The 72,089-nt window shown below is 35.8% G+C and overlaps 3 protein-coding genes and 1 long non-coding RNA gene across 4 annotated transcripts; all 4 read right to left on the minus strand.

Annotated features, from left to right (window-relative positions):
* Positions 1-10,535: 10,535 nt before the first annotated feature.
* LOC114265106 (ATP phosphoribosyltransferase regulatory subunit) lies at positions 10,536-15,102 on the minus strand. The gene is made up of 4 exons (XM_028205848.2): positions 14,099-15,102; positions 13,792-14,019; positions 12,596-12,661; positions 10,536-11,196 (listed from the first exon to the last, which is right to left on the minus strand). The coding sequence occupies exons 1-4, from the start codon at positions 14,270-14,272 to the stop codon at positions 11,041-11,043; spliced, it is 624 nt and encodes a 207-aa protein (XP_028061649.2). The 5' UTR covers positions 14,273-15,102; the 3' UTR covers positions 10,536-11,040.
* Positions 15,103-18,448: 3,346 nt separating this feature from the next.
* Positions 18,449-20,171, minus strand: LOC114265105 (F-box protein SKIP22; the record flags this gene model as incomplete). Its single annotated transcript, XM_028205847.2, is given in 2 exon segments — positions 18,449-19,679; positions 19,681-20,171. Coding segments are annotated over 2 exon segments (1,533 nt in total), but the record flags the coding sequence as incomplete, so codon positions are not given.
* Positions 20,172-26,247: 6,076 nt separating this feature from the next.
* LOC114265104 (uncharacterized) lies at positions 26,248-32,078 on the minus strand. The gene is made up of 4 exons (XR_003630190.2): positions 31,675-32,078; positions 31,480-31,595; positions 31,193-31,258; positions 26,248-26,317 (listed from the first exon to the last, which is right to left on the minus strand). It is a non-coding gene; the product is annotated as an uncharacterized LOC114265104 (long non-coding RNA).
* Positions 32,079-36,087: 4,009 nt separating this feature from the next.
* LOC114265103 (F-box protein SKIP22) lies at positions 36,088-37,844 on the minus strand. The gene has a single exon (XM_028205846.2). The coding sequence runs from the start codon at positions 37,720-37,722 to the stop codon at positions 36,349-36,351; it is 1,374 nt and encodes a 457-aa protein (XP_028061647.1). The 5' UTR covers positions 37,723-37,844; the 3' UTR covers positions 36,088-36,348.
* Positions 37,845-72,089: the final 34,245 nt, after the last annotated feature.

A 72,089-nucleotide genomic window follows, 5' to 3' on the forward strand; every position in this document is an offset into this window, starting at 1 on the left:
TGGATGATATGTTGGATTGCCTTGCCGGATCAAAGGTGTTTTCTAAGATTGATCTTAGAAGCGGGTATCATCAAATCCACATCAAGCCCGATGATGAGTGGAAAACGGCCTTTAAAACACCTCATGGCCAATTTGAGTGGTTTGTGATGCCATTTGGGCTTACCAATGCTCCGAGTACTTTTATTAGAGTGATGACACAAATGTTGCAACCACTTTTGTGAGTGTGTGTCATGGTCTACTTTGATGATATCTTGATCTATAGTCGAAGTTTGGAAGAGCATTTGTGCCACCTTCGGCAAATCTTTGAGCTTTTGAGGCGAGATAAGTTCTATGGCAACACTAAAAAGTGCACCTTTGTCGTGGACCAAGTCATCTTCTTGGGATATGTTGTGTCTTCTAGTGGGGTGCTTATGGATGTGGAGAAGGTCAATTGTGGAATGGCCCCGTTCTAGTATCCAAGAAGTATGGAGTTTTCATGGTTTGGCTACTTTCTATAGGCGATTTATCCGCAACTTTAGTAGCATCGCTGTCCCTTTGACCAACATTCTCAAGCTTCAAGCTTTTGATTGGAACAAGGAAGCCACCGATAGCTTCCATCTTTTGAAGAAGTTGCTTACCGAGGCTTCAATTTTGGCATTATTGGATTTTGACAAGACCTTTGAACTTGATTGAGATGCATCGGGATTGGGTATTGGAGGCATTATTAGCCAAGAAGGGCAGCCCATTACTTTCTTTAGTGAAAATTTAAATGAGGCTAAGCTCAAGTATTCCACTTATGACTTGGAATTTTATGCCATTATCCAAGCCATCAAGCGTTGGAGCTACTATCTTGCATACAAAGAGTTTGTGCTCAACATCGATCATGAAGCTCTCAAGTACATCAACAGTCAATCCTATCTTAACAAGCACCATGCCAAATGGGTGGCCTACTTGCAATAATTCACATTCTCTTTGCGCCACAAATTGGGGGTCCTTAATAAAGTGGCCGATGGGTTGAGTAGGCGAACGGCTCTCTTGATTGAAATGAAAAATGAAGTTGTGGGTTTTGATGAATGTCGCACATTCTATGCAAGTGGTCCTTACTTTTCCAAGATCTTTGATCCTTTGCAAAGGGGGGATAAGACGGCTTATCCAAGTTACATGATAAGGGATGGATTCCTCTTCCATGGCCTTAAGTTGTGTGTTCCTAGTTGTTCCTTGAGGGTACATTTGTTGGTTGAGCATCATAAGATGGAGCATTTTGGTAAGGACAAGACCCTTGGGTTGCTTCAAGATGCTTATTATTGGTCGAGCATGACTAAGGATATGCAAAATCATGTGAAGCGTTGTCAAATTTGTCAAATGAGCAAGGGGACTGCCACTAATGCGGAGCTATATCTACCTTTACCGGTGCCGAATGGTCCTTGGTTGTGCATTAGTATGGATTTTGTGTTGGGCCTCCCTCCTACTCAAAGGCGGAGTGATTCTGTTATGGTAGTGGTGGACCATTTCTCCAAGATGGCACATTTCATACCTTGCAAGAAGACCATGGATGCTACAAACATTGCTACTCTTTTCTTCAAGGTAGTCTACAAGTTGCATAGGATGCGTACTTCTATTGTGTTTGATAGAGATGCTAAGTTCCTTGCTCATTTTTGGAGAACTTTGTAGAGGAAAATTGGCACAGACTTGAGTTTTAGTACTACATTCCATCCGCAAACCGATGGTCAAACAGAGGTCGTGAACCGTAGCCTTGGCAACTTGTTGCAATGCCTTGTGGGGGATCACCCCAAGAGTTGGGATGGCATCCTTCCTTTGGCTGAATTTGCTTACAATTCATCTATCAACCGCACCATAAATACTTCTCCCTTTGAAGTAGTTTATGGGACAAGGCCTTCAAGTGTGGTGGATTTGGTGCCTTTGCCACTCTTAAGGAGAGGAAGCGTTAAGGCAGAGGAAATGGCTATATTTATGAAAAGCATTCATTCTCAAGTGAGGGCCCAAATTGAAAGGTCTAATGCGAAGTATAAGGCGGCCGGTGATGTACATAGGCGAAGAGTGGTGTTTGAAGTAGGGGATCTTGTGTGGGTGGTATTGAGCAAAGAGAGATATTCATTCTCAAGTGAGGGCCCAAATTGAAAGGTCTAATGTGAAGTATAAGGCAGCCGGTGATGTGCATAGGCGAAGAGTGGTGTTTGAAGTAGGGGATCTTGTATGGGTGGTATTGAGCAAAGAGAGATATCCCCATGGCACCTACACTAAGTTAAGTGACAAGAAGGTGGGACCTTGTGAGGTGTTGAGCAAGATTAACGACAATGCTTATAAAATCAAGCTACCGCCTCATTTAGGCATCTCCAATACCTTTAACGTCCAACACCTTGTACCCTACTTTCTGGATGCCTCTTCCGTTAATGATACTTCTACCTTTATAGACTAGTTTCTTGAAAAGTTGCCATCTTGTACTTTGGTTCTTGTGTCTTTCATTTCTAGTATTAGTTGTATTTTGTTGTCTTCACTTGAGGAGGACAAGTCTTTTCTTAAGAGGGGGAGTATGATGTAGTGCCATGTGCATAGCATGTGTTAGATAGTGTATCCTATAAATAGATGAGTATCACATCATTTGTAACTAACTTGGATATATTGAAGTTGAATGGAATAGAGAATTCCATTCTCTAATATCTCTCTCTAAGTTCCTCTCTCTCTAATTCTTGATTAACCCATCACATTGGTTGCTTCTGTTTCAACGAATCCTTTTCTTTCCCGTAGATATTCAATGAGACAAAGATTAGAGAGAGAGAGAGAGAGAGAGAGAGAGAAGAAGAAAAAGAAGAATAAAAAGGGGGAAGAGAGAAATATAGATAAAATTACTAAATTTACTTTTTCAACTGAAGATATTGCTCTTCCTCCAACAGCTTCATGGCTTCATTTGTGAACACGGAAAATGCAGACATTGGTTGCTTCGGTTTCAACGGATCCTTTTCTTTCATGTTCTTCCTCTATTGATCTTTGAGCCATAGGATATCAGATGGAGGTGGTTTTTTCATTTGAGGGAAACCTTTCTTCTTCTTGTCTTTCTTTTCTGGCTCAGTTCTGTTTTCAAAAAAATATAGGAAAATTTAGGAGGAAAACTAAACCAAGAATCATCAACTCTGAACCATCAATCTGGCTTCTTTTCAGTTTCCCTTTCTAAACTCTATAAACTTTTCAACATTTCCTCAGCAACCAAACAGCGTTTAAAAAATTAGGGAAACAGAAATCAAGAATCATCGACTCTGTTTAGTTTCTGAGAAAATGTAGGAAAATTACCCTTTCTAAAGCTCCTTCAGTTTCCCTACATTTTCTTAGCAACCAAACATCGTATTAAAGAGAGGGGAGGGGGGGAAAGAACCATGGTGGGTTTGAACTCATTCATTTTCTACAACTTCTTGAGCTCCGTTTGAAGCTTTTCTTACTATTTCCCCCTTGTTTCAAGCTCCTCCTCCTTCATCTTCAAAGTCTACCTTCAATAGCTCCTCAGTTTGCTCCTTCTTGATCCTCAACTGTTGAAGCTTTTCTTGCATTCCTTGCAACTCCTTCTCAAAAGATTGATTTTGTTGTTGTTGTTTCGCTTTCGTCCCTACTTTCTTAGTTTTCTTGGCGGATTGAGGCTGTGAGAGGCTCTCATGGTTTTCTTTCCCAACAAAGTCCTCCAATGGCGACGCAATAAGAGTCGAAGAGGGTTGAGAGATCACTGAGGCAAAAATGTTGGCCTTATTTGATGATGGGTTTGTTTGCTTCAATGCCTTTCTGGACCTCGCTTTCTTTGTAAGTAATGGTTCTGCTATAATGGTTTCCATGAGAGAGATGATTGTTAATGATTATAACGTAAAAAATATTCTTTTTTTTCAACTTTCGTAAAAATTTGTATATAAAAAAAAAAAAAAAAAAAAACTTTGGTAAAAATTTGGTAAATTTTTTTTTTTCAACTCTGGTAAAAATTTGTATAATTTTTTTTTTCATAATTACCAAGATTCATAAATCTTATAAAAAATAAAAATAAAAAATAAAAAATTCGCATACCACAAACGAAAGTTGAAAACCATAATCAAAGAATTGTCGATACCTTGTTTGGGGCCAAAAATGGATCGAAGAAGTTTGTGAAACGAACGAGAAAATTTTGAGGATTTTTTGGAGATGGGTTGTGGTGGTTGTTGCGGCGGCGGAAGTGGTGGTGATCGAATAAGCGAGAAATGGAAAGAGTTCTAGAAGAAATGGCAGAGTGAAATTCGCGTTCGATGGATTTGAGCTCAAAAGTGTCGTTGAGTGAGCTTCCACAATCCCATACGGGAGAGTTGTTGGGTTTGTGATTGTTTTGGATTTTTGATTGAAGAACTTTGTGATCCATTGTTTGTTTGTTTCTTGGAAAAAAAAAAAAGGAGAGATGTAGAGATGGTTATATATCTTTATAGAGAGAGAGAGAGAGAGAGGAGAAGTTTCTTAGCTACAGAGAGAGCAGAAGTTTCATGGTTTATGGAAAAATTAACACCATACCATAACCAATCCACCCAAACATTAGGAAAAAATGACTAAATAGAGCAACATTTTCCCAAATAGAATTTTTGGGTAATTTTTCCTAAATTGATATATGAAGATATTATAGCAATAATTAAAAATGAAGATATATGAAAAATATGATCTTTTTGTTTTAAAGCTATTTTTTTTTTTTTTTAATTAGATGCCAAACTCACCCTTATGATAGTCAGGACTCTAAATTTTGTTTAAGAAAAAAAAAACTTAAATAATTTTATTTCTTAAAGTACAAAAAGTCAAAAATTTCACCTTTAGTAGACATTTTGAAATTTTATTTTTATTTTTTTTTCATTTTTCTAGTCAAGTGGAATGCAAAAGTATAATTTTTGTATGAATTTAAATGATTTTTTTAATACTAAAAATCAAAAAAATTCTAAAAAAATAAATCCAAAATACTCCCTTGGGTCTTGTTTGGTGCAATTTATTATAGGTTAAAACTGATAATAAAAAAGTAGAATTCAACTTTTAGATAATCAACTTATTTAAACTATTTTCACCAAATAAAATATTAGTAAAAATTACACTAAACAATCTAACACAAACTTTTCAATTAAAATAAACCATCATTTAGGATGTAACAAACACTCTTTAGTCGGCGGAAATAAATAGGGTCGACCCAGCCAAAATCACGGCATTATAAGAATATTAAATTCTCTTAAAGTAGCTTTCATAAGTTTTATTTTTATTTTTATTTTTTTGGAGTAGCTTTCATGTGGTTAACATAATAATAATAATAATAATAATAATAAATATTTAATCAGAGAAATGGTTGGTCCATAAGACTTACCTTTAAGTTCACGCAAGTTCGTCAAAAACAACAACACAACACAAGATTATCATTTGCCAAAGGAAAATGTTACAATGTGCACCCTTAAAAAGGTGTATATAATATGTCTTTTATAACTTTTTTAAAAAATTATTTAAAAATTCCATTTGAAAAAATGTTGTTCTATTTAGTCCTGAAAGTTTTCTTTCAAGCCAATTAGTTCTTTTATTTATGGTATATTATTGAGTTTATTTGTTTATCCTTGAGTGTTATTTTAGTTGTGATTTTTTCCTAATGTTTGGGTAGGTTGGTTATGGTATGGTGTTAATTTTTCAAATTTTTGTGGAGGATTGCATGGAGTGATTTGTCAGGTTGGTGATGTTTAGCCATTTGATGTTTTTTTTTGGGGGGGGCTGATGTGGAATTGTGGTGTTTTTTTTTTTTTTTTTGATTTTGTGACTGATGTTTGGGTGGGTTTATTAAGGTATGATGTTATGTATCTAATTTTTATTATTCGGGTTGCGTAGAGTGATTTTTGGGGTTGATGTTGTTGCCATTTCAGGATACTTCCCAACGTGGATGTGAATGTAATCACACATAGCCAAACATGAACGTAGTTTACACTCCAGATTAACAATGAATTGGACAATCAAAAAAACACCAACACATTAACACTCCCACCCACACAAGACCCACTAAATACATGAACATGCGTGGCGTAAATGTTATTGCAAAACCCACTAAATACATGGACACTAATTCCATTTTGTGGTGTCATATGTTTAGTGGGTCATGAGTGTTCCATATATGGTACAATGTTACTGCCAACGTTTACTAATAGCTACATTGTGCAAATGTTATTACAAAATATTTTCATAAGTCAAACATTATACGGTTGTAATCACATTGCATGGATATCGTAGATTGCAACAACACGACACCCACCAACTGTTCAGCATAGATACGTTACCTTCAAACGTTCAACTCAACTAACTACACTAATATTCTACAATCCTAAGGCAAATAATTTTGTCACCCATCTAACGATTGTTGCCTACACGTCACATGACCTATACGACATTGCAATTACACATACGCAATTCCGGCAACATCAAAATTTGCCACTATCGCCTCCTCCCCATGCACCCTGCTTTCATTCCATGGTCACATTCAAAACACACATACAAAATGAGAATGCAATTCACAATATTAACAACATAATTACATCAGTAGTCGTACTGACAAAATTGAAATGTTGTGTTCTACCCATTAACGTCACACATACAAAAGAATACAAACATCACATTGAATGTGCACACTCACACACCAATCAACATACACCTAACATACCCAATTTGGCTAACTACACCTATGAACACTATCACAAAGACAAAAAAAAAAAAACTCCCATAGTCATACAAAGAATCTTCAACTCCTGTTACATTACGTGTTTCTCCGATTAGCAACATATGCGTATGTGTTGCCCATGGATGACATCACAAAATGGAATGCAATGCACAGCAACACAACCTTCAAACCAATACATACATCAGCAACCCAATGAAAAAAAAAAAAAAAAAAAAAACACCAACACATTAACACTACCACGTACATTTTCACCAATCTATACCCAAAAAACCAATACATACATCAGAAAACCATATACTACACATTGGTCCCCATGTGTTCCCGCAACGATCTCCAATGTTGATATTGTGTAGATGTCGTTTTCACCGCTAATACATGGACGAAATGGTTATCACACCCAACGTCACGAACACCGCAAAGTATTACTATAATGGGGGCTTTGGGAGGTATGCTAATGTTAATTTGGGGGATTAACATCAACCTTAGCAAATCGAACACGAATCCCAGAAATCATGTCATGAATCGCTACAACATCAGAACCAAAATCCAAAACCTTCCATCTTTACCGTCATAGTTTCGATCACGCAGAAGGGACAACAACAAAGCACTACTTTTCGTTGTTGGACATTTAGTAATTTTAATATCAACACAAACCCATATTTACCCTCATTATTTCAAACCTACACGCATAAATCTTGGGCTATAAAGTCTTTAACATTGAAATAGGACCTATCAGTCTTTAAAAAAAAATATATATATATATATATATAGGACTAAATGGTTTAACATTTTCAAATTTGAGATTTAATGGTGCTTTACCGTAACTTTTTTCACAAAATTTCATAATTTAAACCCAAAATGTTACAACTTTTTCACTATAAAAGTTATAATTTTTTTTTCAGTGAAAACTGTCATAACAAAAATTACAAAATGTCACAACATTATCATTCTTAACTCTAGGGTGCACATCATAAATTCACTATGCATAACTTTATTACAAAATGTCATAACACACATCACAAACAATCATAACATTTATCATAAAAAATCATAACTTTTTTATAATATACACCATTTAAAAGGGTGCACAATGTAAATTTCTCCTTTGGGAAAAGATCGTTTAGGCCTTGTTTGTTAATAGATTAAAAAAATTTAAAGTTTAAAAAATTATCACAAGTCATCATATTATTTTTAATTTTTTTTTAAATTAAAAATTAAAAAATTAACTAAAATAATTAATTCCCAAACGAACTCTTAAAGTGCAATTAGTCCAAATGACAAATCAAAGGTCTTCATCTATGAGTTCATTTTATTTATATATTTATCTTTGATATAAAGACGTTGGGAAAAATCAGGTGGGATTTTGAATTTCTTTAAACTTTAGTGACATTTTCTGATTTACTTTTTAAGTTCTTCTATAAAAGATCCTCAAAATTAGTAATAACAACAATAACAATAATAATAATAATATAAAAATAAAAAATTTAAAATTTATCAAAGGAAAAATATATATGGGAAAAATGCAACTTTTTTAGCACTTATCAAACATGGTTAGTTTTGTTAAAAAAAACAAAAAAATTGTTGTCTAAATTAGCCAAATCAAACACTTAATTTTTAAACTTTTTTTTTTCGCTTCAAAAAATGACATTTTAAAAAATAAAATAAAATAAATAAGAACAATTTGTTAGAGTGGTATCTAATTAGTTGACCGCGATTGATTAATAATCTCTATATTTACGTTTTTACGTTTAAGTTGTTAGGAGTTTGTTTCAATACTTATTATAGCAAATTGTAAAGCAAACGTGGGAGAGAGGGATCGATGCGGTGTGGTAGAAGAAGAAAGAGAACAAATAGGGATGGAGATTGACAATTTTTTCTTTTTTTCTTTTTTATTTTACACTCACTTAACACATTTTAATTACTAAAAATGTATGAAATTCTTAAAAAAGTCCTTCAACTTGACTTACAAGTAGGGGTGAGCAGCAGATATTTTGATCTGGCCAAACTAACCGAACCAAACCGATCCGCTGCACTTTGGACGGATGCATGATGACAAGCAAACGGTTACGGATTGATTTTTTTCAATCCGCTTAATTTTGGATGGATGACGAATTTGAGGTTTCTTTGGCAGCAATCGAACCGCCAAACTGCAAACACCCCTAATAATTTGTAAGACTTTGTGTTTTCTATTTGTTTAGATAATGTTGGCACCATAAATCTGCATTTATTATTATTATTTATTATTTATATAATTACAGGACATGTGAGATCCTCTTACTTATTTGGAGGTTATGAAAAGTTATGAAATGTGAAAAGATGATGGAAAATAAAGTAGAGAACGTGGAGTATGAAGTGGATGTTAAAGGAAGTTATGGAAGATCATGTTGTATAAAATGGAGGAGGTGGAAGAGTGGATAGTTTTAGGTAGTTTTTTCCTACAAATGTTTACCTATAAATAGTCATTCATTGCTACATTGTAAAGATCCAGAATTCAAAATCAAAGACAATTGATTTCAATATTTCTTGCCATTTTCCTTATCTTAGGAATAGTTTAACATAGATTTGTATTTCGAAACATTTATGTTCAGCATTTCCTTTTCAAAGCATTTTATGCACTTCCTTTTCAAAGTATAGGAGTAGAAGTAAGTAATGATTACTTTGATTGTTCACTCAATCGTCTTTCTCCGTCTCCCTCATTTTTTTTTTTAATTTTTCTTTTCTCTACACTTGTCAATTTTGAAATCTTCTTTATTGAAGTAAAAGAACCGTCAACGCAATTACTTAATAATTGACTTGAATTTAATTTGTAAAGATTTTCAATCGTTGCTGACATACTCGCATTTATGATGTTTTCATTCCTATAAAAAATAAGTCAACAAGTAGAGTCTGTTGTTGCGTGGCCCACAGTTTTTTTAACAGAATTGGAATGTATTGGAGAGAAGCCATCACCTTACATGAAATCTGAGGGTGGAACAAACACTATAATTTAGTAATTTGACAGCTTGACAATAAGATTTTATTATACTCTATACTGATATGGTGCAGTTAAGGCCCTTTCCCTCTATATATGCCAATCCAAAGAAAAGCTCCTGGCCATAACAAAAACATCCCCAGTTTCCGTCATCGTCCTTGCTAGGGGTGTTGCTAGGGGTGCAACTTGAGCAGGCTCAACTCGAACAATCCGAACCCCAACTGAATTTTTTTAAGACTTAAACAAAATATTTTCAAATTCGGTACGGGCTTGAGCAAAAATTTAAAAACTCAAATTAAATTTGAATGAGTTTGGACAAAAACGTCAAACAAACGGAACAACCCGAAACCCGAATTATACATATATAGATATATAAAATTATTAAATATATATAAATTATTAACCATTACATGATATTAAAGTAATTTAAATTATTAAATTATATTGAATATATATTATATATACAAATAACATAAAATCTTACTTTTTTTTAATTTTCACTCATAAATTGTAAAGACTGCTAAAGCTTCATCTCTCTAACATTATATTTGTTTTGATGGTATTAATGATTTTCTATTAAAAAAAAATGTAAATATAGTCAAATTTTTATAATTTAATAATGTAGCTGCAAAAAAAAAAAAAGAGTAATTTATTTACAATTCGGGCAACTCGGGTTTAACTCGAGTCGGGCAAGCAATCTCGGGTTACAGTTCGGGCCTGGGCAGGCCTGGACAAATCTCAACACAACTTGAATTGGGCTTTGACAAACCTCTCAATCAGACCGAATCACCCCGAGTTACACCCCTAGTCCTTGCACAGGCGATTTAACAGCTACAAAAATAATAATAAAGTTCATACAGTGCAGCAGTACTAGGAAGCCAATTCTCAAAACAAGCTCAATTCACTTCTCATCTGAAGAAAGGTAAAACACAACCTATAAAGTCTGGTCTACATGGTGACCAAGTAAATTATGACTCACATTTAATAAGCACTGTTTTGTTCGACACTCAATAGAAAAGTAGAAGTGGTATACAGGTATACTCGATATATCAAGAGAAAATAAGGGTTGCTTACTGATGAGACCCTGCTCTTTGTCTGTTGAGTGCAAGTCGAGCAATGTGTACCATGTTAGATAACGATTTTTGGTGCACTGAAGGAAAAAGTGTAAAAGAGAAGAGAATAGTAGCTTTGCCCCAGTGAATAATTAGCATTCGTCATGGTTTTGATTATGTATGCCACAGATATCAGAGTACTCATATGGCTTGTGTTGAATCTTCAAACAGGAGAAATCATTCTCATAAGATGAGAACCAAACCTGATGCATACTCCCCTGTTACCCTTTTCAAACATAAGATTGTTCTTGTTTGGAATCATCAGAGTGAACAAATCAAGATGCGGGCTGTGCACCATTCCATGCCCGGCGCTCATCATCAAATTCACTCACCCTATATTTGCGGCTGTCTTGTAAATAGGACACACCAGACCATATGCCACGGATAAGCAAGATGCTCACAAACACTACACTCCCGAGGGTGCAAACCACCTATGCTTGATAAAAACATATAAAGAAAAATGAGTGTGATTACTCACATAATGAAACAATGCATGCAGAAACTATCTCATAGAACTTTCATCTTCATTTTTGTTCTAAACAAAGACATATTTTCATTAGCTTCCACAAATCAAAAAGCATCATCCATCTCATGAAAATCTGGACCATTTGCGTGTTTCTAGAGCTTGCACAAGAAGATAAAAAGAATAGCTGCATCTACAATCACATTTTGACTACTAGCTCGGCCAGTCCTGGTAACCTCAGGCTAAAACATTAATCATTACTGATTAGTTTATTCAAGGTTTAAATATTAACCATTAAGCATCTTTATCAAGTGCAATGCAGTACTATTAGCATTTTCTGATTAGTTCATTCAAGGATTAGAAAATGGGAGTCTATTGAGCTCTGTGCCACTTCAAAACAAGAGTCTAGCTTGAATGCACATATTTTCTGAATCAGGTCATAGGCCAAATATATATGAGAAGAATGTCGATTTGTGTCATTTCTTAACTTTAAATGGCAGAACAACCACCCTGAGAAGATTAGTGCAATTAAATAAATTTTGCCAGTAAAGACTAAAACACCAAGGTTTTCTACTAACATTACCTACCATGTATGCATACATGTGTACTATAGTTAATAAAGACTGAGTATTTCCTACATTACACTAGAACTAATATAACAATTAAATTACATGGATGACGGAACTATATGCATGATCAGACATAGTCATTTAGTATAAACAAGCACCCTTTGATGTAGCACCAAGAAGAACATAATTGAAAGTGGGAATTCACAATCCCAAAATCAAATATCTCAATAATCAATATTCAAATCATATCATACCTAGATGCTAAGTATGTGCTCCAGATCCAGTCAACAATAGAAATCAAGCTTAGTTGCAGAAACTAAACTCATATGGCTTTCCTTTTTTCTTTTTTGTATTGATTTTGAAAATAATACATCCCATCCTTTTTAAGATGGACAAGATGGGTATTGAAAATTAATAAAGCCAAATGTAGAAGTGGATTATTGGTATGCTAGGGGCAAGTTTTCAGCTCCAAACCAATTTAATCACCCAAAACACGGAAGGGGCAACAGATCATGAAAAGATTCAAAACTATTCAAGTTTAGTACAGTATGCCATATGCACTTGAGACGTATAATTTCTATCAAATACATGTCCGACAGAAACTAAGTACGTGTACACAAGGGTTCAACCAATCCTGTAACTGAGGCAAAAATCAAACTAGAATGCAACAAATTTGCCATCCACTGAGACATGACATCAAAAATGGTATAAAGTGATAATCATAACTGGTCATGCACTAAATATAGACAACTATATAGTTATGAAAATATTTATATTTACGCAAATATTTATATTTACCTCAAGGAATGCCTTCAAAACCCACAAAAATGTCAGCATTATCAATCCATTGACAGAAAACCCCAACTACATTAAACAAAAAATAGACCATTAGTCAATGACTACCAGAGGCTTATATCTAGTAGAAAGCATCTAGTATGGCATAAAGCATCCGGGAACAGAATTCCATGTTACTAAACCACAGTAGAAATTTTAAGGTGTCAATCTTTCAAAACAAAGAAAAGAAAATTTTGAATAATCATTTCTAATGTATCTGAAAATGTTGCTCATAATGGAATGTTCAATACCAAAGTTGAATTTATTATGATGCCTGAATTATCAAAAAAAGAAATGAAATGAAGAGGAGAAATCATTCTAAACTTTCCAGCATGATGCAATTTTTGCTTGCCATGAACCCTTCACGATCAGAAGACTGAAATAAATATGTCTATAGTCCATGCGTATTGTGTGCCATATAGAGTACCAAAATAGTAATTTTTAAATTAAAAAAATCATAAGCAGACAGAAAAGAAAACCAAACTAATTCTGATTATTCTTCAATTTTTTTAATTATTTATCGGAGATAAAGAACTCCCAATGAACTTCCAAAATCAAGTGAAGCCCAAGCAAGCAAGCTGGTTCTCCAGTACGGTAGAAGCCTATGCTTGAGGTTCACTTCAAAATCAATAATTGTTTTTTGGTAAATGACTTCAAAATCAATGTTGATTCAAGGTATTCACAGAGTGAACATGGTGGCAGTGCTGAAGTGGTTAACAGAACCACAAATCCATTGTTATAGCAACTATTGTAGGCCCCAAGGACAAGTTGCTATACTACATCATTTCAAGAGCCTTCCCGAATTGTATAACATATTGGTATTTTGAATTGTGTCAAAAGATCACTCAAGTGCTGGTGCTAACAATTCCTGGGCCATTGGCCTGGGGAAAACCCTTGAATTAACTGTGGTGTGGTACACTTGTAGAAAACTCCTTGGCGAGAGCCTGTGCACCTAGGATTAGTCGGGCTTTGTGCCAATCCAAAAAAAAGAGTAATATTATTAGTAATAATTCTTACCCCTAATTACCCAATTCATATATCAACTAACCACGGAACGAGAACACAATATTTCTGATTATCATCGAAAGAAATTAAAACAATTTTCAATCATCCATAACCTAGACTGAAAAAAGTTCATAGCCATGAGTTGAGACATATACCAATTTGGTGGATATGGTGATAGGCAGAACAGATCGAACGGCCTTCCTCGCTTTCCTCGAGATTTTCTTAAACACATTCTGAACAAACCTGACCAGAAGATCCAAACTCCGATCCTCGTCTTCCTCATCATCATCATCTTCATCTTCATGATCATCGTGATAGTCTTCCATGGCGAGTCCTTGTTTGCTATTCCAGTTGCGTGGATCATCTACCAAGCCACTACCTTCCTGAATACAACACCAATTTTAACACAACATATAATTAAACTATATATGTAGAGAGAGAGATAGAGAGAATAAATAGAACCTGAGGGAAATTGGAGATTCGTCTGGAAGCTTGGATTCGGGGATAGGTTCGATGAAGGTGGAATTGAAGGAGGAGGATGTTACGATGCGGCCTGGTAGAGAGAGAGATTGATTCTGGCAAGGAAGAGGAAGAGTAAAAGAGAGAGCGAGGAAAGAGAGTGACCGACGACGCCATTATTGTTGTTGTTGTTAAATTAGAGAGCTACAGAGAGAGAGAGAGAGAGAGAGAGAGAGAAATTGCCGGTGGCGACTCACGGTTTTACAGGCGATTTTAGGCAGAGGGAGGGAGACGTGAATCGCGAGTAGTTAATTAGAACATCTCCCACCTGTATTCAAGTTTTTCATCATGAAAATTTTAGTGGTCATTCGACCTAAAACAAATTTTTAGTAAAAAATTTTCAAGCCGGTCATCTATTCGATTGTTTTTTCAATTATTCACTTGGTTGATCAAGAGATCGTTCACCCGGTCATCTGTCGACGATCACTGAATATATGTTCGGTTTGTGTTTGGAAGATGTGTTTTAGTGATAAAAAATACGAAAAGTTGTTTGGTTTGATTTTTTTTAAAAGTTGTTTTGAAAAATTATTTTGAGAGAGTTTTTTGAAAAAAGTGATTGATTTGATGTGTGTGAGAGAGATTTGTTTGGAAAACTTGTTTGATTTATAAGTTTTAAAAAAAAAATTTGAAAAAATTTATTTGATTTGATTACTTTTAAAAATTTATTTATAAAGAAAATTTTTTAAAAATTATTCAGAAATACAAACCAAACGAACCTGAAAATTTTGATGAATAATTTAAATATTCTTTTAATTTGTTGAAAATTTTAATTTTAACTTTATTTGATATGAATTTAATATAATAATAAAAAAAACATATCCCGTCAAATTTAAATTTAATAATAAAAAAATCTAAAAAAGCGTCGAAGATGCTGTTACTAGTCGGCACTTGGTAACTTTTTTCTTCCGCTTTAATAAGGCTCGACTTGGGCTTCTTTTACGAAATTGGTTTTTAGTTATTTTTTTAATGGGCAAATTACATATACACCCCTCGAGGTTTAACTAAATTACAGATACCCTTGAGGTTTCGGAAATTACATCCCGCCCCCTGAGGTTTGTATTTTCATAACAATTTGCCCCCTGAGGTTTATATTTCATAACAAATTACTCCCTAATTTCTTATGCAAATATAGCATTCAGGGGGGAATTCGTAATTTTTCAAACCTCAGGGGGCATATGTAATTTAGCCAAACCTCGAGGGGTGTATATGTAATTTGCCCTTTTTTAATTTGTAGTAGAAGTTAAAAGTTGATTTTTTTTAAAAAAAATTCATTTGAAAAATTTCTTAAAAGTTAATGGTGAAATGACAATTCGATTCTTGATTGGGTCAAAATGTGTTATATGGATGAAATTGTAAATATTTTAAACTAAATATGGATAGTTTAGTCATTTTATTATGATTTGACATCATAAACAAATATTAATAAAAAAATTTAAAATTAACTTTTTACTAACTTTTCAAATTATTTGTCTTCAAAAGTCAAAAACTTGGTTAAAAGACAAAAAAATTACTTTTTACCATCTTCTCAAAATATGCCTTAAAAACCAATAGTTGGACACAAAATTAATTATAAAAGACGATTATGTTTATACATTTGAGGTAGGATTCGTCGTTAAAAACATTGATTCATTTAGGTTGTATTTAGATTATGAATTTAAATTAAAAAAATTTATGATTCAAATATAATTTTAAATCATTTTACATATATATACCTTCTCTGGTTATGTGATTAATTTTGTGTCTTAAATTTTTTTACAATGGGCAATCAGTTTTTTTTCCTTTACTTTTTAATATAAAAAAATAATTATTTTAATTTTTTGGATTTATCATGGAAGAAATGTTCATATAATTAAACATTTTTTTAAAGATTTTGGGAGAATCTTCTGATCACGTTTAATATAAAAAAATAATTATTTTAATTTTTTGGGTTTATCATTGAGGAAATGTTCATATAATTAAACATTTTTTTAAAGATTTTGGGAGAATCTTCTGATCAAGTTTTAGAGCAAGAATGAAAGTGAATAAAGGAAGAAAGTAAAGTAAAAAAACAAAAAATTCATTTGTTTGGTTGGATTTTTAAAAAAAAAAAAAAAAAAAAAAAAACTATTTTTTGTTAGTTACCCATAAAAAAATGAACATGTATAAATAATAGTATTTTTCTTTCATTTTATTTCCCTTGAAAAGTCTAGATCTAAAAATAGTGTTCAAGAAAATTGAATGTAGCAAGTTGGAAATCAATGTTTCACTCTTAATCAGCTTTCACATCTTGTATGATACATTTGAGAGCAAGGATCCTCTAAAGTGATTTTTTTCTAAAATTTTCTAGAGTGTTATATTGTGTGGTTGAGATTTACTGGCAAGTCAATCTCAACCACACAATATAACACTCTAGGAAACTTTAGGGAAATTTCACTCTAGAGGATCCTTGGTGTACATCTGAAGCCACAAAAATATTTTTCCATCCAAGAAAATAAAATAAAATTTTCAAAAATGTTTTCTAGGAGAAGAAGTATAAGAAGACGATCAAATAAACAAACGATTGATCACCAATGACATGCAGTCCCTATGGTATAAGGTTGAGCTTAAGACATTTTTGTATTTACGAATTTGAAATACATAGATTTGGCATTATTCATCAAAGAAGAATGTAAGAAGAATAACTCAAATTTAGATCTAATAGTTTAGCTAACTATTTGAAGTCTAAATTAAAGAGCTTTATTATGATATATTTAAAATACTTAAGCAAAAATAATTATTTGAAATCATGATGAGGATATATTCCTACTAGGTACAAAATGCTATTAAATTGCATCTTTTTAGTTTTTCTATCCACCTATAATAAGTAGCTCTCTAATATTATATAAAATCCAACCTCAAATCCCTTTGACTTCAAATCCACATCTATCCAAACGAAGGTATTTCTACTCATTGGAAGGAAAAGAAAAGGTAAGCAATTGATCAATAATCAAAACATATATTAGAAATGATCCTGTTTCAAACTTCATAAATTTTTAACCACACTACCATACCAGAATCAGGGCATTCACATATACCGACCCCAATCTCTTAGCATAGGATATTTCTAGCAAGCTTTTTTAAAACAAGGAGCTCAACCTGACCTCTTTTACCTGTATACTGAAAAGCATTCAAAATAATAATAATATTAAACGGGTGAAACAAAAAGATTGTTATAAACATCTTAAGAGTTGCAACAAGTTTCAAATTTGCACAGATGCATCGTGATCACTCCATGATATGTCATCCTAGGTAGCTATCACATTAAGAGAAATTTTTAAAGAGAATAAGTATTTTGTCCACACAGAATTTATAGCATATATAAATATAACAACACTGAATCTCCTCAAAAGATGTCAGGGGGATGCATTTGAACCTAGTTCAATTCATGTTATCCTTCTTCAGGAAATGGTTTAACCAGTAGTTGATACCTCAGGTAATGAAAGAGGCCACACCAATGACTTTTCCCTGGGGCCAGCTTCGCAAAGTCAGTTTCAAAGTGGTTTGATAATTGTATGAAACTAAAAAGGTCTGAAACATAGATCATAATTCTGAAACTTGACATACAACACAATTACATAGCCTTACAAATGTATCACAGTATTTAAAACCATATTTGTTTTTTATGTAATATTAAGGCAGTTGTCTCGAAACAAATCACCATATTTCCAACACAAATGGAGGACTCTCAGAAATGCCAGTGACTACCAAATTGTGAGGTCAGCTCTGTCTTGCAGAACCATGTATCTCCAGTGAAACTTATTGGTCGTAAACTTGAAAGCAGCCCCCCACAGAATTCCAAAGTCAATCAACATTCAAATACTATATATTAGTAACTGTTCATAGGCAATCCCCACTGTCAACTACCTATTAATGTAATGAAATTGTTCAAACCATTAATGAATCCATAAAACCATCTATCTATATCTATACTATTATTAAGTGAAGACTAAACTTGGTGTCCAAGCCCACATGTCATGCCATGTGACAGTTTTTTCTAGCCTAAAATAAAAAAGTTTTAGACAGAGGAGGAGAAGGTTTGAACCCAAAATCTTGAGTTTCATTAAAAACACTTACTACTTTGATAACATTCATATTATGATACTGATTTCTTTATTATTTGTTTTTATTCTTACTTATTTAAATTGCACACACATCGCGTGTGTCACCCACTAGTGTACTACAATTACAAAAGAATTATGTATCAGATCATCACACCATATCCATTTTCAATCAAATTATTGCGTAGACGATATAGCAACACAACAAATCCAAAACTTAAACCTGTCAAAGAGGCACGAAAAACAGTATTCATATAAACATTTCCAAGTCACTGATAAATACTTTTATTTACAAACTTCTAGGAGATCTACCAAAGCACTCACAGATAAATGCATAAGCTTATTAAACCCATAAAAACTACCTCCAACAAGACAAGGATAGCCAACGAGAAACTAAAGTTGCTGACTAGGTGCGATGTCCAAACAGACTACAGTGAGGCATGACATTCCGACGAGCATTTGTTCGAAGAGACTGCCCAAATGGGAAATCTGGCCCTATGTCATGATCTCCACCTATGATTCTTGGAACCCTGAGAGGATGAGGGTCTCTGATGATTCTTGGTATCCCAACTCGAAATGGCCAAGGCTCTCCTCTCACACGGGGCCTCTCCCACATAGCTTTCTTCCTCCTCTTTCTAGTCTCCCAAGACTTCGCAAACTTCTCTTTCCAGTGGCTCCCTCCCTGAGATCCCTCCACGTTGCCAAACTGCTCCACAAACTTACGCCTCCATAAATCATCATTAGATGACAAATAACGCAACTCAGAACAAACAGATCCCACTTTAGCAACATCAACACCACAAAGAGACTCCAAAATCTTAAGTTTCAGGTCGGTTGGGAGGCGCATAAAGCATGGTGGAGGAGCCAAACCAGCCCTCTCACATAAATCTATTAAGAGGGGCAATGCAAGCTTATCCTTTACAGTCTTCCAAAATTCAAAAACTTCCCTCGCAGCTTGTAAATTAGAGAAGCCGTCTTTTCCATTCATCTCATCAATCGAATCACAATTCGCCCATATAAGGTTCAAGAAGAAAACAAAATGGTCCTCATCCAAGCGCACCCCATACGGCCCGGAACCATTCTTAGCTAAAGATCCATACACATTAACAAACTTTCCCAAACTCTGAAACTTCAATTTCACTGTTTCAACCCCATTAATTGTAATAGGACCTTGCTTAATGATCTCAGGAAGAGTGTACTGCAGAGACATAGTGAATTGCAATGAAGGCCATTCATCTGGAAGATGAAACCCTTCAACCTTCCTCCTCGAAACGGAGTCAAACCCAACAAAGCCAGACTCTATCAGAACAGCATGGACAGCAATAACTAACAGCTTGTGATCACCACCATCCCCTTCACCCACCTCCTTCCGGAACACTTTCCTCAGAAAACCAGGCACAGAAAACGACTTCCCCACATGTACCATAGACTCATCACCACCATCATCCATCTGGGAATCTAAACCTAGCGTTTTTTCTTCTGTGGGTATCTAATTCTCGAGTTTCAGTCTTCACAGATTCAGAATCTAGGGTTTCTTCCTTCTGGGTATCCAAATTTCGTTCTTTCTGAGAACTGGGTTCTAGGGTTAGGGCTTTTTGACAATTCTGAGATTGTGAACTATTAGATTGGACAATTAGGGTTTCGGAGGAAAAACAATTAGGATCGAGAGTGAAGAAGATGAGATCACCTGAGGTAATACCTAGAGCTTGGAGAGAGTCCTGAGGCGAAGAACCGAGAAGCTCATCCTTGCGATTGAGAGAGAGGTGTACAGAAGCTGTCGCAGAAGAAGATGAAGAAGGGAGTCTCTGAGCGACAACTTCTTTGAGGTGTTGAATCGAGCATGTGGTGGGTACTTCGATTTTTTGGGTTTCTTTGGTTTCAGAAGATCTGAGTCTCAATTTCCTGGTGTGAATCGTAGATGAAAAGTAGACGTAGATTTGTTAATTCCCAGCAGACAAGGGGGAAGAGCGGTGAAGAATTATAGCTTATAACTTAAAATATTATGGTTTGCGGTTGTGAATATAAGTGTAAGATTATAAATTTAAGTAGTAAAGTAGTATTTGGTTAATAAGTTGTAAAAAATTATATAATTTTTCTTTTTATGTATGATATAAAAATGATTATTTTGTCATTTTTTTAGTTTTAATTTTAAAAAAATTATTTTATTAATAAAAGTTAATATAATTAGTATTAATTAGTATCAATTAATATAAAAATTGATACATTTGATAAAAATGTAATAGAAGTATTATTGTTATAATTTTTTTTTATTATAAATTAATTAGTATCAATTAATACTAAAATTATCAATTAATATCAATTAATGGCTTAATTAGTCTCAATTAATACTAAAATTATTAATTAGTATAAATTAATATTAATAATTAATTTTTATTAGTATCAATTAATATTAATAACTAACAATTGTTATTAATTACTATCAATTAATAATTAATTCATTACAAAAGTATACAATATTAATTTATTAATAATTAATACTAATTAATATTGATTTTTTAATTAATATTGATTTTTTTCTTTTTCTTCAGAAATATACAATTTTTTTATTTTTTAATTAATATAAAAATATTAAATATGAATTTATTAATATACCAATTAATATTTATTTTTTAATTAATATTGATTTTTTTCTTTTTCTTCATAAATATATAATTTTTTATTTTTTAATTAATATAAAAATATTAAATATGAATTTATTAATAATTAATACCAATTGTTGTGATTAGTGACATTTTTAAACTGTCATTAAAACTTGTAATTAGTGACTTTTTTGTAATAAAATTTTTAAAATGTCGCTAAAAATTAACAATTAGTGATATTTTTTAGTAGTGTCTAATAAAAACATCATTAATTATCGTATGATCTATTGGATAGTAAATCCATCTATTAAGATCTACACGTAAGTCCCCTCTTAATTTTGACCATTTTAACTTTACTAAAATAGAAATTAATGTAATTGTACCAAATTTATAAGGCTAACTGTGTTTTTTTTTCCAAATCTCAAGAAAAGTGAATGTAATTTATCCATAATTGTATTATATATGAGAATTTTTTAAGCACACAAAAAAATTACATTATAAGATAAGACTTGGATCTCACATAATGTATGCGTGTGCCCTTTAAAAATGAGATTCTTTTATGGATTAATTACCTAAAAGTCTTATCTACATATTTGGTAGTAGCTTAGGTCCTATTAAAAAGTTTTTGAATTAATAAGTCCTATTTAGAGGTAAAAAGACGTTTTGCCCTTTAATTCCCAAACAGAGAATGTTCTCAATTTCAAAACTGAGAATGTTCTCAATTTATAATTATCAAAACTAAGAAATTTTTCAAATTTTTTTCTAGTATGAACTAAGAATATTATTAAAACTAAGAAATTTATAATTATCAATTTTGAAAAATTTCTCAATTTTTTTCATGATTACAATTGAGAACATTATAAACTGAGAAAGTTCTCAATTTCAAAAAACCCTAGATCTCTCTCTCTTTCTTTCTCTCTAATGGCAGTGGTGTGGCATCTGTGATGGAAAGATTGTTGAGATTATTAGTGAGATAGTAGTAGCCCCAGAATCAAGGTACCAATTTGCATTGATAGTGTCAGATGAAGAAGAGGCAACATAAGCCTTAGGAGAACTACTTCTTGTAGCAGATTAAGAGGATTGGAAACTGTGATCCATTCTGTACCAACAGTCAAGAGCTGTGTAATTAGTTTTGCCACAAATCTGACAAAGGAAAAATAGACGTAGAAGAATTAGAAGTAGAGGTGGAATTAGAATTTGGTGTGAAGAACCTGTTTCTACCACTACTTCGGCTTCGGTTTCCCTTAAAAAACTGACCTCTGTTGTAACCTCTGTAAGAGCCACCACGATAACTACCTCTATCAGACCTAGAGGTTGAAGATGGATTTTGCCTATTAGCGACATATGCAAAAGGCTCCGATGGAGAAGAAGTCTAAGGCGGATAAGAAGTTGCCCAGGAAGGGCGGAGCAGTTGCCGGAGACAAGAAGAAGAAGAGGACGAAGAAGAGCATCGAGACCTACAAGATCTATATCTTCAAGGTGTTGAAGCAGGTTCATCCCGACATCAGGATCTCGAGCAAAGCCATGGGGATCAGAGACAGTTTGCCTGAAGTTTGTTGGAAGGGTAAATTAGTTTATTAAAAATTAATGGAACCTGAAAGAACAAATAATTTTATCTAGACTTAATGGATCATAAGTTCACAAAATGAGACTTGTATGTAAATGGCCCTTCTTTTATCACTGTTTAATTAATTTTTGATTTAGCAAATTTTTAAATAAAATTATGTTAATTTTTTTTAATTCTTAAATTCTAGATGATTTTGAAATTTTTTATTAAAAAAATTATATTTTTTTTAATTAAGAAAAGACAAAATAAACTAAATTTTATAAAGATTTTTTTGATAAACTTGTTTTCAGTGTAGTGAATTTTTTAATTTTTAAAAAAAAATTAAAATGATCTAATCCAAATAGACTTAAATACAAAAATTTCACTCAAAGTTGGGTTAAATTTAGGACTATAGATAGCACACTACTAGCGTGATGCCAAATTGGAAAATGTTAGGGGCCTCTTTGGAGATAACCCCCACACCTTCAAAATAATCCTAGCCTTTCATATATGTGTAAGACTCATTCATGTATATGTGAGGTCCACATCATGAATGGTCGAAATTTGTAGAGGTCTTGTTGTGGGGATGGGATCGCAATCATTACTCTGCCAAATTTTAGTAATACTACGATGAATAGCACACTGTCAGAGTTGCTTTTATTATTAACTAATGGGTGGTACAGGCGATTCGCGTACAATTCAGATAACTAATAATAAAAATAAATAATAAAAAATTTAATATCATAATATGTATGTTATTTAAGTGATAAATATGTTCTTAATGAAACCAAAGATCTTGGGTTCAAAACTTACTTACGTTGTGTGTAATAATTTTTTTATTTTATTTTAACATTTATAAAATTGTCACGTGACATGAATAGAAGAATATTTTATTAGACTAATTTAAACTTTCACTTAATGATAATATAAATAATAAAATTATCGATAATTAGATTCACACTCCTTTTTAATTATTTCCATTCAAACATAATTTAGATGTCATATCTAAATTATATGATAGAGCCCATAGTGGAGTCTATTGTTGTGTGCCCCACAGCTTTTTTAACAGAATTGGAATGAATTGGAGAGAAGCCATCACATTACGCCTCTGTTTGGCAAGTTGGTTTTCAGGCTTTTTTGGCTATTTTAGCCACAAAAAACAAAATAGGCTATTTTAGCCATAACAAACAAAACATCACATCCAACCTATAATCATTACATTCTTCTCTCACAAAAAAGTCAAAAAAGTCAAAAAGCCAAAAAGCCCTTCCCAAACCAAGCTTTTTAGCCCATGCTAAAATAGCCAAAAAAGCCAAAAAGTCAAAAAGCCAACCTACTTCCCAAACCAAGCCTACATGAAATCTGAGGGTGGAACAAACACTATAATTTAGTTATTTGACAGCTTGACAATCAGATTTTACTATACTGCATACTGATATGGTGCAGTTAAGGCTCTTTCCCTCTAAATATGCCAATCCAAAGGACAGCTCGTAGCCATAACAAAAAAACATCCCCAGTTTCCATCACCGTCCTTGTTAGGAGTGCAATTTGAGCGAGCTCAACTCGAACAATTCGAATCTAGCCCAATTTTTTTTAAAACTTGGACAAGATATTTTTAAGTTCGGTACGGACTTAAACAGAAATTCAGAAATACGAATTAAATTTGGACGGACTTGAGCAAAAATATCAAACAACCTGAATAACTCAAAACCCGAAACCCGAATTATACATATATAGATATATAAAAATATTAAATGTATATAAATTATTAGCCATTACATAATATTAAAGGTAAAACACCAATAAATGCCTTTTATTTTGTAGACTAATAAGTCTTATTTGAATGTTAATTACGTATATACCCATTTATTTAACATATAATTTTTTTTTAATGGAGGACAAATGTAAGTTTTTACTGATGTTGTAATGACAAAAATACCCAAAAAGCTTACTATAGGCCTTTTTTAGATTTCCCTTCTTTCCGAACATCAGAAACATTAACTACATCACCAACATCATCAAACATCAACAACATCATCAACATTGTGAACATCATCTACATCAACAACCATCATCAAACATCAACTACATCAACAAACATTAACTACATCAACAACATCAACAAACATCATCAACATTATCAACATTGTGAAACATTAACTACATCAACAACATCATCAAACATCAACAAACATCATCAACATCATTAACATTGGGAACGTCATCTACATCATCAAACATCTTCAAACATCAGCAACATCATCAACCAAGACAGTCGAGAAAACATTCGTCCAATGGTTCTAAATTGAGTCGACAACAAAAGGATGTATGTAGGTGTTGCATCAGATTCATCCTCGCAAAATGCATCTGACCTCCCAAAAAAATCACATCGAAAGAAATCAAAGAAATCAGTGGGCGGCTCATCAAGATCATCTAGGTCAAAAGCCAATGCTTCTAGTGGGAACACATCTCTAGCGTTGGATACTGAACCAGATTCTGAATCCCAATCCGGATCCATCAGCAATGAGTTTCTTAGTCAAAGTTCAAGTTCAAAACCTCTTGAGAAAGAGAGAGATAAGGATTGTAGTGGGATTTCTTGAAAAGTTGGTGCCTTGTGCTGTAGTAGCTTCGGCAACATTCGGATGTTGATGATGTTGATGAAATCAATATAGGTAAAAATGTAAACCCTATATATAATATATCAAAAATATATACCATAGCAAAAATAAAAAAGACTAAATGGTTTAAAAAAAAAACAGACTAACTAGAGCAACATTTATTAAAATGGGATTTATGAGTAATTTTTCCTAAGTAATTTAGATTATTAAATCATATTGAATATATATTATATATACAAATAACATAAAATCTTATCTTTTTTTTTTTTTTTTTTTTTCATTCATAAATTGTAAAGACTACAATAACTTCATCTCTCTCATATTATATAAATTATTTGTTTTGATGGTATTAATGATTTTTTATTAAAAAAATGTAAATAGAGTCAAATTTTAATAATTTAATAATGTAGCTGCGTAAAAATATATATATATATATATACATATATAATATTTACAATTCGGACAACTCGAGTTTAACTCGGGTCGGACTTGGACAAGCAATCTCTGGTTACAATTCGGTTTTGGGCAGATCTCAACCCAATTTGAGTTGAGCTTGAACAAACCTTTCAATCCGATCGAACCAGCCCGAGTTACACCCCTTGTCCTTGCACAGGCAATTTAATAGTATTCATACAGTGCAGCAGTAGTAGGAAGCCAATTCTCAAAAGAAGCTCGATTCACTTCTCATCTGAAGAATGGCAAAACACAACCTATAAAGTCTGGTCTACATGGTGGTGACCAAGTAAATTATTATTCACATTTAATAAGCACCGTTTTGTTCAACACTCAACAGAAAAATAAAAGGGGTATACAGGTATACTTGATATATCAAGAGAAAATAAGGGTTGCTTACTAATGAGACCCTGCTCTTTGTCGGTTGAGTGCAAGTCGAGCAATGTGTACCATGTTAGATAACGATCTTTGGTGCACTGAAAGCAAAAGAGTAAAAGAGAAGAGAATAGTAGCTTTGCCCCAGTGAATAATTAGCACTCGTTATGGTTTTGATTATGTATGCCACAGATATCAGAGTACTCATATGGCTTGTGTTGAATCTTCAAACAGGGAAAATCATTCTCATAAGATGAGAACCAAATCTGATGCATACTCCCCTGTTACCCTTTTCAAACATAAGATTGTTCTTGTTTGGAATCATCAGAGTGGACAAATCAAGATGCGGGCTGCGCACCATTCCATGCCTGGCGCTCATCATCAAATTCACTCACCCTATATTTGCGGCTGTCTTGTAAATAGGACACACCAGACCATATGCCACGGATAAGCAAGATGCTTACAAACACTACACTCCCGAGGGTGCAAACCACCTATGCTTGATAAAAACATATCAAGAAAAATGAATGGGATTACTCACATAATGAAACAATGCATGCAGAAACTATCTCATAGAACTTTCATCTTCATTTTTGTTCTAAACATAGACATATTTTCATTAGCTTCCACATATCAAAAAGAATCATCCATCTCATGAAAATCTGGACCATTTGCGTGTTTCTAGAGCTTGCACAAGAAGATAAAAAGAATAGCTGCATCTACAGTCACATTTTGACTACTAGCTCGGCCAGTCCTGGTGGCCTCAGGCTAAAACATTAATCATTACTGATTAGTTTATTCAATGTTTAAATATTAACCATTAAGCATCTTTATCAAGTGCAATACAATACTATTAGCATTTTCTGATTAGTTCATTCAAGGATTAGAAAATGGGAGTCTATTGAGCTCTGTGCCACTTCAAAACCAGAGTCTAGCTTGAATGCACATATTTTCTGAATCAGGTCATAGGCCAAATACATATGAGAAGAATGTCGAGTTGTGTCATTTCTTAACTTTAAATGGCAGAACAACCACCCTGAGAAGATTAGTGCAATTAAATAAATTTTGCCAGTAAAGACCAAAACACCATGGCTTTCTACTAGCATTACCTACCATGTATGCATACATGTGTACTATAGTTAATAAAGACTGAGTATTTCCGACATTACACTAGAAGCAATATAGCAATTAAATTACATGGATGAAGGAACTATATGCATGATCAGACATAGTCATTTAGTATAAACAAGCACCCTTTGATGTAGCACCAAGAAGAACATAATTGAAAGTGGGAATTCACAATCCCAAAATCAAATATCTCAATAATCAATATTCAAATCATATCATAGCTAGATGCTAAGTATGTGCTCCAGATCCAGTCAACAATAGAAATCAAGCTTAGTCGCAGAAACTGAACTCATATGGTTTTCCTTTTTTCTTTTTTGTATTGATTTTGAAAATAATTGTAAAAATATATGTATTATTGATTGATGAATGTTGTTGTATTTCATTATTCTGTCTATTACAAATGGTTCCTTATATAGATGTAGGTGTAGTGGAGTAGGTGGTGGTAGGTGAGGAGTAGGTGAGTGTAGTAGGTGAGTGTGTGGTAGGTGATGGTAAGTGTGTGGTAGGTGATGGTAAATTTTAACAGCCCCCCGCAAACTCAAGGGGGATAGGAACTAACCAACTTGAGTTTGGAGAGAGTAACAAAACAAGAAAATACATAAAAATAAAAAAGGATAAGAGACACTGTATGGTCGTGTCAGACCATTGGTGAAGACACTGGATGGTGGTGTCATAACGTTGTAGAGGACATTGTATGGGGGTGTCATAACCATGTAGAAGACAGTTTATGGGGTCATGTCGGACCGTTGTAGAAGACAGTTTACGGGGTCATGTCGGACCGTTGTAACAGACACTGTTGTGACAGTTGTTGTGACAGTTTACGGAGTCTTGCTGGACCCTTGTAGAAACTAACCGGAATCAATGTCGGGACAGTTTACAGAGTCTTGTCGGACCCATAAAGGAGCTAACCGGAATCAATGTCGGGACAGTTTACAGAGTCTTGTCGGACCCATAAAGGAGCTGCACCCTCAAAAGGTGTGCCCAAATTTGTCAAAAGGCGTGCCATCAAAAGGCGTGCCCAATTCCTCAAAAGACGAGCCATCAAAAGGCGCGCCAGACACGCGGTGATGCACGTGATCGACAGTGCGCGTGTCGGCCTCTTTGTCATGTTCTATATAAATCAATGCGGAGGCTGAGGCAGAAAACCTGCTAAAATCTTCTGAAAAAACTCTTCCTTGCCTGAGAGAGAAACTCTGTAATACTCTGTAACCAACCCGTCGCTGAAACACTCAGCAACATGGCCTCTTCTTCCCGTCCAGCTACCCAAAACATGGCCTCCTCTTCCCGTGGTCTGCTCACGCTCTTTCCAGAACTGAACGAGCCCATAAGAGAAATAACTAGTGCGGTGGCCAGTGAACCTCAACCAAACACCTCTGGTTTTGCTCCGTTGAACTTTTCGATGCGGTCGGTGGAGCAAAAAATGGCGGTGCAAACTGATATTGAGGCCAATCAGTATACTCTGAAGTCATGTGTGGAAACCATGACGGCGGTCACAAACTTGTCGCACCGGCTGCAAAGTAGAACAAATGAGGTGCAGCAGCTAAACGCCCAACTGGCTCTGCTCCAACGCATGTATAAGGATGCGCGAGCAGAGATAAGTGTGCTAAAGGCGGAAAATAAGGAGCTGAAGCGGAAGGCCACCGTGATGTTCCGATTTGGAGGTCCGCGATATGCTGCAGTGGAGGAGCAGAGGGGAGTGAATGTGCTTGGTGGATTAGGAAGCACAGATAGGGGTGAGCATGGTCCGGATTGGACCGGATTGGGATAAAACCAGGACCAATCCGTTATCTACGGTTCCTGAAAAATCGGAACCAATCCGATCCGTTTAAATCTTGGAACCAATCCGAACCAATCCATTTCAACACGGATTGGATCGGTTTAGGACCACGGATTCACATAATTAAATAACAAATATATATATATATATATATAATACTTTAATTTTATAAAAATATAAACATAGCGCTATATTAGTTCTACAATAGCAACATGTTTTTTTATAATAGCGACATAATGTTCTAGAATTTAAACAATCATAAAAAAACTAGTTTCATCATAAGTATTTAGATCATTACAAATTAAAACTAAAAACTAAAAAACAAAAGTAATAAAAGAAGATATTATACGAGGTTTAGGTTTGAGTTTAGATTTTATATAGAATAAGAGAAAATACTATGGGGGAGGATGTATAATAAAAATATAGACTATTTGTATACGGTCCGGATCGGTTCCAATCCGGAACCGTGAGGTTCAATCCGGAACCAATCCGTGGACTACGGATTTTTAATTCTTCAATCCGGAACCGAACCACGGATTCGAAAAACCAATCCAAACCTATCGGATTGGACTGGACTGGATCGGATTACGGATTTTACGGATTTCTTGCTCAGCCCTAAGCACAGAGGCAGCACCGTCAAGGACCGCCCAGGACGGAGGCAAGAAGAAAAGACCGGCGGCAGAGTAGAGAAGGGAAAAATCCCACTGTTTGTTGTGATGGTGGTCTTTGCTGTTTTTTTGTTTTTTTTTTTTTTTTTTGTTTTTTTTTTTTGACCGGGGTTGATCCCGGCATGAAGAAATGACAAGTGTGTGGAATGTTTGTGGTGTTATTTGGTGTTGTTGTTTTGTTTAAGAATAAAAATAAAATAAAATAAAACAACGGAGAAAGAAAATAGATAAAAATATTTGGGAATGCTCACTAACGAGTTGTAGAATAAGGAAATATTGATGAAAAAAGAAAAGAAAATAAAATAAAATAAACAGAGAGATAGGAAAAATATATTATAATAAAAAAAAATATAAATATATATATATATATATATTAAAATAAAAGAAAAGTGAGAAATAACGTGGTTGTGTCTTTTTTTTTTTTTTTTTTTGAATAAAAAAGAGAAGATAAAATAAAATAAATAAAGATAATGTTGGGGGCGGTGGTGTAGTTGTTTACGTGTAGCTTTGTCTGGTACTCATGACTTGAGCATTATACAACTCCAAATAAAATAAAGCAAAAGAGGGGGACAATAAAATAAAGCAAAAGAGGGGGACAAAACCATGTGCATAGGTCTGCCCTCAATGTATCTCTGTGTGTGTGTGGTGCCCTGAGTGTGTCTTTGTAACAGAATCTACTTTACCATAGTGCAACACATGCGGGCAAAGATAGTGATTTAGAAAGCCTGCAATAGGTACCAAGTGTGTCTGTAGCTTTCCACCAGTAAACATTACTTTCATGCCATTAGAGTACCAGAGCTCACAAGCGCATAAGAATTGCTCCCATGTGTAGAGATCTACTGGAAATATATCAGGATGATCATAGGAAATAACTCATCATAATGGGTGCGCAAATGCTCTTTAGCTTGCAATATTTCTTCTAACAAGGTTTGCACGCAATACGTGCAGCTTCCAGTTCCAGTGCCTCACTGGAGACATTCTCCTTCTCCCAGCTGACCAAATGCACACAAAAGGGAAACTCATCGACTCGAAGGTGTTGGGCGTAAAGGTGGTGGACTCGAAGAAATTTTAAGGTATGTGTAGAAAATTCTAGCGGACTAGGTTGAGGTCCGGCGGGCGGCCAAGGCGAGGTTGCCGCCCGCCGGTGAAGCGAAAAATACTAAGTGCTTAACCTTGCTCTGATACCATGTAAAAATATATGTATTATTGATTGATGAATGTTGTTGTATTTCATTATTCTGTCTATTACAAATGGTTCCTTATATAGATGTAGGTGTAGTGGAGTAGGTGGTGGTAGGTGAGGAGTAGGTGAGTGTAGTAGGTGAGTGTGTGGTAGGTGATGGTAAGTGTGTGGTAGGTGATGGTAAATTTTAACAATAATACATCCCATCCTTTTTAAGATGTACAAGATGGGTATTGAAAATTAATAAAGCCAAATGTAGAAGTGGATCATTGGTATGCTAGGGCAAGTTTTCAGCTCCAAACCAATTTAATCACCCAAAACACGGAAGGAGCGAATGAAAAGATTCAAAACTATTCAAGTTTAGTACAGTATGCCATATGCACTTGAGACGTACAATTTCTATCAAATACGTGTCCGACAGAAACTAAGTACGTGTACCAAACACAAGGGTTCAACCAATCCTGTAACTGAGGCAAAAGTCAAACTAGAATGCAAAACATTTGCTATCCACTGAGACATGACATCAAAAATGGTACAAAGTGATAATCATAACTGGTCATGGCATGCATCTAAATATAGACAACTATATATTTATGCAAATATTTATATTTACCTTAAGGAATGCCTTCAAAACCCACAAAAATGTCAACAATATCAATCCATTGACAGAAAACCCCAACTACATTAAGCAAAAAATAGACCATTAGTCAATGACTACCAGAGGCTTATATCTAGTAGAAAGCATCTAGTATGGCATAAAGCATCCGGGAACAGAATTCCATGTTACTAAACCACAGTAGAAATTTTAAGGTGTCAATCTTTCAAAACAACGAAAAGAAAATTTTGAATAATCATTTCTAATGTATCTGAAAATGTTGCTCGTAATGGAATGTTCAATACCAAAGTTGTATTTATTATGATGCCTGAATTATCAAAATTTTAAGGTGTCAATCTTCCATTGCGAGTCCTTGTTTGCGATTCCAATTGCGTGGGTCATCTACCAAGCCACTACCTTCCTGAATACAACACCAATTTTAACACAACATATAATTAAACTATATATGTAGAGAGAGAGATAGAGAGAATAAATAGAACCTGAGGGAAATTGGAGATTCGTCTGGAAGCTTGGATTCGGGGATAGGTTCGATGAAGGTGGAATTGGAGGAGGAGGATGTTACGATGCGGCCTGGTAGAGAGAGAGATTGATTCTGGGAAGGAAGAGGAAGAGTAAAAGATAGAGCGAGGAAAGAGAGTGACCGACGACGCCATTATTGTTGTTGTTGTTAAATTAGAAAGCTACAGAGAGAGAGAGAGAGAGAAATTGCCGGCGGCGACTCACGGTTTTACGGGTGATTTTAGGCAGAGGGAGGGAGACGTGAATCGAGAGTGGTTAATTAGAGCATCTCCCACGTGTATTCAAATTTTTCTTCACCAAAAATTTTAGTGAAAATTTAATTTGATCAGCCGTTCAATTGGTCATTTGACCTAAAACAAATTTTTAGTAAAAAATTTTCAAGTCCGTCATCTATTCGATTGTTTTGCCGGTCTTTCACTTGATTGATCGGAAGATCGTTCATCCGATTATCCATCAATTGTTTTTAAAAAAATTTGATGAATAGTTAAATATTCTTTTAATTTAATGAAAAATCTAATTTTATCTTTATTTGACATGAATTTAATATCATGGTTAGAAGGGAAAAAAAAAAAAAACATATTCAATCAAATTTAATTTTAACGAAAATATCTAAACAAGTGTTGAAGATGCTGTTACTAGTCCCGCACGTGGTAATTGTTTTCTTCCACTTTAGGCTCCATTTGGGAAATGGATTATATACACTTCTCGAATTATAACTCAATTCCTCTCTCATAAAAAAATAATTTATAAGCAATTTTTAATTAAAAAGTTGATTATAACCATCTTTTCAAAATAGTCCTTAATAATGTCGTCGTTCGGGTAAAAAAACAGAAAGCTTGACTTAAAAACCAATAATTGGACACAAAATTAATTATAAAAGACGATTATATTTATACATTTGAGGTAGGATTCGTCATTATTTAGATTATGAATTTGAATTAAAAAAATTTATGATCCAAATATAATTGTAAATTATTTTAAATATATACTTTCTATGGTTATGTGAGTAATTTTGTGTCTTAAATTTTTTTACAATGCGCAATCAGTTTTTTTTCTTTACTTTTTAATATAAAAAAATAGTTATTTTAATTTTTTGGATTTATCATTGAGGAAATGTTCATATAATTAAACATTTTTTTAAAGATTTTGGGAGAATCTTCTGATCACGTTATAGAGCAAGAATGAAAGTGAATTAAGGAAGAAAGTAAAGTGAAAAAACAAAAAATTCATTTGTTTGATTGGATTATAAAAAAAAAAAAACTATTTTTGTTAGTTACCCATAAAAAATGAACATGTATAAATAATAGTACTATTTTTCTTTCATTTTATTTCCCTTGAAAAATCTATGATCTAAAAATAGTGTTCAAGAAAATTGAATGTAGCAAGTTGGAAATCAATGTTTCACTCTTAATCAGCTTTCATATCTTGTATGATACATTTGAAGCCACCAAAATATTTTTCCATCCAACAAAATAAAATAAAATTTTCAGAAATGTTTTCTAGGGGAAGAAGAAGTCTAAGAAGAAGATCAAATAAACAAACGATTGATCACCAATGACATGCTGTCCCAATGTTATAAGGTTGAGCTTAAGACATTTTTGTATCTATGAATTTGAAATACATAGATTTGGCATTATTCATTAAAGAAGAAAGTAAGAAGAATAACTCAAATTTAGATCTAATAGTTTAGCTAACTATTTGAAGTTTAAATTAAAGAGCTTTATTATGATATACTTAAAATACTTATGCAAAAATAATCATTTGATATCATGATGAAGATATTCCTACTAGGTACAAAATGCTATTAAGGGGTTGTTTGGGATGTGCACTTTTTGATTTTTTGAACTAAAAAGTTGAGGAAAAAATATGGTTATTTGAGTTAACTTTTTGACTTTTTATGAAAAAATGTATACTAAAAAATTGTATAAATTAGTGTGTAAGAGAAAATTAAGATTGAGAGTTGTGCAACCGTACTTTTTAATTTTTGGTGAATAGTGATAATTTTTTAACTTTTTGAATAACTTTTTGACTTTTTTAACTTTTTAACTTTTTTTCAACTTGTCAAATTTAGCCTAGATTACTTCTTTTTAGTTTTTCTATACCTTTAATATTTTATAAAATCCAACCTCAAATCCCTTTGACTTCAAATCCACATTTATCCAAGCAAAGGAATTTCTACTCATTGGAAGGAAAAGAAAAGGTATGAGCATTCACACCAAACTCTTCAAATTTTTAGTCAAATTAAAACTATTTTATTATTTTAACTAGTCATCTTTTCAAATTTTTAGTCAAATTAAAACTATTTTATTATTTTAACTAGTCATCTTTTGGTATCTACTGTATCAATCTCTTTATTCTAATTAAACATTATTTTCTTATTGTTTGTTAGTCTTTCTTTCTCTATTAAATTGATAAGTTATCAGCCAAATAATTCTTAAAAAAAAATAAAAAAAATAAAAAATTGACATTGACCGATTGGACTTCCGGGCAGACATCTGGTAACACACAAATAGCGATGAACAATGCCTCGCTTGTTGTAACGAGTTACTGTAGCGATTGTAAATTTTGACGCGCTGCAAGCGAGTTTGATAGAGTTCATTTTTTGAAATTTTTAGCTAAAAAATGATTTTGAAGAGCTTGATGAGGATGTTCTAAGCAATTGATCAATAATCAAAACATATATTATAAATGATCCTGTTTCAAACTTCATAAATTTTTAACCACACTACCATACCAGAATCAGGGCATTCACATATACCGACCCCAATCTCTTAGCCTAGAATATTTCTAGCAAGCTTTTTTAAAACAAGGAGTTCAACCTGACCACTTTTACCTGTATGCTGTAAAGCATTCAAAATAATAATAATATTAAACGGGTGAAACAAAAAGATTGTGACAAACATCGTTAAGAGTTGCATCAAGTTTCAAATTTACACAGATGCATCGTGATCACTTCATGATATGTCATCCTAGGTAGCTATCACTTTAAGAGAGAGTTTTAAAGAGAATAACCATTTTGTCCACAGAATTTATAGCATATATATATATAACACTGAATCTCCTCAAAAGATGTCAGGGGGATCCATTTGAACCTAGTTCAATTCATGTTATCCTTCTTCAGGAAATGGTTTAACCAGTAGTTGATACCTCAGGTAATGAAAGAGGCCATACCAATGACTTTTCCCTGGGGCCAGCTTTGCAAAGTCAGTTTCAAAGTGGTTTGATAATTGTATGAAACTAAAAAGGTCTAAAACATAGATCATAATTCTGAAACTTGACATACAACACAATTACATAGCCTTACAAATGTATCACAGTATTTAAAACCATATTTGGTTTTTATGTAATATTAAGGCAGTCGTCTTGAGTCTCAGAAATGCCAGTGACTACCAAATTGTGAGGTCAGCTCTGTCTTGCAGAACCATGTATCCCCAGTGAAACTTACTGGTCATAAACTTGAAAGCAGCCCCCCACAGAATTCCAAAGTCAAATCAACATTCAAAATTCAAATACTATATATTAGTAACTGTTCATAGGCAATCCCCACTGTCAACTACTTACTAATGTAATGAAATTGTTCAAACCATTAATGAATCCATAAAACCATCTATATCTATACTATTATTAAGTGAAGACTAAACTTGGTGTCCAAGCCCACATGTCATGCCACGTGACAGTTTTTTCTAGCCTAAAATAAAAAAGTTTTAGACAGAGGAGGAGAAGGTTTGAACCCAAAATCTTGAGTTTCATTAAAAACACTCTTACCACATTGATAATATTTATATTATGATACTAATTTCTTTATTATTTGTTTTTATTCTTACTTATTTGAATTGCACGCGCATTGCGTGTGTCACCCATTAGTGTACTACAATTACAAAAGAATTATGTATCAGATCATCACACCACATCCATTTTCAATCAAATTATTGCATAGACGATATAGCAACACAACAAAACCAAAACTTAAGCCTGTCAAAGAGGCATGACAAACAGTATTCATATAGGGGTTATGGGGAGGGGATTGGGTTTGATAGTAAGGAGGGGATTGAGAATAGAGTGTTTGTTTTGAGAAATAGGGAGGGGATTAGTAATCCCTTGATATTAGTAAGGAGGAGGAAAGGGGGATTGGTAAGGAGGAGGATTAGAAATTTTTTTATTTATTTTTATTTTTTATATATTGAGAATTTTTTTTTAAATATAATGTTTATTTTTTTATATTTTTTTATTTGTTTTATTATTTTATATAAAAATAATTTAACAATTCCTCACTATTAATCCTCTTATTATCAATCTCCTCACTAACAATCCCCTCACTATCAATCCCCTCCATTCTATCTCCCAAAACAAGCGGGGCCATAAACATTACCAAGTTACTGATAAATACTTTTATTTACAAACTTCTAGGAGATCTACCAAAGCACTCACAGATAAATGCATAAGCTTATTATACCCATAAAAACTACCTCCAACAAGACGAGGATAGCGAACGAGAAACTAAAGTTGCTGACTAGGTGTGACGTCCAAACAGACTACAGTGAGGCATAACATTCCGACGCGCATTTGTTCGAAGAGACAGCCCAAATGGGAAATCTGGCCCTATGTCATGATCTCCATCTATGATTCTTGGAATCCTAAGAGGATGAGCGTCTCTGATGATTCTTGGTACCCCAACTCGAAATGGCCATGGCTCTCCTCACACGGGGCCTCTCCCGCATAGCTTTCTTCCTCCTCTTTCTGGTCTCCCAAGACTTTGCAAACTTCTCTTTCCAGTGGCTCCCTCCCTGAGATCCCTCCACGTTGCCAAACTGCTCCACAAACTTACGCCTCCATAAATCATCATTAGATGACAAATAGCGCAACTCAGAACAAACAGATCCCACATTAGCAACATCAACACCATGAAGAGACTCCAAAATCTTAAGTTTCAGATCGGTTGGGAGGCGCATAAAGCACGGTGGAGGAGCCAAACCAGCCCTCTCACATAAATCTATTAAGAGGGGCAATGCAAGCTTATCCTTTACAGTCTTCCAAAATTCAAAAACTTCCCTCGCAGCTTGTAAATTAGAGAAGCCGTCTTTTCCATTCATCTCGTCAATCGAATCACAATTCGCCCATATAAGGTTCAAGAAGAAAACCAAATGGTCCTCATCCAAGCGCACCCCATACAGCCCGGAACCATTCTTAGCTAAAGATCCATACACATTAACAAACTTTCCCAAACTCTGAAACTTCAATTTCACTGTTTCAACCCCATTAACTGTAATAGGACCTTGCTTAATGATCTCAGGAAGAGTGTACTGCAGAGACATAGTGAATTGCAATGAAGGCCATTCATCTGGAAGATGAAACCCTTCAACCTTCCTCCTCGAAACGGAGTCAAACCCAACAAAGCCAGACTCTATCAGAACAGCATGGACAGCAATAACCAACAGCTTGTGATCACCACCATCCCCTTCACCCACCTCCTTCCGGAACACTTTCCTCAGAAAACCAGGCACAGAAAACGACTTCCCCACATCTACCATAGACTCATCACCACCATCATCCATCTGGGTATCTAAACCTAGCGTTTTTTCTTCTTTGTGGGTATCTAATTCTCGAGTTTCAGTCTTCACAGATTCAGAACCTAGGGTTTCTTCCTTCTGGGTATCCAAATTTCGTTCTTTCTGAGAACTGGGTTTTAGGGTTAGGGCTTTTTGACAATTCTGAGATTGTGAACTGTTAGATTGGACAATTAGGGTTTCGGAGGAAAAACAATTAGGGTCGAGAGTGAAGAAGATGAGATCACCTGAGGTAATACCTAGAGCTTGGAGAGAGTCCCGAGGCGAAGAACCAAGAAGCTCATCCTTGCGATTGAGAGAGAGGTGCACAGAAGCTGGCGCAGAAGAAGATGAAGAAGTGAGTCTCTGAGCGACAATTTCTTTGAGGTGTTGAATCGAGCATGGTGTGGGTACTTCGATTTTTAGGGTTTCTTTGGTTTCAGGAGATCTGAGTCTCAATTTCATGGTGTGAATCGTAGAAGAAAAGTTAACGTAGATTTGTTAATCCCCAGCAGAAAGAGAGATAGTGCAGCTTAATACTTGGGGCGTTTGGTCTGACTTAATTTGAACCGATTATGTGCCAGTATGGTAGCACTTAATTTCAGTTTAAATTAGTTTTTGATTTAAAATAAGTTATTTTGGTACTGGTTGGTAACATTTACGTTTTTAATTTTTTGTTTATATTTATAAAAATTAAAAAAATTTAAATAAAATTTGTTTGGTAAAATTTTTGATTTATAAGTCAGTGGTCTTAGTTTATAAATTTGGCCAAAAAATGAAAACACAAAAAATATATTTCTGTTTTGAGTTTTGAGTTTTTTTTTTTTTTTATCACCCAACACTAGCCACTACCCACCACCATTTTCCACCACCGTCTTCTGCCACCACCACCCACCCCTCACCACCACCCACCAGCCACCACCTACCCACTCGCCACCACCATCCACCCCTCGCCGCCGCCGCCACCACCACCACCACCCATCACCCACCTGCCATCCATCCACCACTACCATCCACCGCCTGCCACCACCACCCGCCACCTACTTGTCTCTACCACTCACCACCCAACTACCACCACCATCCACCACTAGCCACCTACCACCCACCCGCCACCACCACCACCACCACCCACCACCCACCACCCACCACCACCACCACCACCCACTCACCACCTACCTGTCACCATCACCCATTACCCACCACCTACCTGCCACCACCACCCACCACCCACCACCACCACCACCCACTCGCTACCACCCACCACCCACCACCCGCCACTGTCACCCACCCACCCACCCACCCACCCACCACCACCACCACCACCACCACCACCCGCCACCACCACTCGCCATCTGCCACCCACCTGCCACCACCACCACCACCCACTCGCTACCACCCACCACCCGCCACCGTTACCCACCCACCAACCCACCGTCACCACTTTCCACCACCGTTTTCCGCCGCCACTTACCACCAGTTACCATTTCTCACTCTTTTTTATGTTTTTAAATTTTTTTAAACATTTTGTCAATTACCAAACGCATTTGTAGTTTATGTTTTTCTAAAAATAAACAAAAATCAGTTTATAAATTTTTTGTAAATATAAGCTGAAAACGTAAACGTTACCAAACACACCCTATGAGAGATAAATTATAGCTTAAATTAATTGATTTTGAGTTAAAAGTTATAAGCTACCTCAGAAGTGATTTTTTTTAGTTTATATACGCAGTTGGTTGTGGAAGGATAAAATGACTTAACTGTTCCTTCAAAAATTAAAAAATTATCAAAATACTAACATATAAACTTGACAATCAAACACTGTTCACGTTCGGAGAGAGAGAGAGAGGGCGCGATGCAATTTTCGGTGGCTTGAGAGGCGATTTCTGGCGACAATTTCTGACTAAGATTTCGAGTTGCTCTTTCTCTCCTACGTTGGTTCATCGCTATGTTCTCTTTCTGTCTCCCTTTCTCCAGTTTTGGTTCATCGTGAAGCCTTGGTTCGTCACGTTCTCTCTCTCTCTTTCCAGTGTTGGTTCATCGTGAAGCCTTGGTTCGTTATTGTCTCTGTCTCTGTCTCTCTCTCTCTCTTCGGTGTTGGCTTGTCGCCATCGCGATCTAAACCAACATCGTCGTCGTGATTTACGTTGTTGTTGGGCCCTCTCTCTCTCTCTCTCTCTCTCTCTCTCTCTCTCTCTCTCTTTGTGTGCCTCCCTCGTCGTCCCCCATCCCCCATCGCGATCGGCTGTGAGAGGCAATCTCAAACCCCAGCGCCAAAGCTAGGGTTTTCAATTTCTGTTTTTTTCTTTTTTTTTTTCTTTTTTTTAGAAGGTTTTCAGTGTTTTTTTAATCAAAATAATAATAATAATAATTAAGCATTTTAGCCATGAATGAAATAAATTTTATATTAATTTAAAAAATGAAAAATTTTTATACTAATTAATTTATAATGAAAAAATGAAATAATTTTATACTAATTGATTTATAATGAAAAAATGGAAATAATAATCTATAATGAAAAAATGAAAATCAGCCATTAATTGACACAAATTAATTTATAATGAAAAAATGAAATAATTTTATACTAATTGATTTATAATGAAAAAATGGAAATAATAATCTATAATGAAAAAATGAAAATAAGCCATTAATTGACAGTAATTAATTTATAAGGAAATAATTTTATACTAATTGAAAAATGAAAATAATAATTTATAATGAAAAAATGAAAATAAGCCATTAATTGACACTAATTAATTTATAATGAAAAAATGATATAATTTTATAGTAATTAATTTATAATGAAAAATTGGAAATAACAATCTTTAATGAAAAAATGAAAACAAATCATTAATTGACACTAATTAATTTATAATGAAATAATTTTATACTAATTGAAAAATGAAAATAATAATTTATAATGAAAAAATGAAAATAAGCCATTAACTGACACTAATTAATTTATAATGAAAAAATGATATAATTTTATAGTAATTAATTTATAATGAAAAAATGGAAATAATAATCTATAATGAAAAAATTGAAAGGGCAAATTACAAACACCCCCCTCGAGGTTTGGTGAAAATACAAATTTCCTCCTGAGGTTTGAGAAATTACATCCCACCCCCTGAGGTTTATATTTCCATAACAAATTGCCCCCTGAAGTTTTTATTTTCATACAGATTCCCTCATAATTTCTCCTAATTTGTTATGAAAATTTGACCCTCAGGGGGCAATTTGTAATTTCTCAAACCTCAAGAGGGAATCTGTATTTTTACCAAACCTCGAGGGGGGTGTTTGTAATTTGCCCTTATTGAAAATAAGCCATTAATTGACACTAATTAATTTATAATGAAATAATTTTATACTAATTGAAAAATGAAAATAAGCCATTAATTGACTCTAATTAATTTATAATGAAAAAATAATATAATTTTATACTAATTAATTTATAATGAAAAAATTGAAATAATAATTTATAATGAAAAAATGAAAAAAAATTATACTAATTAATTTATAATGAAAAAATGAAAATAATAATTTTTGTAATACTAATTATATTGAATTTTATTAATGAAATAATTTTTTTTAAAATTAAAAATGAAAAAAAATGACAAAATAATCATTTTTATATTATATAACGGCAAAAAGGATAATTACACAGCAAAAAGTTGTTTTATAGCTTATCAACCAACACACTACTCTACTGCTTAAATCTATAATCCTACAGTTGCACCAAACAGGTTCACAGCTTATGTTCACAACTATAAGTTATAATCTGTTAAGTTATAATTTACATCACTTTTCTACAGTTCTACCAAACGGGGCCTATGGCTTATACCTTCTAAGAGCATCTCCAATGGTTATTGCTATATTGTCATTGCTATTGCTATAATATGGCAATGAATAGTGCTATTTTGCCAAATTTTAACAATGGTGCTCCGATGGTCATTTGCTATTTTGGCAAATCTCAACTAACTTTCCCTCCAAGTTTATAGTTGTTGTTTGGATATAGTTTTTTTTTTTGTGATTTTTTTTTTGTTTATTTTTTTGTCTTTTGTGACCTTTTTTTTAATTGTTTGTAAAAAAAAAAAAATCTATTTATATTATTCCCGACTAGACAAATATAAAAAATTAAAAAAAATTAAAAAATTAGAAAAAAAAATAAATATAATTCACCACATCAAAAAACATATTACTACATATTTAATAAATTTTTTTAACTACATATAAAAAATAAACAATAATCAATTATCCACCAACAATCATTCATCATTCACCCAACATTCATTCACTAACAACCATCCACCAATAACCATCCAGTATTCACCAATAACCACCCACTAATAACCATCCATTGTAGAAAATACTCAAAGATAAAAAAATAAAAAAAATAAAATTTTATTACAAAATAAAAAAATGACATTGCAAATAAAGACTAAAAATTACATTAAAAAATAAATGACATTGCAAAAAAATACATTATCTCGTAATTATTCATCAAGAGGCATGGGGAAATAGTAATTTGGGCTGTTGACATTTGAGGACCACTTTGCGAAAATCTCATTTTTCCGCATTGTGTAATACGCTTTCACCTGAGGGTCCAAATGAGAAATGTCCGTAATCATTATCTCATGTTCTTGTTTTCTGATCTCAAGTTCTTTCATCTCCTCCAGTACTTGAATCTTTTTTTCTTCTCTTTCATCTTGTTTCTTTTCCTTCTTAGCAAGGTGTTGGTTAAATGTCTATAATTGTATACTCATTTTTTGGACTTCAACTTCAACAACTTGATTTCTCCGAAATAATTCTTTTGTAGCTTTCCTACCCATAGTCCTTTTACCCTTTACAGTGACACTGCCCTTACTAATAGTTGGATTATTACTAATACTTGGACTAGTGCCATCTTCAAGAGAAATATGGTTATCCATAAGGAAATCGGGGGCCGAATCAGTGGAAACAGTGTATGTATCCTTCACTTCACCATGTTCCTAAGAGTTACATCTTGCCACCTGATATTGTTTTGCAACATTGGCCAACAATGTTCAAAAGCAAAATATTTGTTTTCATCGTGATGGTATAATAATTTTGCTTGAAGCATCTATATGGCAATAAAATATTAAATTAATTAATTAGTTAATTTTTATATAAAACAAAATAAAAAAAAAACTAACATAGTAAATGAAAATGAAATCTTACTATATCAACTCGTGACGCCCCTCTTCGATGTAGATTTTCGACTTGCGTTAGACACCTATGAAATTTGTTGTAACATTTCATGATTATACTCCATCGAGATGAGATAGATATTTGTGTTCTTGACTGATCATTCTTATAGCGATCCTGGTTTTTCCTTCCTTATTTATTGTATTCCGGACTCGGTTCCGTGGATGTGTTGTTGTCTTATTCTCGTTTCCATACGTTACTCTAGTATTCGAGTTTTGGGTTGTATTGGGTAGGTTTGAAACAGGTTGGTTGTGTTTAGAAACAAAGAGTTGATGCCCAGATTTTGGCCTTCACGCTCGAGCGGGGCTTTTGACGCTCGAGCGGGCCTTTTGCTTTTGCTCCTCCGCTCGAGCGGGCATTCCGACACTCGAGCGGGATTTTTCAACCTTCAGCATATTTTCCCTGTAGGTCGTCGGACGCTCGAGCGTCCACTTTCACGCTCGAGCAGGGACCTTCGTCTGCAGAACTTCTGGAAGTATGCATTCGACGCTCGAGCGGCGCTTTTCATGCTCGAGCGTGAGTCTGTGTCTAACGCTCGAGCGGGGCGTTCCACGCTTGAGCGGACTGTGTATTATATCAGTCTGAATTTTAGCGTTTTGAATCACTTTTTTCGGGCCATTCTCTCTCTCTAGCTTTTCAAAACCCTAATTTGAGAGCTCATCTCTCTAGAACTCTCTCTCTCTACATTTTGATCTTGGTTTAGTGAGATCCAACCCTTGTGCCTTCATTAAAGTGGTAGAACTTTGCAAGACCTCCATTTTGATCCGAAAATCTTGGGGTTTGGAGCACTTTCGAGTTTGTTCATCATCTCCTTTGGGTCTCTTCATTTGACGTAGGGATTACTACTCATATTTATGATCTTTGACATAAACTTGTGGTCATTTTGATTTAATGTTGAAGTTGGGAAGTTTTGGGTGTTAGGGTTTCAAAATATATAAAGAGGGGGTTTGTTCTTTTGACCAATACATGTGTATTTTGGGTCATAAAATAAGGTTATTGATGTTTATTGATGATATTTGGACCTTTGGGTCAATGTTGAGAAAAAAGAGAGAAAAATCCTAATTCATTGCGATGGATTAATTTGTATAATTAATTTGGAAAAGTTATGGAAATATGAAATTGAGTTAGAAATAACGAAATTGGGTAATTATGAGATTTAATGGTGGAGTTAGATTGATTAATCACTCACCTTTGAAATTGTGGATAATCTATCTGTTTGATAGTTCATTATCTGTTTAGAAATAATTATTTTGGGCTATCGGTGGAGGATAGTCTTGATTGTTGTATACACTGCATGATGATTAGGTGAATTAAAACTAATCAATTTGATATGTCATTGAATATGAAAGATGGGATAACACGTTGAATATGTTCTTGGCTTGATCATTGTATATGATAAGTGTTTAAATGCATTGTATATGTTTATTGTTTGGGAGGAGATAGGGGATGTACTCCACGGTTTGGGAGGAGATAGGGGATGGACTCCTAGACCGGATTTGGGAGGAGATAGGGGATAGACTCCAGTGATAACTAAGTTGGCCGGAATGTCCAGGGTGAAAGTCCCGAAATCCTAATTGCGTTTGCATAACGTAGATGAATTGAAGTATTGTTAATATAAGTTGTAGTCTCATTTGAAATTGAATCGTTGAAGTATTGTTAGCATGAGTTGTAGGCTCATTATGAACTGTTTGGCTGAATGGGAAACCACATCTATGAATTAGTTTGGATAATGAAATGGAAAAAGATGTTTGTTCGTTTATATGAGTTAAACATTTGTCAAATGCCAATGTTTTAATTATTGCTCATATTATGTTTAGCATGTCTCTACTGGGCGTTGGCTCACCTTATATGGGACATCATTTTCAGGTTCAGGTGTTATGCCGCCCCCAAGGCCTTAGCTTGGATGGTTTTGGGAGTTAAAGACTCTTTTGGTTATTTTAATATTTTGGTAATACATGTAAATTCAAGCCAAGAGCTTATTTGTATAGAGAGTTAGAACTCTTCTTTTGTTGTAACCAAGTGTTGACTTGGAAAGTTGTAAGCCTATAGGGCATTTACTTTTGTTGTCAACATGCATTACTTTTTGTAAGAATACTCTGATGAATGGAAATATGGTTTATTCTCTTGTCTATGTCTATCATGAATGTTGGGATTTTTATGTATTATTTTGAGGGCGTTACAACTTGGTATTAGAGCGTACCAGGTTTGAATACTTGGGTACGTGGGAAGTGGTTAGTACTACAATGGATTTGTCTCACTTGTTAGAGACTTGGATGTAATGCCATGTGTTTATTTGATAACATGTTTACATGACTATTTGGATATAGAATTTAGTTTCTAGGATATTGATTGGATCCTTGGGTTTCTGGGAGTCCTGTTGGAAAGGTACTTGATCACTGCCGTTTCTAACTGGAACTCTAGCAACGCCTTGGGACTGTCATTATCTGAAAATGAAATTCGTAAGTGCTTATGTGATTATGTGCTTACACGGAGTGAATTACAGTTGTCCATGTATTAGGACGTGAGTGTTATAGCTTCGGCACATTTGTGAATGCGCTAATGTTCTTGTTACCTTTATTAGGATGTCAGGACGAGGATGTGGTGGTAGGCGAGGTAGGCCTAGGAAGTAGGAGATGCCTATACCGGATGAAATTCCATCGCAGCAGGAGGGTGTTGGTCAGGCTAATATGGCCGAGCCAGTAGGTCAACAGGCCATGGTCGCCTTAGCCCGCGAGATGGCAGGAGTGTTGAGGGAATCCATGGACATTCTTAGAGCTGAGAATCAAGCCCAGGCCCATGTAGCTGAGGTAGGGCCTTCCTTTATAAAGACGGAGTTTTTCCGGTCTAATCCGGATGAGTTTCTGGGGGATCTGAAAGAGCCACTTAAGGCTGATGAGTGGTTTGAGTAGATGATGAAGATGTTTGAGATGCTAGGCATCGAAGACGGAGGTTTGAAGGTGACCTTGGCGTCCTTCCAGCTAAATGGAGACACGGGTCAGTGGTGGAAGTTTACGTAGGGCCGTATTGGTGGGACTTGGGAGGCCTTTGTAGATGCTTTCCAGGAGAAGTTTTTGCCTCTCGCTGTTAGGGAGAAATTGAGGGATCAGTTCTGTTAGCTCAAGCAGCTGAACACAACAGTGGTCGAGTTTGAGGCCGCATTTACCAACTTGTCGAGGTTTGCAACTGAGTTAGTGGCGTTTGAGGAGTGTCGTTGTCTTGAGTTCGAAAAGAAGTTGAGACCCAAGCTCAAGCTTAAAGTTGCAAGGTCCATGACTCGGGAGTATGAACGCCTTGTGGATGTTGCGGCCCATCTTGAGATTAGTATGCATGAGGAGGAGGAGGAGAGGATGAGGGGCTCCAAGAGGAGTCAGTATGGTCAGAGGGACGGTAGGAGGCAGAGGGGTCGTAACCCTCAGCAGTCCCAGGGTGCATTTGCGAGATCTACCTTTCCAGTGCCGAGTTTAGGCTCTAGGAGAGGCAATTATGGAGACTTTACCTGTTTCAAGTGTGGTCAGCTGGGCCACAAGTCTCCAGCTTGCCCATAGAAGGGAGGAGGGCAGAGAGCAGCTTCATCTTCGGCTCGTCCTCAGAGCTAGAATCAGGGCAAAGGCCAGCCACTCTCTTGTTACTAGTGTGGTCAGGCGGGGCACCTGAAGAGGTTTTGCCCGCAGTTGAGTGGCACATCTGGTGCATCTGGGCCGAGGCAGAGCTTTCAGCTAGCTCAATCAGTTCAGACCTCGAGGGCCAATCAGGGAGCCTTTTTGGCTTAGTCCGTGCAGCAGTCTTTTGCTCCGAGAGGTAAGCAGGTAGATCACCGGCCTACAAGGCATGTGTATGCTGTTACCGCGTAGGATCTTGTACCGGCTCCATTTGTTGTGAGAGGTACCTTTCTATTTTGCAACTCGGTTGTTAATGTGTTGATTGATACGGGTGCATCCCATTCTTTTATATCTGCTGCATTTGCATCTGTTTTGGGGTTGGAGTTGGCACAGTTAGCATCTCCTATTTGTGTTGTATCACCTGTTGGGGGTGAATTGATTTTGAAACAGGGGTGTAGAGGTTGTGATATAGAGGTCACCGACCGTCGGCTTCCATTTTCTTTTGTAGTAATGGCTATGTCGGGTTTTGATGTGATTTTGGGTATGGACTGGTTATCGTCATACCGAGCTGTTATCGACTGCTACTGCTAGAGGGTTACTGTGTGTACCTTGAGCGGGGATTATTTCCATTACTTGGGAGATTGGGTTAGTAGTGTTTTGCCACTAGTGTATGATCTGCGAGGGTGGGGTGAGCTTAGTTGTCTTCTCACTAGCTGTATGAGTCGTGAGTGGAGTAAGACCCAGACCGAGTTGCCAAGAGTGGTCTGTGAGTACTCGGACGTCTTTCCCGAGGACCTTATTAGTTTGCCACCTTATCGAGAGATTGAGTTCTCTATTGACTTAGTGTCTGGCACGACACCGATTTCCATGGCACTATATCGTTTTGCCCCAGCCGAGTTGAGTGAGTTGAAGATTCAACTCCAAGAGTTGCAAGATAAGGGTTTTGTCCGCCCTAGTACTTCACCATGGGGAGCATCGACCCTCTTTGCTAAAAAGAAAGATGGGGCTTTAAGACTTTGTATTGATTACCGGAAGTTGAATCGGGTTACGGTTAAGAACAAGTACCCTATGCCACGTATAGATGATTTGTTTGACCAGTTAAAAGGGTCCCATTGTTTCTCTAAGATAGACTTGAGATCGGGTTACCATCAGTTGAGGGTCAGGGAGGAAGATATTTCGAAAACGGCATTTCGTACGCAGTATGGCGATTATGAGTTTCTGGTGATGCCTTTTGGGCTCACTAATGCACCGGCAGTGTTTATGGACTTGATGAACCGAATTTTTTGAGAATTCTTAGATCGATTTGTGGTCGTTTTCGTGGACGACATTCTGATTTATTCACCTTCGAAGGAGGAGCACGAGGAACACTTGAAAGTGATGCTTGAGTTGCTTAGAGCCCATAAGCTGTATGCTAAGTTCGAGAAGTGTGAGTTCTGGCTAAGAGAGGTTAAGTTCTTAGGCCATGTAGTCTCTAGGGAAGGGTGTCTGTTGATACATCCAAAGTAGAGGCAGTGCAGGATTGGGTACAGTCTACGAGTGTTTTTGAGATCTGCAGTTTTCTGGGATTGGCCGGTTATTACCGTAGGTTTGTAAAGGATTTCCCTAAGCTAGCTTCGCCGTTGACTAGGTTGACGCGGAAATGGGTAAAATTTGCATGGAGTGAGACTTGTGAAAAGTCGTTCCAAGAGCTTAAAGTTAGACTTACCACCGCTCCAGTTTTGATTATTCCGGAGAGGGGTTTGGGTTATGCAGTGTATTGTGATGCCTCACGAGAAGGCTTGGGTTGTGTGTTGATGCAAGAAAGGAAAGTAGTAGCCTATGGCTCACGTCAGTTGAAAATACATGAGAAGAATTATCCTACACATGATCTAGAGTTAGCAGCTGTAATTTTTGCCTTGAAGATTTGGAGGCATTACTTGTATGGTGAGAGATTCGAGATGTTCTCGGATCATAAGAGTCTGAAGTATCTGTTTACACAGAAAGACTTAAATTTGAGGCAGAGGAGGTGGATGGAGTTCATTGAGGATTACGACTTCGAATTGCATTATCATCCGGGGAAGGCCAATGTTGTGGCCGATGCCCTTAGTAGGAAATCCATTAGTGATGTAGTTTTTGTAGCCATTCGGGAATGGGAGATGTTGGGTGCACTTGGTGAGTTTGATCTGCTTTTGGGTGAATCTGTTGAGTCTGCGGCCTTGTTTTCTGTAGTTGCGCAACCCACACTTGTGAATCGAGTGTTAGAGGCACAGAAGAGTGACTTTGAGGTAGACTCCCTCCGGGAGAAAATCTCCAGTGGAAAAGTTGAGAAGGGTTTGACTGTGTATCCTGACCTGAGTGTGAGGTACCGAGACTGCTTGTTTGTACCAGAGTCTTGCCGAGAGGAAGTATTCTGAGAGTTTCACCATTCATGCCTTACGGTGCATCCGGGAGGCACTAAGATGTATCGTGATTTGGGTCGCCAGTTTTGGTGGCGGGGTATTGTAGACACCCCATTTTTGACTGACTTTAAGACTCAGACGTCATCGATTGAGTGCTCGGTGAGTGCACATGTTGTGCTCGTTCTAAGGTTACAGAGTCTCGGCTGAGAGCCTTGCCTCTAGACCTCGGGACTCTTTTGTGCTTTGCCTCGGTTTGCGAACCAGGTTCTATTTTCTCTTTTCGAAAGGAGGGAGAGGTCTCGTAGACCATCTCTCAGTGGCCGTAGGTTACTTTTCGTGGTCGTAGACCACTGTTCTCGTTTGGAGACCAGCTTTCGGTTTTCGGAGCCGTCGGACGTGCGCCTTGGTTCGGAACCGTTTAACTTTCTCCGTTTGGCACGGTTTTTGGAGAGCTTGAACATTTTGAACCTTCATTTTAGCTTCTTGAGGAAGCTTGAACCTTTTGAACCCTTATTTTAGCTTCTTGAGGAACCTTGAACCTTTTGAACCTTCATTTCAGCTTTTTGAGGAAGCTTAAACCTTTTGAACCTTCGTTTTAGCTTCTTGGAGAAGCTTGAACCTTTTGAATCCTTGTTTTAGCTTCTTGAGAAAACTTGAACCTTTGTTTTAGCTTTTTGAGGAAGCTTGAACCTTTTGCTCTAGCTTCTTCAAGAAGTTTGAAACCTCTTGTTTCTCTATAAGAAAGGGCCTCCCTCTCCTTTAGAGAGGTTGAAAAAAAATTGTCTAAGGAAAAGCACATATATCTCTCTATATCTCTACATTCTAGGCTTAGAAAGGGTGTTTGTTCTTGGCTTTTAACACCACACCTCATAGCCACACACCTCCACCATTGATCTAAGGTTCTTGGAGGGTCTTGAGAGGTCTCAAAGAGCTGGTTTTTGGTCCAAGAAGCTGCTGGTTTTGCTGAACCTACAAGGGTAACACACTATTCCCTCTTTTAAGCTTTATTTTGCTCCATCTGTTAGCCATACTTGCAGGTATATTTGAGCTTTGGTGTAAACTGAAAAAATTCTTTTTTTGAGGTCCATTTCATGTTTGTTTAAGGTCACTTTGTTGTTGGGGGTCATCTACCCCCTTGCATGCTTCATTTTACCTTGTTTTGAGCCATGCTAAGAGCATTTGTGTTGGCCTTTTAGCCACTGAAATCCAATAGATTTTCAGTGGCTAGCATGCTGTTTTGAGTGCCAAAATTAGAGATGGGTGACCCTCTCTCTCCTTGTTTTGTTTTCTAGCATTTTTGACCTTACAAAGGAGCCCTTATTTGCATGCTTCCAAGCCATGTTTCAGGCCATTTTTCACGAGTTTTAGGACCTGCATAGGCTCTATCCAGAGCTTGTTTTGCCATATTGGATGTCCATCTTGCATGTGTAGAATAACCCTCTTCATAGCATATCAAAGGAGTATCTCATTCTTGCATGCATTAATCATATTTCAGTGGGTTTTTGGGCTTTATTTGGCATGTCATACCTCTGACTTTTGCTGGTTTAGTGGCCTCTTGATTGCCTCACATGCTTGTAGTGCAAATCCTCTTTACTAGCTTACATTGCATGCTATTTTGGCCTTTGATTCTAGCACTTTTTGGCCATACCATAAACTGATTTTGTGCATGTTTTGGACTACCTTAGCTCTATTTTTGGGCCTCATGGTTGAATGATGTTTGCTATGCATGGTTGTAGTTCAATACCCTTGCCTAGCTATGAGTTTTGAACCCTATTGCATGCGTATTTTGAGGTGTTTTCAAGTTTTGGCATCATTGTGAATCATATTTCAGAGCTTATATGTATGTCATATTCCCATGTTTTCCACTCTTTAAATGTGTTTGAGAGTTATGCATGAATACCTCATTTTTTACCATTGCATGAGTTTCGTTTCCATACTTTGCGAGCCATCATTTTAGTCCATATTTGCTACTGTTTTGGCCTGCATAGGGACTTTTTGGGACTGGTTTGGCCATTTGAGTATTGCTTTGCATGCCTATAATGTAATCCACTTCACTAGTTTCGGTATTTAGGCCATCTAGCATGCATTGTGTGAGGTCTTTGCATGATTCGAGACCATCATGCATGTCATTTCAGAGCTGGAAAATATGTGATTGTATGCCATATTTCATGCTTACCATGCTTTGGTGGAGTTACACTTTGTGCCTTAGGTTTGGTCCCTTGCATTTGTGCATGTTTGCATGTGTGTTGTTGCTTGGTTTTCATCATGTTTGGCCACTGATTTGGGTGTGGCCGAGGCCCATCCATCTTGGTTTAAGTCCATTGTCACGACCCAAACCCGCCCCTATGGGTTAAGGACATGACCGGCCAGTAATCCTGTGATTACCTACGGCCTCAGACCGATACAGACGTAACTTGTCAGAGTAAAGGGGCCAAACGGAAGCAAAAATTTAAAAACTTTGTCCATAGAGCCGTGCTTATATGCACATCAAACAAACCATGCTCAGATATGTTAATAACCCACGTCAAAAATACAGTTTCACAAAATTCATTACAGACAGGATCATCTAAACTGAGTCAACCCATATCACAACTACATACCGATATACACAAGATCCTTGCCAACAAGACAAAATAGAAATACATAACATAATGGCAAGGTTGAGGCTCGTGCGTGAGACACAAGGCTGACTCTCCAAACTCATGTTATTCCTGGCAGACTTCACTGGGGCTGGGTTTGAACTTCTCTTGGCTCACCTACAAAGACATGAATGAGCGTGAGCGATAGCCCAGTGAATAATATCAAATATGAGAGTTACATCACAACATGTAGAACAACATGCTCCAAACGGCCTTGGGCCCAATTCATACTTCTAATTAGCAAATATATAAGACTATACGAAATGCAAATCAAGTAACTGTAGTTTCAACATTCTGGCCTTCGGCCCATTTGGGTTTCCATTCGTGGCAAAACAGCCTTCGGCCCATTCACTTATGTCGAAACGGCCTTTGGCCCATTCATTTTTGTCAAAATGGCCTTCGGCCAATTCATTTATGTCAAAATGGCCTTTGGCCCACTCGTTCATGTCAAAACGGCCTTCGGCCTACTCATTCATGTCAAAACGACCTTTGGTCCATTCATTTACATCAGGACGACCTTTGGTCCATTCATTTATATCAGGACGACCTTTGGTCCATTCATTTACATCAAAACGACCTTTGGTCCATTCATTCACATCAAAACGACCTTTGGTCCATTCATTCATTTCAAAACGACCTTTGGTCCATTCATTCACATCAAAACGACCTTTGGTCCATTCATTCACATCAAAACGACCTTTGGTCCATTCATGCAATCATATCAGACTTACGTCCACAATCCCAATTAGCAATTCATAAAGCTTAAAAGGGGGTAAACAATTGGACATTCGCAAGCATTCAAATATTGATATTACTCATAGTGATCGGCTTGTGGATTCGCCCTGGAGCTTGACCCTACACATTCCATGCACACAAAAGGGTCATTGAAAACAATTCAATCCGTCCCTTAATTCACATATTCCTCTTTAGGTTTTATTCTTATCTCATTAACTCATTTATAATGTTTAACATACGCCTAAGAGTGATTACAAGTGAAAGAGAACGGAAAACGAAACACAGAACGCATGAACAAAATTCTAGAAATTAGGGTCCCCGCTCGAGCGTCAATTTACCCGCTCGAGCGTACCCTCAAGGCCTGCAAAAGTACTGGTTGCATGAAAAATACGCTCGAGCGTTAAATAGGGTGCTCGAGCGGAAGGCCTGTCAAAATAGCTCCCACGCTCGAGTGTCGACTTCCACGCTCGAGCGGGAACCATGTCTGCAGAAAATGCTGGGAGCTCGATTTCTTCGCTCGAGCGTCACTTAACCCGCTCGAGCGGACATCAAAAATCTGGGTTTTTCCAGATTGAGTTCTTGAGCTTCATCTCGACATTCAAAGGCTCTAAATGCATGATTTTGGCCCAAACTTCACATAATCATATACTAACATGGTACAAACATAGAATTACAACATATTGAAGCTCAATTTCATAATTTATTTACATGCATGGCTCATTTTCCACCAACTCATTACCAATGTAACCCTTTCATGCATTCAAAGCTCATATCTTCTCAATTTGTACATGCATGTGATGGATTAGCCACATTCTCAACATAGATAACACAAATGGTGATCAAGACATGAGTTTCCTTTAATATTTCACATGGGTTATACACATTTGTGCTTAAACATGCAAATTTCAAAGTATTTCTTACATGCATGCACATATTAAGCTTCAATTCAACAAACACAACTCAACTTCATTACAATCTTGTTCTTGATCACCAAGATAGCTTGGACATGCACAAAATTACAATTATAATCCAAGAATCACTCACCTAGGAGCTTGATCCTCACAATCTATGATCAAATCTTGAATTAGACTTCCAATCTCCAAGTTTCAAGACCAAAGTTGCATAATTCCTCTTTCTCCCTCCCTATAGTCGGCTCTCCCTCTCAAATTGAGTTCAAGAATCAACCAAAATAAGCTAAGGGAGAGAAATAAGGTGTAGTGCTCAAATATATTAAGTCCCACTAAGTCAATATAATAATATAAAATAATGGGATACTTAATTTATCATTTCAATCAGTTTAAATTGACCAGAATCAATTTTCAATTAAATTTCACCGTAGGCTCTAAAAATTATGCCAACTACAATGGCGTAATCGATTTCGGGTTCTGTGGCCGATAAGGCCCTCAATTAAATTTCCAAAGCTGATTATTTAAACAGATATTCCTACGGTGAACAGATAGAACTTCAAACCACATATTTTCACATAGTGGAACACAAAATCATATCAAAATACATAATCACATCATGTTAAGGACCAATTAACATATTACGGAACAGGGGTATTACAGTCTTCCCCCCTTTAGGAAGTTTGGTCCTCCAAACTTAATTTACCTGTAGCCGAAAATAATTCGGAATACTTTCTTATTCAACGGTTCCATTTCTTTTTGATAGCCACTTACTCAGCCCCAAAGTCAAACAAAACTCAGTTCTTACTCAGTCAGAGACTTACCTTTTCTTCCATACAAGGCCTGTATGGTGCCATACCGAAACTAGAGTGTAAGCCGTCGTCGTGAGTAAGGTCTGCCAACGATGAATAGATCTTTCCAATTCCTCGAAAATCTAAGGTACGCATTTGGAGCATTTCTCCCAAAGTCTAACAAGTTCTTTCTGATCATACATCAATTTGCGGATGGAAAAACAGCGCCGAATCCTAATTCAGTTTCGTATCAAATTCGTAATTTGTCCAGATCATATACAGAAATCATAAGTCATGATTAAGTTTACGTGACACATCCATTAGCATTAACAGAACAGGACAGAACGGAACAGAACAGAACATATACACGTGAGGTTACGAATAACCAGTTTCATAAGGGAACCTTCGGGTCCGGATAACATAACATAACAGAAGCTGAGCCCCCATTGCCTCTTGAAGGCCTTTCAGAATTCAAACACATTTTAGAATTTCTGCCTAAACAATAGATACTGGGACCCCATGCAACCGAGCGATCTTATCGATGTAAACAGTGGCTAGTCTACAAGCATCATACAAAATTTTATAGGGAGAAATGGGCAACTTCAATAATTTTACCTACAATAGCCCAAATGGGACTTACACCTTGGGTACTCAAGGTAGCCCCACAACGAAACTCGTAGCCACATATTCCCATTTCCATTCCAAAATGGGGAGAGGTTGAAGTAGTCCCGCCACTATCTAAAATTCAACTTCGACCTGTTGGCACCGAAAAATATTTAGACATATTCATCAACTGACCTCTTCAAGGTAGGTCACCAACATATTTATTTCAATGTCAGCTAACTTTATCACAGAAGTTCGGTCTATTCCGTGTCACAAAAGTTCAATTCATTCTTCAATAATTCCCCAATTCACGATCTGATTCGGTATTTAGTCCAGTGGCTCTTCATAATTATCCAAGGTCAATTAAAAATCTTCAGGAATATAAGGTGGATCCAGATACTGATTCCCGAAACAACAAAGGTAACATCGAAGTAATTACCCACACAATACACATAGTCCAGACATCCCCGTAATACTGATTGTAAAGTACAATAACATCGAAGCAGGCAATTTCTGACATAATACACGTGTTCTTAATTCATTCAACAGTTTACAGTTCACAATTCAGTTCAATATTCAATTCCCTGTTCTATCGAGTCTTTCCACATTATCTGATAGTCATCAAAAGCATAAGGCAATTCATATATAAACCTCCATAATGGCAAAGGTAGTATCAAAGGAGTCAATCACATGTTAAGCACAATTTACACATCCTTAGGGCCCCAATTACAGAATATAATGGCGCTGGGCAGGCGTTCACAAGGTGTACTGAATTCGCACACTTATGGATAATCAGGATTTTTCAAAGCTTCTTGGATGTCTGTAACATCTGTATAATACCAAAGGATGACATTTCGGACAAAACAAAGGAATAATCGTCTCGGAATCAAGCACACCTGTTCACAACCGTCGGTGGCCTACTCGAGATCGATTAGTCAAACCCACCCGTACGAAACCGTCGGTGGCAAAAGGTATCTCGATCAAAGGTGCTACATAGGCTTAACGTCCCCTAGCACGAAAGGACGCCCCAAGAATGTCATCAAAACAAACATAATACCACTCATCGTAACCTGATCTTCCAAAATCCGATAACACTGAAGCAACCACTCTCCTATACACAACATATTCTGATCAGTCAGGGACAACTGTTCAGTACTGCTTATAGTCAAATCAATCTGCCATCATCAGTCCCCATAGCATCAAACCAACCAGGATGGGACAATACACAAGCATCGTTCCTTAAGACACCCAATCACGGGATTTGTACAATTCAGTTCATCTATAACACATATGTCCTCACTAGTTGAAGGTTGGTTCTCAATGGTGTTCATAGGTAGATCAATCTATTGATAGCCCACAAAAGGTCTTTCAAATAAGTCAAGCACTCCAAACGGATTCAAGTTTTGGGTCCATCAGTTTTCCTGCCAACAATAATCTGGTCATTTATTCATAGACAATTCTTAACCCCCTTTTACAAAATCAACTTTGATAGAGGTTCTTATCAATCAACCCAAGCAAAGGTCTTGTCAGATTAAATCAAACAAAGGTCCCGTCAAATTATATCCAATGAGGGTTCTATCGGGTCAATTAAGGCAAAGGTTCTATTGGATCAAGTCAGATAGAAGTTTTCTCAAATAGGGTACATTTGATTCTGTAAAGCTCACTTCGTTTGTTTAGGCACATGGCTGATAGTTTCACAACTGCCCTAAATTTATCAGTTTCTCAAGGTCGTATGAGAATCATTCATCACAACTGTTCATATCAAAGTGTTTCGAATCACGTACAATACGGAATTGTCCACATAAGTTCAGGTATAGTTACATAAGCATGCAAGTGTTCATATCAAGAGGTACGTATCATAATCAGTATAACAGTTCCCAAATAAGTCTTATATGCAAGAACATGGTGCACAGTAATACATTATACAAAGTTCCTCGGGTACACATAGTATGGGATTGTTACGCAAAGGTTCCAAATTAGTCACATCACCCAGTCAACTTTCTACCAATCAAAATATATGGTCTCACAATTATAGAGTTCATCATTTAGGGCGCTCAACTTGGTCACACGATTACAGAATCATAATTCCAGTGGTTTAGTCATTGAAGACGGTAACATAATAAATCACCCTGAGCATAGGTGTAGATATATATATGTGCATGTGCAGAGTCAATCAATATCTCAAAACGTATTTCACAAATTTCCCAAACGGGGCATATACCTCCAAAGAATACAGTCTCGATCATGTGAGTTTAACCAATCTAGATACACATGCAGCAGATATGAAATATATGCCGATCTGAATCAAATAATATCCCAAGCGAAGATGTACAAACGTACTAATTCAGAATCAATCAACACATAAGCATTCATTTGTAAACAGTACAGATACCTGGGATAATGGTTACAACATTCTGAGTGCTTTCTGGGATGAGTGTGATTACTCCATCCTGAGTAGCAATTCCTACCACTGGTACGGATTTAGCCAATGCAGAGGATTCATTCACATTTCGTTCAATCCGGGGACAGGTCCTTGCCGTATGGTCCATTTTACCATATCTATAATGAGCCCCAGAAGTCAGATAACAAACTCTTCGGTGTTTCTCACACTGGTGGTGGCAAAGGTTCTTGCCGTAGCGGCAACTGACGCTGTTGTCTCAAGATCTCTGCCAATTCTTGTACTACTTTTTCCGGACTATCAAGTCGGGCTGTGGAAGAACCTTCCAACCCGTATGCCCTTAATTTGCCCATACTCTACATAAATTCTTATCAAGCTTTACCAAATACTGGGATACCCAATACGAAATTAAACACAAAATCACATGAGTACATTCGCACATAGGCACATTGTTATATTCTTCTTTCACATATCGTACGCAATTAATCACTTACGTAACAGATAATTGCATATTTATCAAATATCGCATGCTGAACATTTACTAAGTAATTATACACTCAAATCATGTTCATATTCCACATAGACACCCATTGGTAGAATCGGATGCACATAAACAACCTTTCGTGATTCATATATTCATGTACGTGCATTATATCAAAACAAACTTGTTGTACACATTAGTGTAACAATTCATATCTCATATTCCAATCATGTGTGGTACTTCCTTTAGCATAACATAACATATTGGTCAAGCATAACAAGTTCCATAATGGAACCTCCGGTACTGAGTAACAGATCTCATACATAGGCCACGGTATTGTTTCCCCCGGGCGAGGGCCTCCGCTAAGGATACCACAATTATGTTCAAAGAGAATTTGAGCAACCACGTATACCAAACATAGCATCTCAGAGAACTTGTCATTTCATATCATCAGGAAATAATTGAGGCTAAACACAACCTTATAGAGTTCTTATTCACTATCTGATTAAACTTGCATTATACTCTATACAAAAGATTCACAAGTATGCATATACAAAGGAGTACATATATTTAGATAATTGCAATGTGAGTAGTTCACAAACTTATATCGCATAATTACTCAAATCGAAACACTTAAGCATATTCTTGATGCTTTCAAGGTTCATATCAAAATAGTTAAGCATTCTTATCAATGCTTCCAATTTCATGTTAATGCATCCTAGATCTCATCTAGACGCTTATTGCTCTTTTTGGACAAGTGTGTGAGTTATTAACTCGTGCTCTGATACCACTCTGTCACGACCCAAACCCGCCCCTATGGGTTAAGGACATGACCGGCCAGTAAGCCTGTGATTACCTACGGCCTCAGACCGATACAGACGTAACTTGTCAGAGTAAAGGGGCCAAACGGAAGCAAAAATTTAAAAACTTTGTCCATAGAGCCGTGCTTATATGCACATCAAACAAACCATGCTCAGATATGTTAATAACCCACGTCAAAAATACAGTTTCACAAAATTCATTACAGACAGGATCATCTAAACTGAGTCAACCCATATCACAACTACATACCGATATACACAAGATCCTTGCCAACAAGACAAAATGGAAATACATAACATAATGGCAAGGTTGAGTCTCGTGCGTGAGACACAAGGCTGACTCTCCAAACTCATGTTATTCCTGGCAGACTTCACTGGGGCTGGGTTTGAACTTCTCTTGGCTCACCTACAAAGACATGAATGAGCGTGAGCGATAGCCCAGTGAATAATATCAAATATGACAGTTACATCACAACATGTAGAACAACATGCTCCAAACGGCCTTGGGCCCAATTCATACTTCTAATTAGCAAATATATAAGACTATACGAAATGCAAATCAAGTAACTGTAGTTTCAACATTCTGGCCTTCGGCCCATTTGGGTTTCCATTCGTGGCAAAACGGCCTTCGGCCCATTCACTTATGTCGAAACGGCCTTTGGCCCATTCATTTTTGTCAAAATGGCCTTCGGCCAATTCATTTATGTCAAAATGGCCTTTGGCCCACTCGTTCATGTCAAAACGGCCTTCGGCCTACTCATTCATGTCAAAACGACCTTTGGTCCATTCATTTACATCAGGACGACCTTTGGTCCATTCATTTACATCAAAACGACCTTTGGTCCATTCATTCACATCAAAACGACCTTTGGTCCATTCATTCATTTCAAAACGACCTTTGGTCCATTCATTCACATCAAAACGACCTTTGGTCCATTCATTCACATCAAAACGACTTTTGGTCCATTCATGCAATCATATCAGACTTACGTCCACAATCCCAATTAGCAATTCATAAAGCTTAAAAGGGGGTAAACAATTGGACATTCGCAAGCATTCAAATATTGATATTACTCACAGTGATCGGCTTGTGGATTCGCCCTGGAGCTTGACCCTACACATTCCATGCACACAAAAGGGTCATTAACAATTCAATCCGTCCCTTAATTCACATATTCCTCTTTAGGTTTTATTCTTATCTCATTAACTCATTTATAATGTTTAACATACGCCTAAGAGTGATTACAAGTGAAAGAGAACGGAAAACGAAACACAGAACGCATGAACAAAATTCTAGAAATTAGGGTCCCCGCTCGAGCGTCAATTTACCCGCTCGAGCGTACCCTCAAGGCCTGCAAAAGTACTGGTTGCATGAAAAATATGCTCGAGCGTTAAATAGGGTGCTCGAGCGGAAGGCCTGTCAAAATAGCTCCCACGCTCGAGTGTCGACTTCCACGCTCGAGCGGGAACCATGTCTGCAGAAAATGCTGGGAGCTCGATTTCTTCGCTCGAGCGTCACTTAACCCGCTCGAGCGGACATCAAAAATCTGGGTTTTTCCAGATTGAGTTCTTGAGCTTCATCTCGACATTCAAAGGCTCTAAATGCATGATTTCGGCCCAAACTTCACATAATCATATACTAACATGGTACAAACATAGAATTACAACATATTGAAGCTCAATTTCATAATTTATTTACATGCATGGCTCATTTTCCACCAACTCATTACCAATGTAACCCTTTCATGCATTCAAAGCTCATATCTTCTCAATTTGTACATGCATGTGATGGATTAGCCACATTCTCAACATAGATAACACAAATGGTGATCAAGACATGAGTTTCCTTTAATATTTCACATGGGTTATACACATTTGTGCTCAAACATGCAAATTTCAAAGTATTTCTTACATGCATGCACATATTAAGCTTCAATTCAACAAACACAACTCAACTTCATTACAATCTTGTTCTTGATCACCAAGATAGCTTGGACATGCACAAAATTACAATTATAATCCAAGAATCACTCACCTAGGAGCTTGATCCTCACAATCTATGATCAAATCTTGAATTAGACTTCCAATCTCCAAGTTTCAAGACCAAAGTTGCATAATCCCTCTTTCTCCCTCCCTATAGTCGGCTCTCCCTCTCAAATTGAGTTCAAGAATCAGCCAAAATAAGCTAAGGGAGAGAAATAAGGTGTAGTGCTCAAATATATTAAGTCCCACTAAGTCAATATAATAATATAAAATAATGGGATACTTAATTTATCATTTCAATCAGTTTAAATTGACCAGAATCAATTTTCAATTAAATTTCACCGTAGGCTCTAAAAATTATGCCAACTACAATGGCGTAATCGATTTCGGGTTCTGTGGCCGATAAGGCCCTCAATTAAATTTCCAAAGCTGATTATTTAAACAGATATTCCTACGGTGAACAGATAGAACTTCAAACCACATATTTTCACATAGTGGAACACAAAATCATATCAAAATACATAATCACATCATGTTAAGGACCAATTAACATATTACGGAACAGGGGTATTACATCCATCTTGCATTGTGTAGCCATATAATCCATGTTGTTGCATGTTCGATCATTGCATTGAGTATGCCTCGTTCATAACATTGCGTATGTTAGTGCATTGTGTATGCATGCCATATAATCCATGTGCATTGAGTATGCCATTGATTAGTTCATAGCATTGTGTATGCCATTTGCGTGCTTGCATGTCATCCTTTGCATGTTTACATCACGTAGTCGCATTACATTTAGGATTGCATACTAGAGTTGCATTTTGTACATGCCATGCCATTCTATTTGTTGCATTGTGTTTGGAGTAAGGTTTAGTCCAAACACGGAAAACGAGGAATGTTTCATACTCCAAGTGATCAAACGTGCCTCGATTCCCGATCACCGACACTCTTGACCATCCATGATGGAGTTGTTGGTTTTAGTTGTTTATATGTGAATTCATGTCCCATTGAGTCGTGCAATCCGACTACTCAGCCATCATGCATTGAGATGCGTGATTGGTGGCACGAGGATCGAGGACTACACTCCCTAGAGCTTATGCAATGATGGAGAGAGTGGTCGTGCACACATGTGTTGCAAATACCTTGCTTTCTTCCTCTCTTGCCTTTGTTGTAGAAAATACAGAAACCACGAGAAGAAACTAGTCGGCCGACCAGGTTTTCTGGCAGGCCGACCATCTTTTCTGGTTTTCATCACCAAGGGTGGTCAGTAGGTGGTCTCCAATGCCTATAGCTGGTCGGCAGCCTCTCCCTAGATTTCCAGGGTAGAGTTTCATCTCCTTGGAGCTTTATGCAAGTTTTTGAAATCAATTGCAAACAAAGGCGAGCCGGGACATCGCGATGGATTTCCCGACAAGGCGACATGGACATTGCGATGGATTTCCCGACAAGGCGACTTGCGCATGCATGCATCCCTATCATTCGGAACAGAGCTGAGGCAGTCCATTTTGTTTAATTTGCATGCTAGTTTCCTTACTTACTTAGTTAATTCGTTAATTAATTAATGTTGTGTAATAATTAGTTTAATTAGCTTAGATTAGCTAGTTTATTCTGTACTATTCATTCGTACCCTCCGAGGAGGGCAATGTTGTAATAAGTGTGCATATGTGTGTGATGCATGCTTTCCAACCCCACGTTTTTCTCCCTTTTATTTATCAGCTTATGATGGTTAGTTTAGAGCATGTTTCAATTAGCATACTTATGCTCGCATGTTTGCATCCATTTATCTGTCTTGCATGCACCGGGCTCGGTGCATCATACTAACTGCATTGTATTTCAATTCCGAGTTGAATACGTGTATCAGTTGTTGCATTTCATATGCCATTTTAGAATAGCCGAGCCTATCTTAGTTGCATTTTTGCATGTGTTGCATTAGGCATTTCAGCATAGTTAGGATTCATGCATGATTTCTAATTAGCTTCTTTCTTTGGCTTAGAGTACTCGGTAAGTATTTATGCTTTAGAATCCTTGCATGCGTGTGAGTGACTGCCATGATAGCATGCTTACCACGAGACTATTTACTTATGTGATATAACTACTTGAATGCCTGTGGGTGAAGGTTGTGTTATTTGAATTGGAACAATTCGCCAATTGAGAGTTTTAAGCCCACTTGAGAATGGCAAAATCATGTTTTCTTAAGCCCACTTAAGGGTGGCAAATCCACGTCTTAGCCTACTTACGAGTAGCACCATCAAACCATCTTTCAAATAAACAAACATGAAATGTTTTGATCTAACTCAAACGATCCAGTCTATACTTGTATGTTGTGTGCATCACATAGTAATTCTAGGCTAATAACCGGAATAAGAGCACATAATGTTTTCAAAACTCGATATCATGGTTAGTAGAGGCTGATCTTTGATCAGGCGAGCGGGGGTGCTCACGAAGTGACCTTCCCCAATCGTACCCAAGTTCTCGAGCCGAGGCAACTTTGTTGATGACGGACACGTGACCTTAGGCACGAGTCAGGGTTTCCTAAATTCCCTCAAAATAAAATATTTTGGTGGCGACTCTGTATTTGGGAAAGCAGTCCATGTTTGGCACTTCTTTCTAAAAATTAGTTTTTCAAAACGATTTGCCGGATTTGGACTATTTGATGATTCATTGGTCTTGCATTGCACTCTGCGTGATTAGATACAGGGCCGTGACATTGAGTCCAAACTATAGTAAGCCCCAATGAACAAAACGGGATTTCTCCCGGGATGTTCGGGGATGTCTACAGGTATGAAGAAGGATGTGGCAGTTTTTGTGTCTAAATGCCTTATTTGTTAGCAAGTGAAGGTCGAGCATCAGAGGCGAGCGGGTTTGTTGCAACCCTTGCCTATTGCCGAGTGGAAGTGGGAGCATGTCACGATGGACTTCGTTGTGGGTCTTCCGAGGACTCAGCGGGGTAGTGATGCTATTTGGGTGGTCGTAGACCGGTTGACTAAGTCGGCGAACTTTATTCCTATACACGTGAGAGATTCGGTAGATCATCTTGTCGGCTTATATATTTGGGACATAATGAGGTTGCATGGAGTCCTAGTGTCGATCGTCTCAGACAGAGATCCACGTTTTACTGCTAGGTTGTGGCAGAGTTTACAGAGTGCCTTGGGCACTAGGTTAACCTTTAGCACGGCTTATCATCCTCAGACCAATGGGCAGTCCGAGCATACTATTCTGATCCTTGAGGATATGCTTCGAGGCTGTGTCCTTGACTTTAGTAGGTCGTGGGAGAGGCACTTGCCCTTAGTGGAGTTTGCCTACGACAATAGTTTCCAATCGAGTATTGGCATGGCACCGTTTGTGGCCTTGTATGGCCAACTGTGTAGGTCTCCAGTGTGTTGGGCCGAGGTGGGTGATGCACCTTTGTTGGGCCCGAAGTTGGTGCAAGAAACGACGGAGAAAGTTGAGCTTATCCGTAAGAGGCTTGTTACAGCCCAGAGTCGCCAAAAGAGTTATGCCGACCGTCGGAGGAGGCCTTTGGCATTTGAGGTGGGTGATCACGTCGTTTTGAAAATATCACCTAGGCGGGGTTTGATGAGGTTTGGGAAGAGTGGGAAGTTGTCGCCTCGGTTTATTGGTCCCTTTGAGATCCTTGAGCGGATTGGGGAGGTTACATACCGTTTAGCTTTACCGCCGCAGTTATCCGGAGTGCATGACGTATTTCATGTTAGCATGCTTTGGAAGTATGAGCCGGATCCGTCACATGTATTGGATTGGACCGCCTTAGAGGTAGACGAGGATGCCTCGCATGAGGAGAGACCGGTATGGGTCTTGGATAGGCAAGATCAAGTCTTGCGAGGCAAGACGATACCCTTGGTGAAAGTTTTGTAGAAACATCACGGAGTGGAGGAAGCCACTTGGGAACGTGAGTTGGAGGTCTACGAGAAATACTCGAACTTGTTTGTTAATGTTTAACCATGTATTGGGGAGTTTGTTTTGTTAATGAATTCTGGAAATATTATATATGTTTTAGATTGTGGAAATGTTATAGCCATTGAATATGGTTCAAAAATAGAAGTTTACTTTAACACTGCATATGTTAATTATGTTTTGGAAATGCAGATATATTGTCGACATTGAATATGTTATTGAATTGTGGAATACTTGTGTTGAAATTGTTGAATTTCAAAGGAAAGCATGTTGATAATGCATATTGAAAATATATTGTAAAATGTCTCTTGAAAAGAGATGGGATGACCGGTATTGGGTCAAGTTGATGAATGTTGAGTTATAATGTGTTGAGAATTGAGAAATCATACTTTTGAAAACTTTTATATATCTAATTTCGGGGACGAAATTCATTAAAAGGGGGAGGTTATAGCGATCTCGATTTTTCCTTCCTTGTTTATTGTATTCCGGACTCGGTTCCGTGGATGTGTTGTTGTCTTATTCTCGTTCCCATACGTTACTCTTGTATTCGAGTTTTGGGTTGTGTTGGGCAAGTTTGAAACAGGTTGGTTGTGTTTAGAAACAAAGAGTTGATGCCCAGATTTTGGCCTTCACGCTTGAGCAGGGCTTTTGACGCTCGAGCGAGATTTTTCAACCTTCAGTATTTTTTCCTTGTAGGTCCTCAGACACTCGAGCGGGGACCTTCGTTTGCAAAACTTCTGGAAGTATGCATTTGACGCTCGAGCGGCGCTTTTCACGCTCGAGCGTGAGTCTGTGTCTAACGCTCGAGCGAGGCGTTCCATGCTCGAGCAGACTGTGTATTATATCAGTCTGAATTTTAGCATTTTGAATCACTTTTTTCGGGCCATTCTCTCTTTCTAGCTTTTCAAAACCCTAATTTGAGAGCTCCTCTCTCTAGAACTCTCTCTCTTTCTACATTTTGATCTTGGTTTAGTGAGATCCAACCCTTGTGCCTTCATTAAAGTGGTAGAACTTTGCATGGCCTCCATTTTGATCCGAAAATCTTGGGGTTTGGAGCACTTTCGAGTTTGTTCATCATCTCCTTTGGGTCTTTTCATTTGACGTAGGGATTACTACTCATATTTATGATCTTTGACGTAAACTTGTGGTCATTTTGATTTAATATTGAAGTTGGGAAGTTTTGGGTGTTAAGGTTTCAAAATGTATAAAGAGGGGATTTGTTCTTTTGACCAATACATGTGTATTTTGGGTCATAAAATAAGGTTATTGATGTTTATTGATGATATTTGGACCTTTGGGTCAATGTTGAGAAAAGGGAGAGAAAAGCCCTAATTTATTGTGATGAATTAATTTGTATAATTAATTTGGGAAAGTTATGGAAATATGAAATTGAGTTGGAAATAATGAAATTGGGTAATTATGAGATTTAATGGTGGAGTTAGATTGATTAATCACTCACCTTTGAAATTGTGGATAATCTATCTGTTTAGAAATAATTATTTTGGGCTATCGGTGGAGGATAGTCTTGATTGTTGTAGACACTGCATGATGATTAGGTGAATTAAAACTAATCAATTGAATATTTCATTGAATATGACAGATGGGATAACACGTTGAATATGTGCTTGGCTTGATCATTGTATATGATAAGTGTTTAAATGCATTGTATATGTATATTGTTTGGGAGGGGATAGGGGATGTACTCCACGGTTTGGGAGGAGATAGGGGATGGACTCCTAGACTAGATTTGGGAGGAGATAGGGGATGGACTCCAGTGATAACTAAGTTGGCCGGAGTGTCCAGGGTGAAAGTCCCGAAATCCTAATTGCGTTTGCATAACGTTGATGAATTGAAGTATTGTTAATATGAGTTGTAGTCTCATTTGAAATTGAATCGTTGAAGTATTGTTAACATGAGTTGTAGGCTCATTATGAACTGTTTGGCTGAATGGGGAACCGCATCTATGAATTGGTTTGGATAATGAAATGGAAAAAGATGTTTGTTCGTTTATATGAGTTAAACATTTGTCAAATGCCAATGTTTTAGTTATTGCTCATATTATGTTTAGCATATCTCTACTGGGCGTTGGCTCATCCTATATGGGACATCATTTTCAGGTTCAGGTGTTATGCCGCCCTCAAGACCTTAGCTTAGATGGTTTTGGGAGTTGAAGACTCTTTTGGTTATTTTAATATTTTGGTGATACATGTAAATTCAAGCCAAGGGCTTATTTGTGTAGAGAGTTAGAACTCTTTTTTTGTTATAACCAAGTGTTGACTTGGAAAGTTGTAAGCCTACAGGGCATTTACTTTTGTTGTCAACATGCATTACTTTTTGTAAGAATACTCTGATGAATGGAAATATGGTTTATTCTCTTGTCTATGTATATCATGAATGTTGGGTTTTTTATGTATTATTTTGAGGGCGTTACAATTCTGCAACCAGCAATAATTTTAAAAAATTCTTTCCCAAAAATGAGCATGAGATTGTGAATTTCCAACAATTGGGTCTTTAGTAATGTGATACCAAACTCGACAAATTAACACATCTTCTTGAGTAGGGAATGATTTTCCTCTCTTTGTTTTTAATGAACTTTCCATACTGATTGTGTGAAAAATAAAAGAGAAAAATATAACTGAAAGAAAAATTATTGTTGTGAACTCAAATTGGTAAAACAAGGTATGTGTATTTATACTACTCAAATTGAAAGAAATATAGCCGTTTAATTATAGCTGTTTAAAAATTGTATGCTCATTTTTTTACTTTCAGATTCAAATAGAGTCGTTGGGCTCATATTACACATTCCTAGACACTCTATCTCTCATTTCCAATGGTTGAGATCTCTATCTCCCATTTCCAACAGCTGAGATCTTTATTATCTAGAGTCATCCTCATCTCTCTATCTCTCTATAATCATCTTCCTCTCTCTTCTCTACATACTCTTTGACCCTCTTCTTTCTCTGTATTTCTTCTCTCTTCATATTGATCGGTTCTTCCCTTGCATGATAGACACTTCTCTCTCTGTCCTCCGTCTCTATCTACCCCCCACCTCTCTTTTGATCTCTCTCTCTCTCTCTCTCTCTCTCTCTCTCTCCTCCCTAGAACCTAGATCTTTGCAGCTGTCTCACTCCTCTAACCCCACCCTCTGCCAATCACCCTCTGAATCAATCATTCATGTCTTCAAATCTCACAAACCCACCTCAATCGATCATTCATGTCTCCAAATCTCACAAACCCTCCTCCAAATCTCATAAACCCACCTCAATCGATCATCCATGTCTCCAAATCTCATAAACCCACCTCCAATCTGACAAACTGACCTCCTTTATCATCAATGTCTCCAAATCTCACAAAGCCACCTCCTTCTCACAAAGCCACCTCCTTTATCTCCCATGGACATGGAAGACTACCCGCCGAAGCCTTCCATCCCTACTACAGATGCTTCTCTTTCCAACCACGTGCGATGAGAATCTGATCATGAAACTGTGAAAGCAGTTACACAGATGCCATGAAAACAGGTACACAGAGGCCATGAAACCATAAAAGCAAAAACCTTCTATCTACAACTATTTCTGTTATCTGAACTGGAATGGTGAATTCTCTCTCCTCCCTCAAATTTCTGTCGTCAGGTATTTTTTTTTAACTCACTTTGTTTATTTTCTAATTTTTATTTTAATTTTTTTTGCTTGAAATTGGTGAAATTGAAATTTTGCTTTCTTGCTTGTGTTTGAAATTGTTTAATTTTGGGTGAAATTGCTTCTGTGTTTGAAATTGGGTGGAAATTGCTTCTATGTTTGGAAAGGATGATGAGAAAGGGAGGGAGGGAGGAAACCGTTGGTTGATGCTGACTTGGCAGCTGCTAAAGCTGGTGCCAAATTTGACACAAGCTTTGGCATTTGCCAAAGATAGCAGCTGCTAAAACTTACCATTGGATCTGCCTTTCTATCAATTGCTGCCACAATTTGGCAATAGCAGCTCCAATGGCACACCATTGGAGATGCTCTAAAAAGTCATTATAGAGCGTTTGATTAAGTCTAAGGCCAACGACTTTAGTTTCTATTGATTTTTTTCTTACATAAATTCGTCCAAAATCAGAAGCGGTTGGGAGCCGCTTCTGCAAGTGGATTATGCGAAGGGAGTGTCAAAATTACTTAAATGCCCTTCGCTAATTTGAAATATTACCAAATTGTCATTATATAAACCACAAAGATCATTGTTCATTCTTTGAGGGAGAGAGAGAGTGTGGCAATTTTTGGTACCAGAAAGAGGCGATTTCCGGCGTTATGAACCAGAGCTCTCTCTCTCTCTCTTTCTCTCTCTCTCTCTTTGGCGTTGTTCTCTAGCTGTGCTGTGAAACCCATCACGATGCGAAACCCTAGCGTGACGATGGACGGCGTGGCAATCGATGGCATGACAATGCCAAACCCTAACCCTTCTTCTTCTCCTTAACGTCACGATGCAAAACCCTAACCTTTCTTCTCTTCTCCGGCGTCGCGATCGCTATCGCGATCAACCCTAGCTCTCTCTCTCTCTCTTCGCGATCGCGATCAATCCTAGCTCTCTCTCTTCGCGATTGTGATCAACAACAAGCTTCTCTCTCTCTCTGCAATTAACCCTAGCTCTCTTCGTGTTCACTCCAGTTTTGCAGAGGGTTGCTGGCGGTAGGATGAGGAGAAGGAGAACGGCAGTAGCTAGGGTTTGGTATTTGTAATGAATTAATAAATTAAAAAAAACTTAATAATTTTTATATTATTAATTGATATTAATTGTAATGAATTAATAATAAATTAAAAAAATTAACAATTTTTACATTATTAATTTGTATTATAATGAAAAAAATAATCACAATTTTTAATTAATTGATCTTGTACATAATGAAAAAATAAATCACAATTTTTATATTAATTGGCATGTAATAAAAAAAAATTGAAGAAAAGGAAATAGGTTAACAATTTTAATATCTAATAAGGGCAAAAAGGACATTATACAACAAAACTATTTTACAGCTTATTAAAGAAAAACTACTCAGCAACTTAAATTTATAATCTAACAGTTTTACCAAATAGGTTAACAATTTCTGATTAAATCTATAATTTATTAAGTTATAAGTTATAATTGGTTTTAACATCCGCACCAAACGCTCCCATTGTAAGTTAAAAGTTGGTAATCAGAAAGTATAAATCAAAGTATCCCTTTCTCAGTTTTTAAATAATCAATTTTCTCAACTTATTTAACTTATTTTTACCTAGAAAGTTGTAAGTAGAAGCTGCACTAAACAGCCTGTGTAACGCCCCAACCCTTCATATGTCATCGATATTGTCCGCTTTGGGCCACGCTCGTACGGATTTGTTCTTCCCAGTGGGTCACCCATCCCAGAACCACTCTAGCTTAAGCATGCTTAACTGTGGAGTTCTGCTAGGGATTTCACCACTCAGGAAAAGGCCTCGATGTTATATAAGGGTCTAGAATTTTACTTTTAAAGCCCAAGAACTTCCCCTCCATTCTCGATGTGGGACACCAGGACCTTATAGTCTGGTACAAATTTCCAAATTAAAATAAGGTATAATCACCCTTATAATCCACAACAAACACCCCCAGAGACAGATAATACAAGCAGATCAGCATTAACTAGTAGTCACCCGTGCGATGCACGGGATCTTAAAAAGCCAATAATTACTTTTTTTTTTAAAAAAATTACTATTTAATTGAATTTTTAAAATATTTTTATTTAATTTGTGTATGTAAATCTCACTTTACAATATTAAATTTTTTTAATAGTTTACATTATTGAATTTTTTTAAAAAATATCATATATTAAATAAATCATCACATATATAATAGTTAATTTATCTAAGAATTATTTCAAATAATCCAAAGTAGAATAATAAAGACATATTATAATTAATCAAAATGACTAATAATAAATAAAAGTAACACTAATTTTGTTTAATCAATAGTAGATATTACATTATTCATCCCATATAGTATAATGAATTAAAATAAAATTAATTTTAATTCCCGTTATATTCAGTTAGTGGTTAAAATTTTTTTACATGCTATTTTTTTTTTGGTTATATCGATTCATTAAACATAAATAGGTTTGGAATGATTATTAGAAAAAAAAAAAGCTTGGAAATGCATTAAAGTTGAATTGACAAACATAAAGAATAAAAATATTTAAATTATTCAAAAAAATTGACATTTTTAATATGAGATCTTTTCCATTTGCTCCAACTCTGAATCTCAATAAAAAAAAAATTAAAAAAAGAAGAAATTTGTGGTTTAGTTCTCAAAGGAAATGCGTTTTTGAAAATAAATTTAATTATGAGTTATTTCAACAGAATAATCAACAATAAAAAATCAACTGATAAATACATTTAAAGTATAACCCCATATCCAATAAATTTTGATGAGTTCTTTATTTTCAATCTAATATTTGCACGCGCGCACACACACAAAAAAAAATTAAAAAATTAAACACAAATAATCGATAAATGAAAGAGTTACAAATTGATAATAGTAGCGCTTTTAAAAATAAAAATAAGAAATAGAATAAAATCTCAATTAAATGACACATTATTAGCAAAAAGAAAGAAATAAAAAATATATATATTTTGTAACAAGCAAATTTAAAAATAAAATAATAATAACTACTTATATAAACTCAATTTCTCACAAATGCAAAAACTCATATAAGTACACATTTCAAATGTAAAATAAGTGCTTGTTTGGCATGCATTAAAAAAGTACACTTTTTTGCATACATACACTTATTTAGGTCACATCAATCAATATCTATCTACATCTTCTATTTACTTTTCTATCCACTTTTTCTACTTTTCTACACATTTTTTTTTTTATAAAAAGTCAAAGAGTGCACTTATTTAGAATACCGCAAATATCAGTATTTTAGATTTTTAGGCATTGAAAAGGGATCAAAAATGGCTCAATGTTGATTGGTCCCTCCCTCCCAACCCAATGTTTTGATCATGGTTCCTTTTGTAGGAACTTGTTTTTATATTGAAAATATTATGCTTAGACAAAAGATATATATGGAATTCTATCATATTTAAAATTTGTATGGATAATTAATTGATGATTTTAAAAGATAAAATATTAAGTTTAACTTGAAGATAAACTTTAAAAAGATTAAGTTAAAATATATGAGAATTCTATGACAAACTAACAAAAGATAAATATATATCGTTAAAAAAATTATCATCATTCTTGGATTTATATCTCAATCTTAAGATTTTTTATTTAAATGTTTTTTTATCTCTTATTTGCATTTTTATTTATGGAATTTTATTATATTTAAAATTTATATGAATAATTAATTAATGATTTTAAAAGATAAAATATCAAGTGCAACTTGAAGATAAACTTTAAAATGATTAAGCCAAAATATATGAGAATTCTACAATAAAATCACATAACGTAAATATCAATCGTTAAAAAATGTATCATGTTATTCACAGATAAGTAAAAAAAAATTATAAATAATGCTAAACATGCTAAAAATTAATAACTAAATACTATGCTATTAATTTAGATGGGTATTTAAATAGTATATTTGAGTGATCTCACTATATTTATATAGGTATGCACCACTAATTCAATTTTTTGAAACACACAAAATTAGATAAACTCAACTGAAATTTAAGAGCAATATAGTGGAATTCTATAAATATAAGTTTAAATTTGAAAATAAACTATAAGAATATAGAAATTGAAAATTAAACAAATTTTTAGAGAAAACAAAAAAAAAAAATTGAACTGAAAATAATAGCAAGAGTGGATTTTGTAAATATAAGATAAAGATAAAAACAAATTAAGTTTAAATTTGAAGATGAACTATAAAAATATAGAAAAAGAAAATTAGATAAATTTTACAAAAAGGAGGTAGAGAGAAATTCAGTAATTGAAAAAAAAAACCAAGTTGAAATTTAAAAATTAAAAAAATAAGATAAGATAAACTTGAAAAAATAAAATAAAATCTAATATAACTATAATAAGAGAAGAACTGGGAAGGGTAATAGTTAAAAAATTAGATAAGCGTCAAATGCCGCCTATAATTTTTTAAACTTTTAAAATTTGTAAAAAAAACTCTTTTTTTTTTTTTTTTTTTTTTTTGAGGTAGTCGGTTAAAGATAAGATTTAAGCGCCACATATAATTTTTTAAAATTTAAATTTTTTGTAGTTAAAAAATAAGCAATTATGTTATCATATTATACAAATTTTAACTCTATTTTGTGTCCCCTACCTATAATTTTAAACAATTTTTGTATTCTAAAACTATTTAATTAAAATAAAAAATAATCAAAGGATTACCTTTTTTATTTTTTATTTTTGTTTTGTGTGTAT

This window comes from Camellia sinensis, chromosome 12, assembly GCF_055761805.1.
Source record: "Camellia sinensis isolate YWXY chromosome 12, ASM5576180v1, whole genome shotgun sequence".
In the NCBI taxonomy this organism is placed as follows: domain Eukaryota; kingdom Viridiplantae; phylum Streptophyta; class Magnoliopsida; order Ericales; family Theaceae; genus Camellia; species Camellia sinensis.

What these genes read in the sequence shown, in the direction of transcription:
- LOC114265106 (XM_028205848.2), bottom strand. Translation starts at nt 14,272, where the DNA reads ATGGCGTCGTCGGTCACTCTCTTTCCTCGCTCTCTCTTTTACTCTTCC. An exon ending in GAATCTCCAATTTCCCTCAG is followed by an intron (nt 14,020 to 14,098) that starts GTTCTATTTATT and finishes TGTTGTATTCAG; the next exon opens with GAAGGTAGTGGCTTGGTAGA. An exon ending in TTTTGAAGGCATTCCTTGAG is followed by an intron (nt 11,197 to 12,595) that starts GTAAATATAAAT and finishes TATCAAGCATAG; the next exon opens with GTGGTTTGCACCCTCGGGAG.
- LOC114265103 (XM_028205846.2), bottom strand. Translation starts at nt 37,722, where the DNA reads ATGAAATTGAGACTCAGATCTCCTGAAACCAAAGAAACCCTAAAAATC.